The 72,089-nt window shown below is 43.6% G+C and overlaps 2 protein-coding genes across 3 annotated transcripts; both read right to left on the bottom strand.

Annotated features, from left to right (window-relative positions):
* Nucleotides 1–2,760: 2,760 nt before the first annotated feature.
* Nucleotides 2,761–18,443, bottom strand: TYSND1 (trypsin like peroxisomal matrix peptidase 1). The gene is made up of 4 exons (XM_069753315.1): nucleotides 16,962–18,443; nucleotides 12,914–13,044; nucleotides 9,864–10,049; nucleotides 2,761–8,869 (listed from the first exon to the last, which is right to left on the bottom strand). The coding sequence occupies exons 1-4, from the start codon at nucleotides 18,311–18,313 to the stop codon at nucleotides 8,652–8,654; spliced, it is 1,887 nt and encodes a 628-aa protein (XP_069609416.1). The 5' UTR covers nucleotides 18,314–18,443; the 3' UTR covers nucleotides 2,761–8,651.
* Nucleotides 18,444–27,392: 8,949 nt separating this feature from the next.
* SAR1A (secretion associated Ras related GTPase 1A) lies at nucleotides 27,393–53,885 on the bottom strand. Of its 2 annotated transcripts, none has more exons than XM_069753313.1 (7): nucleotides 53,746–53,885; nucleotides 39,016–39,088; nucleotides 38,603–38,722; nucleotides 35,801–35,866; nucleotides 34,190–34,293; nucleotides 29,817–29,948; nucleotides 27,393–28,474 (listed from the first exon to the last, which is right to left on the bottom strand). In XM_069753313.1, exons 2-7 carry the CDS (start codon nucleotides 39,071–39,073, stop codon nucleotides 28,358–28,360), a joined length of 597 nt encoding a protein of 198 aa, XP_069609414.1. In that variant the 5' UTR covers nucleotides 39,074–39,088; nucleotides 53,746–53,885; the 3' UTR covers nucleotides 27,393–28,357. The 2 variants fall into 2 exon arrangements, with proteins under 2 accessions (XP_069609414.1, XP_069609415.1); XM_069753314.1 differs by lacking the exon at nucleotides 53,746–53,885 and adding an exon at nucleotides 53,672–53,728.
* Nucleotides 53,886–72,089: the final 18,204 nt, after the last annotated feature.

Genomic DNA, 72,089 nt, shown 5'->3' with positions numbered 1-72,089 from the left:
GCGAACAAAAAGTGGAATAACACGCGATCAAAACGACGGATATAAATAACCATGGTACCGCTGAAAACGTCATCTTGTCCCGCAAAAAAAAAGCCACCATACAGCATCATCAGCAGAAAAATAAAAAAGTTATAGCTCTCAGAATAATGCGATGCAAAAACAATTATTTTTTTATATAAAATAGTTTTTATTGTGTAAAAGCGCCAAAACATAAAAAAATTACATAAATGAGGTATCGCTGTAATCGTACTGACCCGACGAATAAAACTGCTTTATCCATTTTACCACACGTGGAACGGTATAAACGCCCCTCTAAAAGAAATTCATGAATAGCTGGTTTTTGTTCATTCCGCCTCCCAAAAATCGGAATAAAAAGCGATCAAAAAATGTCATCTGCCCGAAAATGATACCAATAAAAACGTCAACTCGTCCCGCAAAAAACAAGACCTCATATGGCTCTGTGGGCCAAAATATGGATAAATTATAGCTCTCAAAATGTGGTGATGCAAAAACTATTTTTTGCAATAAAAAGCGTCTTTCAGTGTGTGACGGCTGCCAACCCTAAAAATCCGCTAAAAAACCCACTATAAAAGTAAATCAAACCCCCCTTCATCACCCCCTTAGTTAGGGAAAAATAATAAAATGTAAAAAAATGTATTTATTTCCATTTTCCCATTAGGGCTAGGGTTAGGGCTAGGGTTAGGGCTAGGGTTAGGGCTGGGGTTAGGGTTTCAGTTAGAATTGGGGGTTTCCACTGTTTCGGCACATCAGGGGCTCTCCAAACGCGACATGGCGTCCGATCTCAATTCCAGCCAATTCTGCTTTGAAAAAGTAAAACAGGGCTCCTTCCCTTCCGAGCTCTGCCGTGCACCCAAACAGTGGTTCCCCCCAACATATGGGGTATCAGCGTTCTCAGGACAAGTTGGACAACAACTTTTGGGGTCCAATTTGTCCTGTTACCCTTGGGAAAATAAAAACATAGGAGATAAAATATCATTTTCGTGGAAAAAAAAATATTTTTTATTTTCACGGCTCTGCGTTATAAACTGTAGTGAAACACTTGTTGGTTCAAAGCTCTCACAACACATCTAGATAAGTTCCTTGGGGGGTCTAGTTTCCAATATGGGGTCACTTGTGGGGGGTTTCTACTGTTTAGGTACATCAGGGGCTCTGCAAATGCAACATGACGCCTGCAGACCAATCCATCTAAGTCTGCATTTCAAATGGCGCTCCTTCCCTTCCGAGCTCTGCCGTGCACCAAAACAGTGGTTCCCCCCAACATATGGGGTATCAGCGTTCTCAGGACAAGTTGGACAACAACTTTTGGGGTCCAATTTGTCCTGTTACCCTTGGGAAAATAAAAACATAGGGGATAAAATATCATTTTCGTGGAAAAAAAATATTTTTTATTTTCACGGCTCTGCGTTATAAACTGTAGTGAAACACTTGTTGGTTCAAAGCTCTCACAACACATCTAGATAAGTTCCTTGGGGGGTCTAGTTTCCAATATGGGGTCACTTGTGGTGGGTTTCTACTGTTTAGGTACATCAGGGGCTCTGCAAATGCAACATGACACCTGCAGTCCATTCCATCTAAGTCTGCATTTCAAACGGTGCTCCTTCCCTTCAGAGCTCTGCCATGCACTCAAACGGTGGTTCCCCCCCACATGTGGGGTATCAGCGTACTCAGGACAAATTGGACAATAACATTTGTGGTCCAATTTCTCCTGTTACCCTTGGGAAAAAAAATTGCGGGCTAAAACATCATTTTGTGGAAAGAAAAAATGATTTTTTAATTTTCACAATGCTACATTCTAAACTTTAGTGAAACAATTGGGGGTTAAAAGTGCTCACCACACATCTAGATAAGTTCCTTAGGGGGTCTTCTTTCCAAAATGGGGTCACTTGTGGGGGGTTTCCACTGTTAAGGCACGTCAGGGGCTCTCCAAATGCGACATGGCGTCCGATCTCAATTCCAGCCAATTTTGCATTGAAAAGTCAAATGGCACTCCTTCCCTTCCGAGCTCTGCCATGCGCTCAAACAGTGGTTTATCCCCATATATGAAGTATCGACGTACTCAGGACAAATTGCACAACAACTTTTGGGGTCCAATTTATCCTTTTACCCTTGGGAAAATAAAAAATTTGGGGCAAAAAGATCATTTTTTGTGAAAATTAATATAAATTTTTTTTTACGGCTCTACATTATAAACTTCTGTGAAGCACTTGGAGGTTCAAAGTGCTCACCACACATCTAGATTAGTTCCTTAGGGGGTCTACTTTCCAAAATGGTGTCACTTGTGGGGGTTTCCACTGTTTAGGCACATCAGGGGCTCTCCAATCGTGACATGGGCTCCGATCTCAATTCCAGCAAATCTTGCATTGAAAAGTCAAATGGCGCTCCTTCCCTTCCGAGCTCTGCCATGTGCCCAAACAGTGGTTTACCCCCACATATGGGGTATCGGCGTACTCAGGACAAATTGTACAACGACTTTTGTGGTCCAATTTCTCCTGTTACCCTTGGTAAAATGAAACAAATAGGACCTGAAGTAAAAATTTTGTGAAAAAAAAGTTAAATGTTCAATTTTTTTAAACATTCAAAAAATTCCTGTGAAGCACCTGAAGGGTTAATAAACTTTTTGAATGTGGTTTTGAGTACCTTGAGGGGTGCAGTTTTTAGAATGGTGTCACTTTTGGGCATTTTCTGTCATATAGACCCCTCAAAGTCACTTCAAGTGTGAGGTGGTCCGTAAAAAAATGGTTTTGCAAATTTTGTTGCAAAAATGAGAAATCGCTGGTCAACTTTTAACCCTTATAACGTCCTAACAAATAAAAATTATGTTTCCAAAATTGTGCTGATGTAAAGCAGACATGTGGGAAATGTTGTTTATTAACTATATTATGTGATATAACTCTCTAATTTAAGGGCATATAAACTAAGAGTTTGAAAATTGCTAAATTTTCATAATTTCCGACAAATTTTTGTTTTTTTCACAAATAAATGCAAGTCATATCGAAGAAGTTTTACCACTATCATGAAGTACAATATGTCACAAGAAAACCATGTCAGAATCACCAGGATCCGTTGAAGCGTTTCAGAGTTATGACCTCATAAAGTGACAGTGGTCAGAATTGTAAAAATTGGCCCTGTCACTTAGGTGAAAACAGGCTTTGGGGTGAAGGGGTTAATGTTTGATTGGGTAAAATTTTCTTTTATAAGACAAAACAAATAATTTGCACTAGGTGATAATGGAATAAGTGATGCACCAGTTATACCAATGTTTACACATAGGCGAGTTAGAAGTCACAAGATAGGAGGTGTCTATAAGACTACAAATGAATAAAGAATTGACAAACAGAGCAAGATAGTAATCCAGGTGCTAAAGTAACACACAAGGCAAAATTCCAGCTCTATGGTGTGCAGAAAAATGTATTTCATAGAAAATCCAAGGGTTAAAATTCAGACATTAAATGTCATGTACAACAATCCATAAAAAAAACACGTATATCTACGCGTTTCAGATGAGAACCATCCTATATGGCATTTGACGTCTGAATTTTAAAAGAAGAAATATAAGCCAGCTCACCCATGATGCATAAGCCAAACTTCAGGAGCACGGACCCGCTGTGTCCAGGCGTATAATGTCCAAACTTTAAGCATAGAGGATACAGCTTAGTCTCCAGAAACGCATTGAGATTCTTACCCATATGGTTCGTGCTGAAGTCTGTATCCTCTATGCTTAAAGTTTGTGAATAAAGAAAACTCTTTTTTACGGATTCAGTGAAGCTGGACATTCTCTTCTTTTTTTGGTCTGAATTTTAACCCTTATGTTTATTATCATTAATTGCATAGATCCTAAATCATGCAGCTATATCAGTCTGTAAGTACCAGAGAGTTACCTGGTTATGCCAAAAAGACTTCAATATCCCGCTTGTGAGCGCTAGTACGCCAACAAGACTTCAATATCCTGCTTGTGAGCGCTAGTATGCCAACAAGACTTCAATATCCAGCATGTGAGTGCTATTATGCCGAAAAGACTTCAATATTACGCTTGTGAGCGCTAGTATGCCGAAAAGACTTCAATGTCCCGCTTGTGTGTGCTAGTATGCCGAATAGACTTCAATATCCCACATGTGAGCGCAAGTATGCCGAAAAGACTTCAATATCCCGCATGTGAGCGGTAGTATGCCGAAAAGAAGACTTCAATATCCCGCATGTGAGAGCTAGTATGCCGAAAAGACTTCAATATCCCGCATGTGAGCGGTAGTATGCCGAAAAGACTTCAATATCCCGCTTGTGAGTGCTAGTATGCCGAAAAGAAGACTTCAATATCCCGCTTGTGTGTGCTAGTATGCCGAAAAGACTTCAATATCCCGCTTGTGAGCGATAGTATGCCGAAAAGAAGACTTCAATATCCCGCATGTGAGAGCTAGTATGCCGAAAAGAAGACTTCAATATCCCGCTTGTGAGCACTAGTATGCCGAAAAGACTTCAATATCCCGCATGTGAGAGCTAGTATGCCGAAAAGAAGACTTCAATATCCCGCTTGTGTGTGCTAGTATGCCTAATAGACTTCAATATCCTGCATGTGAGTGCTAGTATGCCGAAAAGACTTCAATATCCCGTTTGTGAGCGATAGTATGCCGAAAAGAAGACTTCAATATCCCACTTGTGTGTGCTACCACGCCAAAAAGAAGACTTCAATATCCAAAGACATACTGATAGGGAATTTAGATTGTGAGCCCCAACGGGGACAGCGATGATAATGTGTGCAACCTGTGAAGCGCTACGGAATATGTTAGCGCTATATAAAAATAAAGATTATTATAAAGATTATTAATATCCCGCTTGTCAGTGCTAGTACACCGAAAAAAAGACTTCAAAATCCCGCTTGTGAGCACTAGTACGCAGAAAAAAGACTTCAATATCCTGCTTGTGAGTGCTAGTATGCCGAAAAAAAGACTTCAAAATCCCGCTTGTGAGCACTAGTACGCAGAAAAAAAGACTTCAATATCCCGCTTGTGCACTAGTATGCCGAATAGAAGACTTCAATGTCCCACTTGTGAGCACTAGTACACAGAAAAAAAGACTTCAATATCCCGCTTGTGCACTAGTATGCCGAATAGAAGACTTCAAAATCCCGCTTGTGAGCACTAGTACACAGAAAAAAAGACTTCAATATCCCGCTTGTGCACTAGTATGCCGAATAGAAGACTTCAAAATCCCGCTTGTGAGCACTAGTACGCAGAAAAAAAGACTTCAATATCCCGCTTGTGCACTAGTATGCCGAATAGAAGACTTCAAAATCCCACTTGTGAGCACTAGTACGCAGAAAAAAAGACTTCAAAATCCCGCTTGTGCACTAGTATGCCGAATAGAAGACTTCAAAATCCCACTTGTGAGCACTAGTACGCAGAAAAAAAGACTTCAATATCCCGCTTGTGCACTAGTATGCCGAATAGAAGACTTCAATATCCCACTTGTGAGCACTAGTACACAGAAAAAAAGACTTCAATATCCCGCTTGTGCACTAGTATGCCGAATAGAAGACTTCAAAATCCCGCTTGTGAGCACTAGTACACAGAAAAAAAGACTTCAATATCCCGCTTGTGCACTAGTATGCCGAATAGAAGACTTCAAAATCCCGCTTGTGAGCACTAGTACGCAGAAAAAAAGACTTTAATATCCCGCTTGTGAGCGCTAGTATGCCGAATAGAAGACTTCAATATCCCGCTTGTGAGTGCTAGTATGCCGAAAAAAAGACTTCAATATCCCGCTTGTGCACTAGTATGCCGAATAGAAGACTTCAAAATCCCACTTGTGAGCACTAGTACGCAGAAAAAAAGATTTCAATATCCCGCTTGTGCACTAGTATGCCGAATAGAAGACTTCAAAATCCCGCTTGTGAGCACTAGTATGCAGAAAAAAGACTTCAATATCCCGCTTGTGCACTAGTATGCTGAATAGAAGACTTCAAAATCCCGCTTGTGCACTAGTATGCCGAATAGAAGACTTCAAAATCCCGCTTGTGAGCACTAGTACGCAGAAAAAAAGACTTCAATATCCCGCTTGTGCACTAGTATGCCGAATAGAAGACTTCAAAATCCCGCTTGTGAGCACTAGTATGCAGAAAAAAGACTTCAATATCCCGCTTGTGCACTAGTATGCCGAATAGAAGACTTCAATATCCCGCTTGTGCACTATTATGCCGAATAGAAGACTTCAAAATCCCGCTTGTGCACTAGTATGCCGAATAGAAGACTTCAAAATCCCACTTGTGAGCACTAGTACGCAGAAAAAAAGACTTCAATATCCCGCTTGTGCACTAGTATGCCGAATAGAAGACTTCAATATCCCACTTGTGAGCACTAGTACACAGAAAAAAATACTTCAATATCCCGCTTGTGCAATAGTATGCCGAATAGAAGACTTCAAAATCCCGCTTGTGAGCACTAGTACACAGAAAAAAAGACTTTAATATCCCGCTTGTGAGCGCTAGTATGCCGAATAGAAGACTTCAATATCCCGCTTGTGAGTGCTAGTATGCCGAAAAAAGACTTCAATATCCCGCTTGTGCACTAGTATGCCGAATAGAAGACTTCAAAATCCTGCTTGTGAGCACTAGTACGCAGAAAAAAAGACTTCAAAATCCCGCTTGTGAGCACTAGTACGCAGAAAAAAAGACTTCAATATCCCGCTTGTGCACTAGTATGCCGAATAGAAGACTTCAAAATCCCACTTGTGAGCACTAGTACGCAGAAAAAAAGATTTCAATATCCCGCTTGTGCACTAGTATGCCGAATAGAAGACTTCAAAATCCCGCTTGTGAGCACTAGTACGCAGAAAAAAAGACTTCAATATCCCGCTTGTGCACTAGTATGCCGAATAGAAGACTTCAAAATCCCACTTGTGAGCACTAGTACGCAGAAAAAAAGACTTCAATATCCCGCTTGTGCACTAGTATGCCAAATAGAAGACTTCAAAATCCCGCTTGTGCACTAATATGCCGAATAGAAGACTTCAAAATCCCACTTGTGAGCACTAGTACGCAGAAAAAAAGATTTCAATATCCCGCCCAACTACGGAGGGCGAAGCTGACCAACTCCTACGCATTTCAGAGACAACTGTTTCCCTTCTCAGTGATGGTCCAGGTTAATGGATTAACTCTGAAATAGCCTTACCACATGATATTGCAGCAAAGATCATCAAAGAAAATGCACCTGTGATGTGACTTTGGCTGTCTTACTGAGGATCACAAGGGGGTTATTGATGTCTACTGTTCGGCATACTAGCGCTGCCGGCCAGAGCTAATTTCATCAGATTTTACCTCCCTTGGACTGAGGTTTCTAAACCAGGTACAGTACCTCTGGTCACCTCTGTGTTACTTACAGACTGATACAACTGCATGATTTGGGATTTATGCAGTTAATGATTTTATGCACCTTAGGACTAATTCTATCCTTCTGACTTCTGACAGGAGTTAGGTGATGCTTATGGGTGTAAATTTAGCACCTGGATTACTATTTTGCTCTATTTTCCAAACCTTCATTTATTTGTAGTCTCCTTAACACCTCTTGCATTGTGACTTTTGGAAACATTGGTATAACTGGTGCATCATTTATTCCATTATCACATTGCAAGTTACTTGTTTTGTCTTTTGCTTTATATATGTTTTACAATTAGTGGATTTTTCAGTTTATTTGCTGCTTGTGTGATGGTGAGATAGTAGAGCCCTGTGGAATTTGTTTGCTCTAAAATGTAATTTTCTATCCCCATTGGGTCTCAGAGACAAAGACGTATGTTTCTTGAGGCGAAGGTTTTATCCCTTTTCCTTTTAAAGGGAACCTGTCACCTGATTCTTGCTGCCCAAACTGCTGGCAGCATGAATCAGATCCTGGCAGCATGGCTGCAGCCAGGTATATTTCTCTCTAAAACGCTCCAATTTTTTATTGACAATATACAGGCATTTATTTCTCCCAGGAGCTTTCAGTCATGCAGGCGTGTACGGAGCGGTTATAGTCACTATTCACAGCTCTGATATTGGTGGCTGTAAGCACGCCCAGGCAGCCCTGACTGACAGCCGGCTCTACAGTGCATCAGTTCGAGTGGTCAGTCAGTGTCCGGATGTGCTTACAGTCCTGTGAGTGATGTCTGTAATGTAATTGTTTCGGAAACACGCCTCCATGACTGAAAGCTGACGACTCATACTAGAAATAAATAAAGTACATTTTCTCCTGAAGTTGGGCTTTCAGGCCAGGCACCTCCATAATGCTATTAACCTGCACATTAACCTTATAAGTGCAGGTTAATAGTATTATCTAACCTGACAGGTTCCCCAGCACCAATACAAGTGACTGAGATTTGGGAGAAATCTGTCAATCGCCTGGTGTGGTGGAAGGAGAAGCCTACCCAGGCTGGAGCCCTTATAGTTTCTTTGTACTATCTTTAAACTACATTTTCTCTGAAATGTCGGAAAGTTCCCTTTAACGCTCAAATAATAAATGGAGTAACTGGTGACACCATATAACTGATAAATCCACCTCGAATAACTGTAAAATCTTACAAAAGTGAAAAACAAAGTTGCAATCGTGGTATATGCTGATTGTATTAATGCTATGAAAAGTTGTAGCATGAAAGTATTTGTATGCTACTTAGAGCTTGCTCTGAACGACTTTCCCCGGTGATCTTTGCAGACGCCAGACATCTTGAACTGCATGTCCTGCCTTGTTGAGTTCTCCAAAACTTCGTAAATCGCCATTTTGCCTATACCTCTGGATGGCAGGCTTGATGACCGTAATGGGGATGCTGAAATTTAAATGGGGATATGTGGCCCCTGTACAGTTATCCCTTGTGTTACTTGCAACTATACCTGCAATAAAAAGAAACATAAAAAACATAGTCATTCAGTTGTGTAATATGTTATAAATGATTATAATAGCAGAAACAGAACGATGCAGGGACTAGAAGCTATACGTGGCACCCAAGAGCAGGTTGCTAGGATGAAGTTTCCTGTCAGCAGAGGGTGTTTTGTGGGGGAGCATGCTGACCTGAGTATATTAGCCACTGCACTTATATAAGTAAGGAGAAAGCCTGCCGTGATGGGCAGAGATGGCCATATAGTTAGTACTGGGAGAAGAACAGGCTGCTGCCACTACTGGAAGAAGAGGAACTGCTGAGACTACCGATGGAAGGGTGAGGAATGATGTAACTGATGGGAAAATTGGGTTGCACTGCTATTTTATGAAGAATAGGGCTCTGCTCTGACTACTAGTGGAAGGGGGTGTACTACATTGAGTATAGGGAGAATGAGGGCTGTGCTGATTATGGTAAGAAGGGAAGGTTCTCTACGAATACTTTTAGAACTGTGGGACACTGATGTCATGACTGGAGGAATTAGGAGCTGCTGGGACTACTGGAAGGTACAGGCACTACTGGGGCTACTAGAGGGGGCACTGCTATATTCAGTAATGGGAGGACAAAACATTAACTCCTGTAGGGGGGATGGCGTGACTACTATAAAAGGGAGGGCCGAAATGCAATGAACAAACAGTGTTGCCATCTGACAGACCTGACTGGAAAGAAATTAAATATACTCTTGCCTCTTTCCCCTTTTTACCTTTCAAGCAGTCCGCATAGGCAAACCTAGCAATTTTCCAATTAGTATCTATAAGCAGTATAAACAGAGAACGGTACACCGGTATTGCACGCATTCAGGACATTGGGAATAGGAACCCGGGAGGTGATGGGTGATTGGCCACATGAAGCAGTAAATTTGGGGAACAGACACAACTCTTTTAAGAAGGACTATCCAATCTGTGGATTAAAAAGTTAAGAAACAATTATAAAGGTGATGTATTCAATACCTAGAAGCTTTCCAGACTCAGCAGAAAACAATGGTCCTCCACTAGATCCTCCATGAACAGCACATGACGTCTGTAACATAACTGGAACATTTGCCACAGAAATCACAGCTGATAACACGCCAGATGTCACAGATGGACCACATCTCTCACCAAGAGCTCCGAATCCAACAACGTAAACATCTTCACCTAGTAGATTTGTGCAAAAAAGTATTTAGGCTTCCTAATGGCTTATCCTTAAGGGGAACCTGTCAGGAGATTCTTGTTCTAACCATAAGCAAAATGAAAAAAAGAGCCAAGTAGTGGCTTCTCTCAGCCCAGTTTTGCTTGTCTGGTGGTCTCCATCCAGAGGAAAATTGAGATATCTCTCAGAAGATCATCGGTCAATGATGTCAAGCATAATTCATACACGAGAGGGAGGTCCACTCAAAATCTATTTTTTATGAAATGCTGCAATCTTTTTAAAGTAGTTCTTTACAAAAAGGGGAGCCTACGAGTCTTTTAGTTTACCTAATATTATGGCAGCATAAACCTCCTGACAAGTTCCCTTTAACTGTATTTATCCAAGAAATGCATATGTTGGAATTACAACAGATAAATATGGTAGAAGATTGTATGGAAAATTTATATTTTTTACCCAGAGCTATATTTGAAAAAATAATCTTGCTAAATAAATATTTCAGGTAGTTGTCTAGTTCTTACAAAATAGGTTCACAATGCCACATTACATGAGTCCTCTTGGGACAATCTCATGGTTGGGACCGGAGGGTATGCATGCACTCCCGCCAGTGGGTGTGGCCTCGCTCCATATACTTGTTTTGAGTGAAGCCATGCCCGGTCTAGTGACACGACCGACCAGTGGGCATGTCCAATTAGAGAGCGTGGCCTCTCTATCATACAAGTCTATGGAGCGAGGCCACGCCCACTGGCCGGGAGTATGTATAACCCTCATACATACCCTCCGGTCCTGACTGAGAAACCAGCGAATTCTTGTAGCACACACTGCATGCTCTGGGGGGATTCACTGCAGACTTTTCAATTTAGTCTGACTGCATACTTTTCAATTTAAACCGGACAATCCCTTTAATTAATTGTATTGCAATTAAATTAGATGTTTGCCTAGTAGGTGGCCATTAAAATTAGATTGAAGTAGATTGATGATTGAAAAAGCACTGAATGAACAATTGTTTCATGGAGGATCATTTATCTTACACAGCTGCGCATGCTTTAGTACATATTGGTTGTTGGGTTGAGATGGGAAAATCTATTCACAGAAAGCCACTGTTCCCACGCTGTCAAAAGACAGAGTGAGCACTCAGCTATGATCAGAGGTATAAAGTTTACCTTCGGTCACTGGTGTCAGCGGATGGCACTACAGCTCCCATCCTCTGACACATGCTGCCGCTAATAATAGCAAGAGTAGGAGCGGCTGACTGGTGTATTCATTAGCCGACTCCTGAGCTGTAAATAAATAATTTTAAAAAAACGGCATAGGTTCCCCTGTATTTTTGAAAATAGCCAGGCAAAACTCACAACTGGGGGCTGCCCGGCACTTCACACTTGCCCTGTAGCGGTGGCAAGTGGGGTTCATATTTGTGGGGTTGATGTCACCTTTGTATTGTCAGGTGACATCAAGCCCACAAATATAAGTGCACTCGCAGCAGTTCAGTCACCATTGGTTCTTAGCCTGGACGGTCCCATCTTGGCAACATCCAGGTTGAAAACGTTTTTTCCCCCAGGCATGGATTACGGCGTGGGACAGAACGACCGACAGGAGAGGGATATTGTTTTTTAATTTAGTCTTATTACAGAAGACAAGCACTTCGGTGGAATTAGGCGTTAGGTGAGTATAACTGTGTTTGTTATTTTTAAATAAAAATGTAAAAGTGTGTTTTGTTTTATTTCTAATAATGAACTTTATTCTATCTTGTTTTTTTTTTACTATACAACTATAGGATTAGTAATGGATTGGTGTCTTATAGACGCCTCTCCATTACTAAGCTGTGGGCTTAATGTCATCTGACAATACAAAGGTGACATCAACCCCACAAATATGAAAAACCGCTACAGGGCAAGTGGGAAGAGCCAGGCAAAGTGCCAGAATTGGCAAATCTAATAGATGTGCCTTTTCTGAGCAGCTGCAGGCTGCTATTTTTAGGCTGGGGGGTCAATATCCATGACCCCTTACCAGACTGAGAATACCAGCCCCCAGGTGTCTGCTTTAGCAAGGCTGGTTGTCAAAAATGGGGGGGACCCCACGCCGTTTTTTTTAAATTATTTATTTAAATAATTAAAAAATACGACGTGGGTACCCCTCTATTCTTAATAACCAGAATTTTTGAAACTGACAGCTAAGGGTTGCAGCCCCCAGCTGTGAGTTTTGCATGGCTGGTTATCAAAAATACAAGGGAACCTACGCCGGGTTTTTTTAAATTATTTATTTACAGCGCAGGAGCTGGCAAATGAATACACCCATCAGCCGCTCCTGCTCTCGCTCTTATTAGTGGCAGCAGGTGTCGGATGATTGGAGCTCTAGTCACATCCACTGACACCAGTGACTGAAGGTAAACTGTATACCTCTGATCACAGCTGAGCGCTCCACGGTTCTCTGACCGGCGGGGATGATTTCACTGCCGATCAGAAGAGGTGTTTGCCACGCTGTCATGCACATGACAGAGTGGCAAATGCTTTATGTTTGGGTCCCCCATTCAAGTGAATGGGGTCCGGGTTCGGGTTCAGGTTCGGGTTCTGTTCTGGTACCCAAACCCGAACTTTTTGTAACAGTTCAGCCGAAACCGAACATCCAGATGTCCGCCCATCTCTAGTCACGTTTGATGATTTTGCCTGTAGATGTAGCCTCTGAATTGTTACAGGAACACGTTAGCTCTATTTAACTAAAGATTATTACATTATTGTGTATCTGCACCTTCATATGAGGATGCAATGTCATTAATAGGGTGCTCCAAGACTTCAGCATTGACATCCTCTCCTGGAGATAGGTCATCAATATATAAGTCCTGAACAAACCCTCTAAAGTAAAAAAAATATCACACCTGTAGAGTATCCAGATGCCAAGACTGGTTCAGTAATGCCTGGAAGAGTTTCTTCTAGTTCTACCACAGCAATGTCGTAAGGAGAAAATGCTTGCGTAGCAAACAAAACTCTCCCTTGGATAGCCTGGTACCTGGTAAGATGGAATAACATGGTGCCATATTAGAGAATATTTCATAAACAAGCAAAAATATTTCATAAACGGCGAAAAAATATCAGCGGCCAAAGTGTACAGAAGTAATATGACCTTATTATTAGCAGTTGATTGACTTTGGTTGAAAATAAGCCACAAACAGCCACGAAAATGGACTAATTAGATTAGGTAAGTGTTAAGGTAAATTATATCTTCCTTAAATTCAGATAATTTAATACTTAAATAGTGAACGTAGCCCTTTAAAAAATCACACCATTGACGTCAATTTTAGTGGTTTAATTGCACAAAATTTCTCTTTTAATCCATATGTAAATGAAGGTGCTGTGGTGCATCCTTGGCATGACCAATGTCTTCGCTGCGCCTTCCGATTTGCCTATCAAGCACAGTCCCCGAGTTTGATTTGCAGCACTCGCTTTCTCACAGCGAGCTCCCCCTAAAGTCAAATCCCTGTTTCTGCATTTGCGCACTGACAAATAAGAGCGTGCTCACAGTCTTAGTGTGGGCGTACAAGCAGCGTGGGTGCGTGCACACTCTGATCTCTGGCAAATCTTTGAAGCTACACTTCTGGATGTAGTGAGTCACGGCCACACACTGGCAGGAGCCGGAGATCAAAGACGCCCCTCACGCTCTGATCTCTCTGCATTGACACTGTTAACACGGTGACGGTGCACCGAGACATTGGCTACACCAAGGGTGCACTGAAGCGTCCTCATTTACATATGGATTAAAAGTGAACTTTTGTGCAACCACACCATTAAAATGTATGTTACTGCCATGAATTTTATAGGACTAAAGCTGGAGTCACACATAACGATATAGTTAACGATATCGTTGCAACGTCACGCTTTTGGTGACATAGCAACGATCCCGCTAACGATCTCTTTATGTGTGACAGCGACCAACGATCAGGCCCCTGCTGGGAGATCATTGGTCGTTGGGGAATCATCAGGTCAATTTTTGGTCGCTGATCACAAACTGTCATCGCTGGATCGGCGTGTGTGATGCCGATCCAGCGATGTGTTCACTTGTAACCAGGGTAAATATTGGGTTACTAAGCGCAGGGCCGCGCTTAGTAACCCGATATTTAAACTGGTTACCATTGTAAAAGTTAAAAAAAAAACAGTATATACTCACATTCTGATGTCTGTCACGTCCCCCGGCATCCACAGGGTTAAAACTGCTTTCAGCAGGAGCGCTGCTAATGCACGCACTCCGGCCGAGAGTTTCCCTGCAGTAAAGCAGAGCACAGCGGTGACGTCACCGCTGTTACTGCCGGTGCTGACACAGTCAGTGCAGGGAAACTCTCGGCAGCAGCGCGTGCATTAGCAGCGCTCTTGCCGAAAGCAGTTTTAACCCTGTGGACACCGGCAGGGGATGTGACAGACATCAGAATGTGAGTATTTAACCCGATGTTTACCCTGGTTACCCGGGTGCGGCATTGTTGAAGACAGTTTCAACGATGCCAAAGTCGTTCCCCTGATCGTTGGTCGCTGGAGAGAGCTGTCTGTGTGACAGCTCCCCAGCAACCACACAACGACTTACCAACGATCACGGCCAGGTCGTATCGCTGCTCGTGATCGTTGGTAAGTCGTTTAGTGTGACTTAAAGGGAACCTGTCACCTGAATTTGGCGGGACCAGTTTTCGGTCATATGGGCAGAGTTTTCAGGTGTTTGATTCACCCTTTCCTTACCCGCTGGCTGCCTGCTGGCCGCAATATTGGATTGAAGTTCATTCTCTGTCCTCTGTAGTACACGCCTGCGCAAGGTAATCTTGCTTTGCGCAGGCGTGTACTACGGAGGACAGAGAATGAACTTCAATCCAATATTTCGGCCAGCATGCAGCCAGCGGGTAAGGAAAGGGTGAATCAAACACCTGAAAACTCCGCCCATGTGACCCAAAACTGGTCCCGCCAAATTCAGGTGACAGGTTCCCTTTAAGCTTAAGTCCTCTATATAGATTTTTAGGTAGCTGTATTTGTAATATGGGTGGGACCAACTCCCTTTAAATATAAAATTGTAACATTTTAGCTAGTTAAGTAATTAAAGGGTGGAAGTTAAAATGTGTTGCATCACATGTAGGTAGACCTACAAATGAAAAGAAGTCTGCCTACTGGAACGGTATATTTTTTAATGTGTAGTCAGTCACTTAAAACATAAAAACACACCAAAATTAAAAATAAAATGTCTATTATATATTAAAGTAGCACTCAGTGTTTTATTTTTATTTCTCTTTGTTAGCATTCATGTGTAGGTGTAAGGAGTGCTTTCATATACTGACCTGTCGGCGTCTTCTGCCATTTTCAGCGGTGTTTCTGCCCACCTCGGCACCAAGTGACCACCTTTGTAACCTGTCGGATCACACAGTGTTTTCTGTGTAGAGCGGGAGTCACTTTTTACATTCTCACAATGTAATTCTGTGAGAGGGTAAGACCAGACACTTGCATTAAGAAAGCCAGTGCCACACCACAGAGCAGATACAGTGTCATCCGGAAGGTTACAAATACAGTTACATGATGAAAGAGCGGACCAGAGCGCAGCTAAAAATGGTAGAAGACAGAGGGAGACCAGTGAGTATATTACTGCTCTCATTATACTTACAATTGCTAACAAAGGAAAAAAAAGGTCACCGGAGTGCTCCTTTAAGATTATATATTACTAGATGGAGGGCAGTAGTGTCATGATGGGGGCAGGCATGCTGCGCTGTTGTTGCCTAATTGCAGCCTGTGATAATCTAATGACTTTTGCATCAGGGGACTCATGTGCTTGAAGCCTACACTTACATGCATTGTTTTTGTCCCAGCGATGCTGTTGCTCTTCAAGAGTCTTTGTTGTTGTCTTCCATGTTGTGCCTTTGCTGCTTTCCTTTCATTGTCATTGGCATATTTTTAAGGAGGGGCCATGTTGGCGCTGATATTTGCTTTTTAAAGGGGTTTTCCCACTGAGGATACATTTTGTGAGGTAAAATATTTTTTAAAAACAGCCAGTGAAATATTTTACCTCCCAAAATGAATCCACTGTAATCCCCTGCTGTAATGTCAGTATTGCCTTTTGCTTCCTCCCCTGCCCAGGAGATGTGGTATGCTCCGTACACATCAGACAGTCAATTTTTAAATTGAACTTTTGTTCGTGGGAAAACCCCTGCAATGTGACCGACTTCCTCTGCCTGTAGACACATCCTGCATCTGCCGCCGGGATCAGCTGAATGATTCAGTGCACCTGCACCTAATTCAGACCGCCGGCATCTTTGTGCAGACAGATAGCGGTGGTCACATTAAAACTGTGCATGCACTCCTCCTGTACAAAGATGGCGACAGTCAGAGAATCATTCGGCTGATCCCTGCGGCGGCTTGTTCACGACGGTGTTCCGCTGGTGGTACCACGCAAGAGGCTGAGTGAGTGTGTGAGGTGCATACGGCGTATAGCAGTGTTCCCCAACTCCGATCCTCAAGAGCCACCAACAGGTCATATTTTCAGGATTTCCTTAGTATTGCACAGGTGATTGAATGCTTGCCTGTCCAGGTGATGCAAATATCACCTGTGCAATACTAAGGAAATCCTGAAAACAAGACCTGTTAGTGGCTCTTGAGGACCGGAGTGTGTGTGTTTGTGTGTGTGTGGTGCGATGGTGTTCCACTGGTGGTAGCGTGCAATAGGTTGGTACCAGCAGCAGTTTCCATATTGAGACACCCATCACTTGGGTGTCCCAATATGGCAGTCGGTGAACTTCCTCCTCTTGGAATACTGGGATACGGTGACATCTGGACAGAACAGGAAATGAAAATATTACAAGACAATTATATAAATAGTCTGAAAACGTTAAAAAAAAAAAATCACTGCTTTGCAGAAACTATTAGTGGCTCCCATTCTTTAGTCTGTCCTATGTGTACTTTACTTACCATTCATGGGTTTGGTGCTCAGATGAAATTTTCGGATGGTAGATCTTTACCGAGACTTTAAGAGAATTTCTAATCACATGTCTGCATGTTAACACTAAGTTTGGGCTCAATAAAACTCCAGAACCCCATGCTTGGCCGCAATCTACTAACACTACTGATGACATTAGATGCACTGACGATGCTGGATCCATATTTTTATATATTTGATGGTCTACTAGATTCAGAGTTTTCATGTCATACTTTAAAGCAAGTTCTGTCCTTCCAAGAACTTTACCGATATTGTCAAGGATATGGCTAAGAGAGCAAGCTACGCTCAATCCCACCCACTCATTCGTCTTCCAGCAGAGAGGTGCCACGATTATGCCAATCAAATGCAAAACATCATCTTTGCTCAAAAACATTCCACCTCCTTCTGATCCTGGTAAACAGCGGGCATCAGTCAGCAGTACCACATTTCCGTCTCCGGCTGTATTGCTTAGGACACCTTTACTTATGGTGTTCAGAAATATGTCAGTGTAAAAGGAACCAAAAGGAGAGCCACAAGCATACACAGTACTGCCTTTTACTAGCTTGGCGGAATCCATGATGCACATTTTATGAGTATTTGGCAATGGATTTTGGAGCTTCAAGATAGCAAACCAGTGAAGGTAAGCTAGATCCTTCTGAAACTCGCCATATTCATTCTTTTCTTCCTCACTGGAAAATACCCAACCTTCTTCTTTCTTAAACAGTTTGGAAAATGTTTTTTGGAAACCTGGACAAGGCAGAAGTACAAGAAGTTGTGCCTGTTGTTGTAGCCGTCCACTTTTTGACTTTGACATGGGGACAAGTCCAAGCGCAGATTTTGGTTGCAGGACATCATCATGGATGAGGCCATCATACTTTGCGTTTATGTCAGGTGGAGTGGAACTTTCCACTTGAATCAATAAATCTGATGGCAAGTCATTAGCGAAAAGCACAGTACAATCTGGATTAGCTAAATCATTTTCAGATTTTTTCAGGAAAGGAAAAAATACAGCTCCTTGGCAAATAATAATTCCCAGATTTCTATCTAAGATCACCCCGCTGCAGCTCCACTGCCCGTCACACTCAGAATTAGAAGCCGGATGATGAAAGGGTTTCTTGTCACTTTCTGGAGTAGTGCGGTTCTTATTTTGATCGATAAGGACTGGTTGGGTCTGGCAGACGGTTATAACACAACCTGAGGACTGAGCCTGAACCAGATGGGGCTTCGTCATGTTCATATCCAAAGCTGATAAGCAGAACTCACTACCTGGAGGCGCAGAAATATGACAGCAGTGACGTGAAGCCTCCGCACATCCAGATCTATGATGTCCATCTGTTGTTATCATTCAGATCGGGCAACATGTCAGGGGAAAAAAAGTATAAAGAAAGCATAGACTACAATATGTGCAGATCCAAAGTTCACAGCGAGCAGCCTGACCAGGAAGCACTGAGTGCAGGGCCAGGCTGTGACTGGCTGACGGTCCTACTGCCTGCAGCATGCTTCTGTGCCAGTCATTGGCTGCCTAGTGTGACACCACAGCTTAGTCATCCTGCCAGTCCGCCTTCCCTTGTAGGCTTAACCCTCTGTGTGCATCCCATGTAAACTGGAGCCTGCAAAGTGTATTGGCAGATTACACATCAAAGCTGCAGCCACAATCTTTATATTATCTGGATCAAGCCATGTGATTTTTAAAATTCCGCAGCCGGGATCTTTAATTCTGAAAGTAGCGAAGCTCAAGCCCATAATTCTTACACATGAATATTTATATATCTTTATACATGTAGACTTGTGAATATATTTCCATGTTCGCCTGCACCGAGGCACTGAGCAAAACGCAATCAATGTTGCTTTAAATACACAGGCAGCTGGTGATCTCTGGGGGTGAGAACGACACCTGGATATTCTCGAGACGTGTAGTTACTTGCCTAAGATTGCATAAAAGCAAACAATCTGCGAATGTATTTACGACATTTAAATATTTATAATAGTAACAAGAAAGTTACTATGCCTTTTTTAATGATTTTTGACACGTCTGTAGGGTCGGTTTTATTATTTGTGTTTTTTCGTGCGGACACTCGCTTCTCTAAAAACAAAATCGAATGAACAGATCGCTAAACAGTAAAAGAGTACGAATTCTATGTGAGGACAAGGACAGAACATGTCAGTGAAAATCAGACTTCTGATGGAGGCATTAGTCACAGGTGGATGTGGATTTTAGATTAAAACCTCAACCAGATTCCTTATTTAAATCCCTATCTTTTTTTTTTTTTTTAATAGAACTGAGGTTTTGGCTGCATCTGAAAACTGCACACAGTGTTAGGCTATGTTCGCACGTTGTGTTCTTGCTGCGTTTTTTTAATGCACATTTTTAAGCTGGGTAGTACCAGCAAAGGCTATGAGAATTCAGAAATCTCATGCACATTGGGTTATTTTCGGGACTGATTTAGAAAACTGCTGTTTTCAGCGTATTTGCAGCGTTTTTTTTCACCCATAGGAAACAAAGGGTAAGTGCAAAAATGCAGGTATCAGGTTTTGCTGCGTTTTTTTTGGTGCAAAAATCAAAGGAAATTGCATCGTTTTTTTTTGTTTGTTTTTTTTTTGGGGGGGGGGGGGGGGGGGAGATTATACTTTACCAGCATGCAGAAGAGACCATAAAAAAGCAGCAAAAAAAGCAGCAAAAAAATGCAGCAAAACCTGCTTCTTTACTGCCAAGAGAGCAGGTTTTGCCTGCAGGGGAAAACGGCAGTAAAAACACAATGAGTGAACATAGCCTAATAGTGAATAAAAATATGTGCACATGATGTATTTTAGGCTACTTTCACACATCAGGTTTTTTGCATCAGGCACAATCCGGCGAATGTTGGAAAAACTGGATCCGGCGCAGATTGTGAAAGACTGATGCGACGGATCCGGCTATCATATCTAGATTATTGGATAAAAAAAATTGGAGCATGCTCAGTTTAAAAAACGGAATCCGGCGCCAGAATCCATCATTTTCTGGATCCGGCACCTTCCGGCTCCCATAGATTTTCATTCTAGCAAACAGCCGGAAGCACCGGATCCGGCACTTCCGGCTTTTTTTGCCGGAGACAAAAAACGTTGCTATGGATGTTTTTTTTTTCAAGAAACCGGAAACGGCAGATTTGCTGGATCCAGCGAAAACCGGAGAAAGCGCAATGTCATCAGGTGCAATTCAGCACTAATACAAGTCTATGGGAAGAAAAAAACTGGATCTGGCGGCAACATTCGCCGGTTCCGTTTTTTTTTTTTTAAATTAGCCGGATTGAGCCTGACGATGAAAACCTGATGTGTGAAAGTAGCCTAAGACAGAAAATGTTTCAGGAAAATGCCAGCAGTGTTCTTCTTGAAGCGTCTTTCCAGTCGACTTTAGAATCCAGTTTTTTTTTTTTAAATCTGGTATTGAATAAACTGCATAGAAATACATGCAGCCGAAAACACTCGGGTTCCAAGTGCCGGGTATTGATGGTCGAGTTTGTCACATTGCACTCGCAAGTGTGACCCTGACCTTACAGTGACCACAGCAGAACCCAGGTCTCAGGATAGGGAGGGATCTCAGCGGTCGGACCCCCAGCAATAAGGAAGTTATTCCATATTCAATAGATGGGGGATAGCTTCCAATATGGCACACCGTACCCATTAGATCAGCAGGACAATCATTTGGCTGACTGCTACCGCTCCGGACTTTCTGCTCCTCTATAACATCAAGTGATTGCTTGTTAAAATAATCATACAGGAGCCGTTAAAGTGACTGGCACAGGATGACTGTTCAAACCAAGTACAGGCGCTAAGTGCATCATGGCGGAGCCAATCATTTATATAAACCTTCCCACCTGCTTGGTTTCCATCTGTCCCCGCCGTCCTTTGCCTCTATGAAGCCAGAGCTGTCAATAAAAGAGGGGATGGAGACAGAGGTAAAACAAGCAGGTGGGAAGGTGTATCTAAATTATTGGTCCCGCCCTGATGCACCGAGCGCCTGCACTTGGTTTGAATAGTCGTTTTGCGCTGACAGAGTCCCTTTAAAGGGACACTGTCACCTGAATTTGGAGGGAACAATCTTCAGCCATGGAGGCGGGGTTTTGGGGTTTTTGATTCACCCTTTCCTTACCCGCTGGCTGCATGCTGGATTGAAGTTCATTCTCTGTCCTCCGTAGTACATGCCTGCACAAGGTAATCTTGCCTTGCGCAGGCGTGTACTATGGAGGACAGAGAATGAACTTCAATCCAATATTGCAGCTAGCATGCAGCCAGCGGGTAAGGAAAGGGTGAATCAAACACCCAAAAACCCCGCCTCCATGGCTGAAGATTGTTCCCTCCAAATTCAGGTGACAGTGTCCCTTTAAGTACTGCTGGGGTTTCAGCTGCTCCATGTGGCCTAATCATTAGGATATACACACTGTGCTAGGAGATAGAGATCTCATTCACTTTGGTGGAACAGTAAAAATGTGGAGCTTTTTGTGGCAAAAAAACGCGACATGTGAACATACCCTTAAGAGTGAAATTGAACAGTGCAGCGTTTGTTGCATTTTGCCTAACAATGTCCACCTGCAATGGCCAATGCCTACACGATTAGCAAAATCATGGAACTATTGGTCACTGTAGGTGGGCACGGTTTGGCACTGCCCTATCATGCCTTCAACCAGAGAGGCGTTTCATTAAATCACACAACATTCGGCCTGCTATTGTTTGGATGGAGGAGTCAAATATTCTCAACTGGATTATACAAAGTGGTAGTTAAATGTTACACTGTACATGGACAACTGTTATCAGCAACATACTTCATCATGTCTGCCAGCTAATAACCTACGTGTACAGATGTACAGGTGTAGATATTACTGTCCAGAGCTACAAGGTTGTGTTCTTTGTACATCTCCGTTATTGTAAAATCCCAATTATTTACTCTCCAGTACCTCCGCCGCACACATCCCTGAGCGGAGCATTTCAACCACCATTGTGGTGATGTACAACTGGAAGGCATAACATTTCAAGACCATTGTCGGAATGAACAACATTGATAGTTCGTAACAATGGCAGCAGTCGAGGAGAGTGATATGATAGGCATTAAGTCAAAGTCCGGTCTGTAAGCCGTAAAGGATGATTGTGATGGGTAGAAAACCGGGTCAGAACATCTGAAAACCACCAGGGATAGGCAAACACCCAAAGGTCGCGTGACAGTCCGGGTAGTGCTCTGCTGGGAAAACATGGGTCCTGGCATTGATGGATATGTTCCTTTGTGGTGTCCTATCAACCTAAGCATTACTGCAAACTAAGTACACCCTTCCTTAAAGTAGTACTCCCAACATTTTCTTTCCTCTAATCCACTATAGTATGTATGTAGTGTTGTGTAAATGCATGAAAATACTTAACTAGTATTCTCTGGTGTCCAGGACTACTTTGGTTCTCTTCTGGACCATACCACCTCAAATCGACTAGCCAGCCCATGAATGCGAGAAACTCACGTGAGTCTCTCATATAAATGGCTGCATGTAGTTCTATGCAGCTGAACACTACATTCCGAACCACCGGCGGCAGTGCCAGGTATTGATGCGAGAGACTTGCACGAGTTTCTCGCACGGCACTTGCAAGTGTGACCCTAGCCTTAGGCTTTACATTGCAAAAGAAGGACCCATTGCATAGTAGCCAGCAAGACTGAAGAGTGGTCACTAGTGATGAGCGAGTGTACTCGTTGCTCAGATTTTCCAGAGCACGCTCGGGTGGTCTCCGAGTATTTGTAAGTGCTCGGAGACTTAGTTTTGGTTGCTGCAGCTGCATGATTTACAGCTGATAGACAGCCTGAATACATGGGGGGATTCCCTAGCAACCAGGCAACCCCCACATGTATTCAGGCTGGCTAGCAGCCATAAATCATGCAGCTGCGTCAACAAAAACTAAATCTCCAAGCAGTTACAAAAACTCAGAGACCACCCGAGCGTGCTCTGGAAAATCTGAGCAACGAGTACACTCGCTCATCACTAGTGGACACTTGAGCCAAAACTGGATGGGAGCAGCGATGGGAACTAGAGAAGACAGCAATCGGAAAGTATTCGCATCCGCTTATACTACAGACTTATTTAGAAAGTATTAGGATAAAAAAAAAAATAAAAAAAAAAATTCTAAATGAGGTTGGATAATGCCCCCTAAAACAATGCAAACATTGACGAGGAGCATAGCATGGAAATCAAGGGGCTTAGGTTAAATTTACAAATTCTTAAAGGGAACCTGTCACCCCCAAAATCGAGGGTGAGCTAAGCCCACCGGCATCAGGGGCTTATCTACAGCATTCTGTAATGCTGTAGATAAGCCCCCAATGTATCCTAAAAGATGAGAAAAAGAGGTTAGATTATACTCACCTGGGTGGGCGGTCCGATCCGGTGGGCGTCGCGGTCCGGGGGCCTCCCATCTTCATAGGATGACGTCCTCTTCTAGTCTTCATGCTGCAGCTCCAGGCGCACGCGTACTTTGTCTGCCCTGTTGAGTTACTGCAGTGCGCAGGTGCTGGGAAAGGTCAGAGAGCCCTCAACAGGGCAAAGTACGCCTGCGCCGGAGCCGCAGCATGAAGACCAGAAGAGGACGTCATCTGATGAAGATGGGAGGCGCCGGACGGCGACACCCATCGGACTGGGACCGCCCCTGGGTGAGTATAATCTAACCTATTTTTCTTATCTTTAAGGATACATTGGGGGCTTATCTACAGCATTACAGAATGCTGTAGATAAGCCCCTGATGCTGGTAGGCTTAGCTCACCCTCGATTTTGGGGGTGACAGGTTCCCTTTAAGATTTCAATCAGACTGAGCAGGTGTGGAAAGTGCGGACGAAACAAGTGATCTATGGAAGCCTTGCCTCTGAGCAGGACTAAGGCTATGTGCACATGCAAGAAAAGAGGTGCAGAATGTTCTGCACAAAATCCGCAGCCCCTGGCAGAATCCGCAGGCGTGGATTTACCGCTGTTTTTATGCTGATGTTGTGCGGTTTTTATGCGGAATTGCTGCGGATTTTGTGCGGTTTTTGCCACTGCGGAATTTTAACATGGAGGGGTGCAGAAACGCTGCAGATCCGCACAAAAGTGACAATCCGCAGCAATTCCGCACTGATTTTTCCGCACCGTGTGCACAGCTTTCCCCCCCATTAACTAACATTATACTGTACATCACAGTGCGGATCTGCGTTTCTGCGCGGCAAAATCCGCTGCGGATCCGCAGCAAATCCGCATCGTGTGTACATACCCTAAAAGAAACCCTCTATCTCAGCACAGAGAGGGGACTATTTATTGGTCCATTGTAGTCACCCTATCTGACCTACATTTGCTTTAAGCTACCCCCTCCCAAGGCTAGCATCCAAGATGGCTGCCATAACAGGATGGGGAGTGCAGTGGTATGACAACCATGCCTCCCTGCCTGCCCTTTGGTGGCAAGGTTTCCTGTTCCCATTGCCACTGCAGCAGACATTTTAAATGCAGTATGGCCAACAATCCCCTCTAAGGCCGGTTTCACACGTCAGTGGCTCCGGTACGTGAGGTGACAGTTTCCTCACGTACCGGAGCCACTGACACACGTAGACACATTAAAATCAATGCATCTGTTCAGATGTCATTGATTTTTTGCGGACCGAGTCTCCGTGTGCCAAACACGGAGACATGTCAGTGTTCGTGGGAGCGCAAGTATTACACGGACCCATTAAAGTCAATGGGTCCGTGTAAAACACGTACCGCACACGGACGTTGTCCGTGTGCAGTGCAGGAGACAGCGCTACAGTAAGCACTGTCCCCCCCCCACTGGTGCTGAAGCCGCGATTCATATCTTCCCTGCAGCAGCGTTTGCTGTAGAGAAGATATGAATAATTGTGTTTAAAATAAAGATCTATGTGTCCCCCCCCCCCCCCCCGTTCTGAAAATACTCACCCGGCTCCCTCGCTGGCGCTGCTTCCTGTTCTGGCCGCATCCTCTACTGTATCAGCGGTCACGTGGTGCCGCCGATTACAGTCATGAATATGCGGCTCCACCTCCCATAGGGGTGGAGCCGCATATTCATTACTGTAAATGAGCGGCCCCATGTGACCGCATACAGGAGAAGATGCGGCCAGAACAGGAAGCAGCGCCGGCGAGGGAGCGAGCCAGGTGAGTATTTTCAGAACAGGAGGGGGGGGGGGAGGGGAGTACACATAGATCTTTATTTTAAACACAATTATTCATATCTTCTCTACAGCAAACGCTGCTGCAGGGAAGATATGAATCGCGGCTTCAGCACCAGATGCTGGTACGTGTGGTACCCAGTGGGCACACATGTGCCACAGAAACGTAGGGGCACACGGATAATTCCGGTACCGATTTTTTCCGGTACCGGAATTATCTGGACGTGTGAGACTGGCCTAAGGCAAGTAGTAAACTGAGGGCATCAAATGAGTTATACATGACAAATGTGTCGCCCCTCATCAGTGCCACGCTGGAGGGATGCTTTAAAAGGTATTGTCTACAAATGTCTTAGCACAAGATCCCAACAGGACACCTTTAGAAGTCCATGCCTCGCCAGGTCAGAGGCGTTTAAAGGCAAACGAGGGACTTAGAGTATTAATCAGGAGCTTTAATGCTTTGATCATTGTACATCGAATCCTGCCTGTCAGCTTGTGGAATAAACGCTGACCAGTGCGGACTAGCAGAGAACAGCTCACATTGGCCTTCTGCACTGGGCAACACTATACAATCACCCCAAAATGGTTTCACAGAACCAATTGCAGCTAACCATTTATGCGGAATTTCCCTGTGAACATATACTGATTCTCATAATAGAGTTTATTAGCAAGAGAATTATCAAATAACCCACACGTGACACAGCAACGAGAAAAATAAATGGACATGATTGGCAGCACACTGTGCTGTGCAAACAGGTGATGTGCTGCCGAGAACATTTTCTATGTATTAATCATTGTGCTGTTTGCATAGAAGTGTGGATGAACAATCCAATAAACAATCTACTTCCATGTCGCCGACTGGTGACCAATTGTTGCCCAAGGTTGGCCCATGTAAATGTGTACTGGTATCAGATTACAAAGCCTACTAAAGTTTATGGAGAGGGGACATAGGGGAGAGATGAAGGAGCAGGGAGAGGCACTGACACAGACATAGGCGCACAGATACAACAGCTTTTAGCATGTGATTTTGCTCTCACTTAAAGGGGTTACTTGGTACCATTTTATTATTTTCGGATGAGTCTAAGAACTAATAGGCCGGTAGTTCCTAGCTACCTGCCTGTACTACCCTGCGCCGCTCAGAGCAGTCACTGACAGCTCCTGCCGGCGATTCTGCAGTTTCTGGTAATGTCACATTGGCAACACAGCTGCTTCTCTACCGCTCTGATCTTTTGCCACAAAGGGACCATCAATGTCAGTCCGATGCCTAACTGCAGGGTGTCAATGAGCATGATGTCGGCAATCACGCTGCCACAACAGAGCATCCGGAAGAACTAGAGCTGATCTGTTGCCGTAAGGGTAAATGAAACCGCATAATAGCAGGCAGGTGTGATCAGTAAGCCAGCGCCAGGCAAACTGCACAGGAAGTTAGCAACTACCTGCCTGTCAGGTCTTCGCTCCATGAGAAAAAATAAATTGATCCTGGATAACCATTTTAAATGCTGGTTTCACAGCTACAATGCTCAGTATAGCTGACTAATGTCCTCCATGCCACTTCCTCTGAATATATATAGAAAAAGAAGATCAGTGATCCCTTTCGCTCTGTGTCCATTGTGTGGGAAACAACCCAGCAACCTGCATCCATTAAGTACGGTAGGGTAACTGTTATTTCTCAAAGGCATATTCTGAAGTTACCCAAAATAACAGGAGCTTTGAATGGCCTTCCCTCTTCACAATATATGTCTATCGCTAGCTATGTTCTTTACTTAAAACTTGGCTGACATAAGTAAACCTCAGTCCTGATCTCTAGCACTGTTGGCTTTTAAAGGGCGTCTCCATTTAACTCATTAGTGCCCCGTGATGTTTCTCTACCTTAACTTTCAACACTGCTCTCATGATGACCTGGAAGGCACAGCAGCTTTATAATAAGGCCATGAAAAAATAAACTGTACCGCTACTTAACCAATAAGTAATCTTGCTGTGTGATTGCAAGGAGACAACAAAAAATTCCTCCGGTGTTCAAGGACAAACAGGACTTGATCTGAAAGGGCTTAAGTAGAATAGCAGACATAACACATGGAGATGGCATGGAGTCTGGAGAGATCCAATCCTGCGATCAGCGAGCACTAGCAGTGATCAGGGATATTGCAGAGTATCACCCTAAAAAAAAAATAAAAAAAAAAAGAGCCGGAGTCTTTGCATTACGCCATAACTGCTTGGATGCGGAAATTCATTATTAATTCTAATACATAAACTGGGTGGCAAAAACCAATTCACAATAATATCTGAGTGTTTTTACTTTATTGCAAATTCTATATAGGTTGCAAAGTGGGAACTGGACAAACCGGTGGTTTTTAAAATGCAGCTAAAACAATAAATCTGAGAAAATATGATGTAAACTGTGTATAGACATTTCTTTACATATATCCTTTCTGTTGTTAGTACACTCAGGTCTGGGGAGAAAATATTTAAAAAAAAAAAAAAAAGCCGCACCAAAACCTGTTGATTTCCATTAGACCCTGTGAACACTTTACAGTGAACGTTAATTTTAGGCAGATAAAAGGACACCGGACATATTTCTCAGGCCGAGGAGAGTAGAGTTGCCACAAACGACTATCTAAAGGGCAGTGAAGAAATGAAGACTCAGAACAGCATATCTGGAAAATACGAATACTTTTGCTGCAAAAGGGCACTTTTCACTTCACACAAGTGAAAAAATAAAAAAGCAAAAGCACAAAATGCTCATCATCCCTCACAGAGCCTCAACCATGCTCCAAATCCACATTACCCAAATGTTTACAGCAAAACCATTGTAAGAGAGCAGGCCAGCCCAGAAACTATGTTTATTGTGGACGTCTAAAGTTATGATACGTGGATCAGTATTTAGTGATAAATGTAAATACCATTAAATAGATTTAGAAAAAAAAAAAAAAATAGAACTCCGGACCAAATAAACGAAAAAAAAAAAAAAAAAAAAAAAAAGACAAAAAACTGGGATGGACACCGAGTTGACATGTTTCTTAAAAATAGAATGGTCTTTTGATTTGACTCTTGATCAGAGGAGGGACGCCCCACGAGACTCCTGGTTGTTGCACGTGTTAATCACTGCCTTCGTGAGTCTGCCCCACACTGAGAGAAGTCCGTCTGGATCAGGTCCGGAGGAGTTGAACTCTGTATAGAATATTCTGTATTTTTATTTGTTTTCTTGTCGTTTCAAAGGGAAGAGTTGGAGAGAGGGGGGAAAGAGTTTCAGTCAATATACTGCGAGAGCCAGCGGAAGCCCTCTCCGTAGCCTTGCCTCTTCAGCACGCTGCACATAAACACTTCCATGGGCCGAGCGTTCAGATCCTTCAGTGGCACATTACCCTGCAGATAGAAGGATAAGAAAGTTAGAAGCATGAAAGAGGTCATTACCTGACAGGGGACATCTGCAGAAGTGATTAGGGGACTGACACACTGGGGAATTCATTATCCGCTAAAGCTACAAGTCATGCCCAGCATAATGGCAGACAGGGAAAATAATGAACAGTTTAACGGAAAACTGTCAATTCATGCTGCCAAGACAACGAGCAGCATCGGAGCTTAGCTGCAAGTTTGTTTTCTTTCTGAAAAGCTCTGGAGTTTCAGAGAAAACATGTAAATCAGGAGAGGCATGCCAATCAACTAGAGTGATGTGAGAAGATGCCAGCCGGGGGCCGCACAGAACAAGCCTCACCTCTCCCTAGGGTCCCCAACCAGATCTAAAGAGAACTTGACAGCTGATACATGCTGCCTGATCTAAGATCTCCATTAGTGATGAGTGAACGAGCTCTGAGGAGGTGTTATCTCAGCATGCTCGGGTGCTAACTGAGTGCCTTCGGCGAGCTTGAATAATATGTTTGCGTGCCCATGGCTGCATGTCTCGTGGTGGTTGGACAGCAGCAAGACATGCAGGAATTACCTGTTTGTTAGACAATCCCTGTATGTCTTGCAGCTGTCGAACAGCCACGACATATTCAGGAGGGGGGGGCTATTATATTATTTGGGCATGCCGAAGACACTCGGTTAGCACCTGAGCATGCTCTGCTAACACTTTATCCAAGCACGTTGGCTCATCACTAATCTACATGTATGCTTGGCACTAAAACACTGCGGTGTTTAAGAAAAAACAAAAAACGCACTTTAAAAGCCACCGGGAACAAGCCATATGAGAGCCTAGTCAGATAGGCGAGTCCCCAGTGGCTTCTCCCACCCGCTATACTCTCCCTGCATGTGCGTAAAGGGAGAAACCAGTCAGTTATTGTACGGGAAAAGCCACCAGGGACCAGTCTTTTCGACTAGTCGCGAGCGCAACGTCATCCCCGGCAGCTATTAAAGTATGTTCTTCTCTGAAACGCTGCAGCATTCCAGAGTTAAACATGCCTGGCTGAAATCATACCGTTAGTGTCCGATATATGCTGCTGGTGGATCGGGCAGAGTGTAAGCGCTTTCAAACTACTTTATCTCTGAAAAGGCTGGAGCGTTTGAGAGAAAAACACCTGCAAACGTGCAGCCAGGCTCCGATTCATGCTGCTCGTGGTTTGGGCGGCATGAACGGACTGACAAGTTCCTTGTAACACTGCACAGCCATATATTGATGATATCACCCCTGAGATCAACTGCTAATACGAGGACCTGTAAACTGATCGAGTCCTAGCCAACCCACTTAACACAGTAAATGGGTCATTACTTTTCCTGTGGTTTGTCCATAGAGTCCGAATAATTCTCTCAGTTTCTCTTCGCTGATTGCCTCAGGTCTGTCAATTTTATTACCGAGGATAAGGATTGGCACGTTTGATATTGTTTCATCTGTCATGAGAGCCTGCAATGACAAGAACACAAAATCTTACAATATTTCTAGCATACTCCTAGAAGACAGATCTGCAGATGGGTGACTAAACATCAACCTTTTTTTCTCATTAAGCATGAAAGTCCTGAATCACTTATTTTTCGGTTTAAGTAGGACCTTTAGCCAGTGACCCTTTGTACTAATATTTGCAATGCTGCCATCTTACGTTTTTTCTAACATACTGCATTTTAAATTTGGTGAAGCTGTTCCATATCGTTTAGCTGTGACTTGCATGGCTAAAAAAGGTTCACAAAGTATAGACCATTATTGGAGTACTTCTTTATGCATCAATTAGAATTTGGAGATTTTGCCTAAAATTAACATTTTGATTTTTTTTCTTTTTAAAGGGACTCTGTCACCTGAATTTGGAGGGAACAATCTTCAGCCATAGGGGCGGGGTTTTCGGGTGTTTGATTCACCCTTTCCTTACCCGCTGGCTGCAATATTGGATTGAAGTTCATTCTCTGTCCTCCGTAGTACACGCCTGCACAAGGCAATCTTGCACAGCGCAGGTGTGTACTATGGAGGACAGAGAATGAACTTCAATCCAATATTGCAGCCAGCATGCAGCCGGCGGGTAAGGAAAGGGTGAATCAAACACCCGAAAACCCCGCCCCTATGGCTGAAGATTGTCACCTGAATTTGGAGGGAACAGAGTCCATTTAAAGATGCATTTCGATTGCAGATAAGAAAGGGATTATTGTAAAATATAGAAAGGATTTGAATCGGCCCTGAAAAGACGTTTTCTTGTATGTGGCGGCAACAAACTCTGGAGGAACGCAAGTAACAATGCCAGCTTTGATGCATTTCTGAGTACAGATCACCGTAAAAGATTATTCCTATTGTAAGACTTCTAATCTGCTGTGGATATTTATCTCAAAATGTTATGCTTCAAAGGGTGACGCAGCTCTTTCATGGTTGAGTTGTTGTTTTACTGTTTTGTTAAAAAAAAAAAAAAAAGAGTTTTAATAAAAAATATTTGATTTAAAAAAGAAAAAAAATTAAGGCAATAATCCCTGACTAGATGCCGGTCATACACTATACATACTGCAACAGCTACCCCTACACGAACTGCAGATAAAAATCTAAGTTTTCTTTATTTTTTGCTAAACTCCATTATGAGGTTTTGTATTTTTCAAAAGTAAATTGCTTGTACAGAGTTTCAGGGTGGATTTGATTTAAATCACGATTTAAATCACTAGTCAGTAAGGCTTGATTTAAATCAGTGATTTAAATCAAAGTTTCTACCTAACTGAATTTGACTCCGCAGAGGTCCCAGCCTCTTCTTCACAGCAAAAATGTTACAACTTAACAGAGTTGAGAAAAAGACCTTACAATATAAAGTGAGTAGCACACTCCAGGGTGTTGTGATGCAAAAAAGTGGGGATTTATTACATACAGTAAATCACAAACGTTTCGGTCGATACTGGACCTTCATCAGTGTGCTAGGTATAATTGTATACTTGTATGGCCCCAAAAACAATAGAATACTCGGATTTGCATCAATCAGACATGCTGGAAAAAAAAGCAACAAGCCGGGAAGAAACAGAACCAGGCTGGTCAACTGACGGTGAGTCAGAATAATGGGTGGCGCTGAGGCTTAAAAGAGCTGTCAGTACGCCGGGACACTAGGGATAAATGCGGTATCCACCGCTAAATGTGGATACCGCATTTATCCCTAGTGTCCCGGCGTACTGACAGCTCTTTTAAGCCTCAGCGCCACCCATTATTCTGACTCACCGTCAGTTGACCAGCCTGGTTCTGTTTCTTCCCGGCTTGTTGCTTTTTTTCCAGCATGTCTGATTGATGCAAATCCGAGTATTCTATTGTTTTTGGGGCCATACAAGTATACAATTATACCTAGCACACTGATGAAGGTCCAGTATCGACCGAAACGTTTGTGATTTACTGTATGTAATAAATCCCCACTTTTTTGCATCACAACACCCTGGAGTGTGCTAGTCACTTTATATTGTATACGTTCAGGTTTGGGCACCTATGACTGTGCACCTCCCCTATTTTAGGCTGTGCTTAGCATCTTCTATATCAGAGAAAAAGACCTTAATCCTATTGTTCTACAAACCTATGAATACAGAATCAACCCCTTCAGTGCCAAGTCCAAGAAGTTAGACAATATGTTTCTGATTGTTTGGAGTGGAATAGATCTGCACAACACAAGAAGAATGTGAGTCATCTTCATCACCGCACTTCTCATGATGTTGCCTCATTCGCGCCACCAGGCATTGCATCTCTTTGTTGCATCGTTTGCATTTTGCACGCATGCCTGCCTTACCGATAGCCGAAGGAGCTTCATTAAAATATTCCCAAACTGGGGTCTCCTTTTACGGCCTGCTGCCATTATAAGGAAATAATGTAATAAACCTCAGATCGTACACACAAACAGATCCAGACTTGTCTGTCTGTGGCTATGCTGCAGTATTGTGCTCAAAGTTTCACTTTCATTTTCTTGTCTGCTTGCCCTTCCTCCTCCTCACACTTAGATTCACATTCTTCTTGTGTTGTGCAGATCTATTCCACTCCAAACAATCAGAAACATATTGTCTAACTTCTTGGACTTGGCACTGAAGGGGTTGATTCTGTATTCATAGGTTTGTAGAACAATAGGATTAAGGTCTTTTTCTCAACTCTGTTCATGTTGTAACATTTTTGCCATGAAGAAGAGGCTGGGACCTCTGCGGAGTCAAATTCAGTTTTGAGAACTGCGTAAGTAAAGCGAGCGTCTGTGATAATATAGGAGAGAAACTGCCCACTAATCCTACAGAAACCTCTGGAAGAGCATGGCATTGTGAATGTTACACATATACAGCCTTTATTCTACTGAGTTAAAGGGACTCTGTCACCTGAATTTGGCGGGACTGGTTTTGGGTCATATGGGCGGAGTTTTCAGGTGTTTGATTCACCCTTTCCTTACCCGCTGGCTGCATGCTGGCTGCAATATTGGATTGAAGTTCATTCCTGTCCTCCATAGTACACGCCTGTGCAAAGCAATCTTGCCTTGTGCAGGCGTGTACTATGGAGGACAGAGAATGAACTTCAATCCAATATTGCAGCCAGCGGGTAAGGAAAGGGTGAATCAAACACCTGAAAACTCCGCCCATATGACCCAAAACCAGTCCCGCCAAATTCAGGTGACAGGTTCCCTTTAAACAACTCGGCTTTATCTCATGATGGAAGAACCTTTGGATGGTAAAATATTTTCCTCAAAAAGCAGTTTATTGAAAAAAATCCGATTTAAATAAAAAAAATCCGATTTAAATAAAAAAATCCGATTTTTTTGATTTTTTAAAAAAAACAAACTGATTTTTATCCACCCTGCAGAGTTTCCTAATACTGACTGATCATCCGAATTATCATTAGGATGCTGTGGCCAGGATACATCATAACGATATGCTGTATGAAGGACTATGTGGGGCCCATAATAATAATAATAATCTTTATTTATATTATTATTATACTGTCTGGAGGGTTGTGTGGTGATTACAGTTGGGAGAATCATATTGTGAGTATTGTGTTGGGGTCACCATACCATGCGTCTGGAGGGTCCTGTGAAGGAATTCACTGCGGGGGTGGGGGGGGGGGGGGTATCTCACTGCTTGTCGGAACTTTTGTTTGCATTGTACTTTATATCTGTATTATTCAAGTTTTTTTAATCCTTTGTTATTGGGCCGTATGCTTTTTACTGCTGTTACATAACACATTATTCCAATATTTTAGTATAAGATCTATTAATTTTAATTATTATTATGTATTTTGTTCGTGGGACAACCCTTTTTAAAGTTTATTTCCATATGAAAAAGTTAATTGTTATATTTGATAAGGAAAAACTTCCTCAACTGTGGACTTTGTTTTTTTCTTAAATAAATATCAAGGTTGGCCCGTGACTTTGTCCAAGCTTTTAATTTTGGCCTCTGTGTATTTGAGTTTGATATCCCTGATCTAAATGGCTAATGGCAGCAATCGAAGCTCAGCTCCGGCCACTGTTAGAGACAGATGACGGCTATGTAACATATCATGTCCTGCGTGTGAAGGGAGCTCAGCTCACGGCCTCTTCACACACGCTGCCCTCTCCAGCACTGACATAAATGTACATGTAATGAGGAGCACATGCAAGTCATTTTGTGCTGAAGGGTTAATAGCCAAGCAACTGTAATTTTTTTTTTCCAATTTCAAAATGTGTAAATGATTAATCTTACGTTGAGCTCCACTTTGGACTCCATAAGGCGTGAATGGTCTACACAGTCCACAAGAAACACAATTCCATTGATTGCTGGTAAGTAGTTCTTCCAAACACGTCGAGCTGAGAAGAAAAAAAAATTACGAAAGCATAATTTTTAATTGTATGAAATCGGTCTACTAGGTCAATGCAGCTGACTAATGATGAGCGAGCGTGCTTGGATAAGGTGTTATCTGAGCACGCACGTGTAAACTAGGAAGCTCTTTTGCTTAAAAGGGAATCTGTCAGCAGATTTTGGCTATAAAATCTAAGAGCAGCATGTTGTAAGGGCAGAGTGCTCGATTCCAGTGATGTATCACTTACTGGGCTGCTTGGTGCAGTTCTGATAGAATCCCTGTTTTGTCTGCGGTGGATGTAGCAGCTCTCTGAATGCTGAGCTCTGTACAACACCACTGATTAGCAGCTTCCTGTGTACACTTTGCACTGTCAGCAAGATGCTAATCAGTGAAAGGGAAAAATGTTACACAGATCAGCCTGCCTGCCACGTGACACCTAGTCCTGCAGTGATAGTCTCCTGCTCATAAAATACTGATTGTATTAAAACTACAGCAAGCTGCTGAGCAATACTAGGCTGGATTCCAGCTCTGTTCCTACATTATGCTGCTCTCAAATAAAATGGCAACAACTTGCTGGTAGATTCCCTTTAATATTGAGATCAACGACATTTAAATTACAAGGCTGAAAATTAAAAATCACTCAATAGAGTCACAGCTACTGCACGTGACGGGTTCCATATAAAGTCATATTCTAGCGGACTCCATAATGCTATGAGGCAGGTTTAGGGGATGCCTTATAATCTTAAGGCCCCTTCACATTAAGCGACGCTGCAGCGATACCGACAACGATCCGGATTGCTGCAGCGTCGCTGTTTGGTCGCTGGAGAGCTGTCACACAGACAGCTCTCCAGCGACCAACGATCCCGAAGTCCCTGGGTAACCAGGGTAAACATCGGGTTACTAAGCGCAGGGCCGCGCTTAGTAACCCGATGTTTACCCTGGTTACCAGCGTAAAAGTAAAAAAAAACAAACACTACATACTTACCTACCGCTGTCTGTCCCCGGCGCTCTGCTTCTCTGCACTCCTCCTGTACTGGCGGTGAGCACAGCGGCCGGAAAGCAGAGCGGTGACGTCAACGCTGTGCTTTCCGGCTGACCGACGCTCACAGCCAGTACAGGAGGAGTGCAGAGCACAGCGCCGGGACAGACAGCGGTAGGTAAGTATGTAGTGTTTTTTTTTTTTTACTTTTACGCTGGTAACCAGGGTAAACATCGGGTTACTAAGCGCGGCCCTGCGCTTAGTTACCCGATGTTTACCCTGGTTACCAGTGAAGACATCGCTGAATCGGCGTCACACACGCCGATCCAGCGACGAAATAAAGTTCTGGACTTTGTTCAGCGACCAACGATCTCCCAGCAGGGGCCTGATCGTTGGTCGCTGTCACACATAACGATTTCCTTAACGATATCGTTGCTACATCACAAAAAGCAACGATATCGTTAACGATATCGTTATGTGTGAAGGTACCTTTACTCCTGCATGACCAAATGCGTGAGACATTGAGAATACCCACCTTGTTCGTGCCCTCCAAGGTCAAACGTTGTGAAGGTCATTCCAGCAATCGTCAATTCTTCTGAGGCTGTGGGTGAACATTTAAAATATATATTGTAAAATATGCAAAAAAAGCTAAGAGGTAAAGCATTATTACAGTCCCAATGGCATTTTACCAACTTTATTGTGAAAATGTTAATACATTAAAATAATAAAACAATGAATCCTCTTCTCCAACCCTCGTGGTGGTTTCAGGGGAGCGGCGGCATCCTGCCCTCCATGTACGTGACCACTGACGCCTGTGATTAGCAGTCAGGTCACATGAATGGAGTGTAGAGGAACACCCAATGATATTCCGCTCCAGAGACCACCGAATTGACCAGAGCAGGAGCCACGGGGTTAGAGCACATAAGTACACATTATTCTATTTCTTTTTTACCCTGATTCAGATCATTTTTTTTCTTTACATCAGACAACCTTTCAATCTTCACCCTAATTTTTTTCATGCCATTTCGGTTACTGATAAATGACTGCTTGGAATCATAGAAGCTTATGGGTGACATGGCACAAGACATCTAGACAGTTCTGTATGTAAGCAAGATCCTTCTGGTTGGAGAATATAATTTCTCAAGAAATGCTTGAAAGCTATGTGAACAGAGCAGAAACGATTTTCATTAAAGTTTGAAATCATTTTTAGCCTCTTAATTGTTATTAATCCATGGGGCTGGCTGTTGAGACCCCCATGGATCCCTCAAACCACAGACAGAAGTGTTGAGTTTATGTATGAGGGTTGTAGACCCTGGGAATTTCCGCTGCAGCCTGTACAGAGATCTGTGGGCGATCATACATAAGCTATGCGCGTCTACTCCGAGGTCTGGGCGATCACTATGGGACTTGGACCCCCACTGATCAACACGGATAAAGAGGCTACCACATAATTAAAAACCATTCAAGATAAGTTACATGCATTCTTTTTAAAGAAAATCTGGAACATCAGAAACTCACCAAAGAGCTCATCAGGGGAACGTAGCCTAAAAGTTTACGTCTACTTTAGATGGGTTTTCTGGTTTCAGAAAACTGTCCTCTTGTTGGATCAGTTTGCTTAGAAAAAAAACAAGGTGCGCTTTACTCACTCTCCCCGGGTCCGTCACAGAGCCTTCGCCACTACTCTCGCTGTCTGTAGCGCTGACATGTTGGCAGCTGATCGCGGAGATCTGCCAATGTGGACAGTACAAACCACGGAGTTCACTGATTGTCAAAAGCACTGCAGACAATAACAGACACGGGGCAGCAGTGGAGACTCTTCTGCGCTGGAACAGGGGAGTATGAGGAAAGAACAAATTGTTGTTTGTTGTTAAACTGTTGCGAAGGAACATGGGTTTTCTGAAGCTTTAAGAAAAAAAAAACACCTTTAACTTTCATCAGCAGCAGATTAAGAACTAATGTAATAAATAAGAATAAATGGACCAAAGTCAAATATAAGGCAATAGACTGAGAATATAAATCTGTGAAAGAAATCTGCAACATTCGAATATTGTGCGACACGACAGAAAGCGAGATAAGCCCCAGATAAACATACAGGCATGTCCCATCAGCAGATCTAGAAGAACGCGGCCTGCTCCTAATCCCTCCAGATCCGGTGTCCAGGACATTATCAATGTGATCTCCCAAAACACCCCAGGATAGAACGGAGCTAAATGTAGACGAGTGGAACATGAGCAGCTGCCGGGAGACTGAATGAAGCAGAAAAATCCTTACAGTTCCTTCTCACTGATCATAATGACACCAGTGCTGGTACCTTACTCCTTACTATGTACGACAAAGAGCGACAAACTGATCTGTACCCACTGCAGGCCTCATAGCAAGGCGAATAAGGAAAAACTGATACATATTTATTAATATTATTACACCTACTACATATTGGGATGGGATCTTGGAGATGGGAATAGCCCTTTAACTCCCGGACATTGAGCATGATCCCGTCATCTCACAGCAATTTATCTTAGCGCAACTATAACACGTGACTTCTGCAGCCAATCAGCGGCCACTGATTAGTGATTCCAGTGGGAATAGTAAAGGCGGCATTGAGATGACAGGAGCAGCGTCTGTCGGGGATCAGCTGTTATTTGCTATAGTGGCCGCGGGCAGATGTACGAGAGATCATCATCGATTCTGCCTGACACCGTTCATGGGTGAGTATTATAACAAACTGCCTCAGCTGCTGCAGCACTGCTTTGAAATGAAGCAGCAGTTTCTTGTCTATATTCGGTTGACACGTTAACCACTGTGTACTCTGTCATATGTGGAGTCGCACGAGTGCACTGTGGCAGAGCATATTATTAATTACATACAGCTCTCAGAAAGTGTCAGAAGGGTCTAAAAAAGGAGGCACGGAGTGTGAGACTCAAAAAATGTAGGAAACAAAGTGTCAAACTTCTAGTACGATGGACCGATCCATCACACAGCGGCTGTAATAAATAAGCCAGATCTTCAGACTGCCAGGACTAGGCTTATGTTGTGTAACCATTAGTCAGCAAAAAGTGTATGACACCGTACATATTCATGAGAAATATAATATTTGGAAATTCTATCGGATTATACAATCACATGAAAGTAAAACACTTTACTCATAGTCGGAGAGTGATGATTGCACAGCCAGATCATCTGCACCAGGGTCACAGCGGATGCCCTTTGTAGTCATCGGTTTACAATCCTATGTCCTATAAGTGGCCATACATCCCTAATAAATGTAATAAAATGCACTGAAAGCTTTGTGCAGAACTCAGAACAACCCATAAAGGACATAACCGCTGCAGGAACGTACTTGGGTGTAGTGTGGGGACGTGCTGGCCCAGCCGGTCATCCTTCAGCATGTGTAGCAGCGTTGTCTTACCAGCATTGTCCAAGCCTAAAAATACTAGTTTGCCAGACTTCTTGTATAATCCTGGAAGAAAGCAACAAAATATTAAGACAGTTAAAAGTTTTCTTATTTTGCAGCATTAGAAAAACATGATGGCATTATTCCAAGAACAGCACCACGCCTGTCTACAGGTTGTTTGTGGGTTTGCAGCTCAACCCTATTCATGTCAATGGAGCGGAGCAGCAATATCAGACACAACACAGACAGGGGGTGGTGCCATTTATTTTTGAGGGAAGCAGTCGTATTTTTCTAATCTTGTACAACCCCATTTAAGCCCACAGAAAAAAAAAAATAAAAGACTTCAAAAATTAATTTACCTAAAAACTGCAGAACACTGCTGAAGCCGTTGTATATCCACTCAAATATGAAAGACATTTCCGAATCTGTGTCCTGAAACAAGGAAGATTGGTATGAAAGTGGGAAAAGGCGCGATCTGCACAGGCACAGTACGAGAATACAGCACAGGGTATTAATGTGGGTTTCCAGCGAGTGTTATGCACAGAACAGAATGCCAAAACATGGGAATTGGTGGTCATTTTTTAATCATGTAGAATGAAGTGGTCCCCGGAGGACAGAAGACTTGTAAAGCAACACATTCAGGCCAGTTAATCCCCCTGGTCCAGCACCAGGGGTCCGCTGCGGCTGTGCATTATTAGCGGCAATAACGGCATACATTACTACTGCAGCCGATCAGAGCTTGGCGGCTCAGGCCATCATATCCGCAGTCACCAAACTCAGTAACTGGCTGCGGCTAACACACAGTAGTAACACACAGTGTTCACTACTGAACACTGAAGGGCATGCAATGAAAGATCACGTCCTGACACCAGTGCCAGAGTCAGGATGTACTGTGTGGACGGAGTTTATTCGGACCCCGAAGGATGGTATAAATATCCAAATGGCCATTGGCAGGAAAAAAAAAAAAAAAAAAAAAAAAAAGATTCCCCACCCCAATTTACAAGTAAGGAATCCTTTGGGAACCACTTTTATTAAAGTGAAAAACACCATTGAGGATTTGTGCCTTTGAGCTTCACCAGATCCAAGAAGTTGGACAGGAGTCTGGATATGCCATAAATTAGTATGGGAATACCCCACCATACATGATAAGTCACACACCATTCTGACAGCAGAAATCAGTGTCTACAAGCAGAGGATCTGGTAACTAATTAAAGGGAACTTGTCAGAGGTATCACCCAAGTAAAGAAGGGCTAGCACCAGTAAGCCCAATGTGACAGCATATTAGAATTCTGTATATAAGTCCCCAATGTGCTCTCCATAAAACAAAAAAATAGCTTTCACTATACTCACCTACAGGGCCATCGAATTTGATGGAGTCGCTGGTCTTGATCCGGCGCCTCCTGACTTCTTGCTTCGGGTAGATGATGCGTCCTACGTCATCCACATAGGGTCCTCCATAGGCGGACTTCTCTATCCTGCCAAGGGCAGAGCAAAGTACTGTAGTGCGCATGTGCAGGGAAAGGCCAAAGAGCGCCGGCGCATGCGCTCTACAATACTTAGCTCTGCCCTCGGCCGGGCAGAGAATTGCACCAGTGCAGCAGCGCGATGCCGGGGACACTGTTTGGATGACATAAGATGTGTCATCCACACGAAGCAAGAAAGGAGGAAGCGCTGGATTAAGAACAGCGATGTCCATTGGATCAGATAGCGTCGTAGGCAAGTGAAAAAAACTTTTTTTGTGTCATGAACAGCACATTGGGGACATAATACAAGATACCAGTATGCTGTATATAATGGTGTACAGATGTTGACCCTGCTTTACATGGGAAAAGCCTGGTGACAGGTTGCCTTTAACGTCAACCCGCTCTTTTTACCCTGCACAAACCCTCCAGCTGTCCTCCCTGACTTTGGCTACAGTGGTCACATGCAAACAATCAGGTACAACAATCAGCGCAGATATTAGTAGTACAGTAGGACCAATGTCCAACTAAGCTAACAACAGGGGGTCCCAGAGAACTTCAGCACTGGATCATCATGGTAAAGAGGAGGAATATGGTGCCTTTTGTTATTTTATCACACCTCCTGCAAGTTTTGCAAAGGCTGGACTCCCCCTTTAAGGGTACCGTCACACTATACGATTTACCTACGATCACGACCAGCGATACGACCTGGCCGTGATCGTTGGCAAGTCGTAGTGTGGTCGCTGGAGAGCTGTCACACAGACAGCTCTCCAGCGACCAACGATGCCGAGGTCCCCGGGTAACCAGGGTAAACATCGGGTTACTAAGCGCAGGACCGCGCTTAGTAACCCGATGTTTACCCTGGTTACCAGCGGAAAAAAAAACAAACAGTACATACTTACATTCCGGTGTCTGTCCCTTGCCGTCTGCTTCCCGCACTCACTGACTGCCGGCCGTAAAGTGAAAGCAGAGCACAGTGGTGACGTCACCGCTGTGCTCTGCTTTCACTTTACGGCCGGCAGTCACTGAGTGCGGGAAGCAGACGGCAAGGGACCTGACGGACACCGGAATGTAAGTATGTACTGTTTGTTATTTTTTACATTTACCCTGGTAACCAGGGTAAACATCGGGTTACTAAGCGCGGTCCTGCGCTTAGTAACCCGATGTTTACCCTGGTTACAAGCGAACGCATCGCTAGATCGGTGTCACACACACACACCGATCTAGCGATGACAGCGGGAGATCCAGCGACGAAAGAAAGTTCCAAACGATCTGCTACGACGTACGATTCTCAGCAGGATCCCTGATCGCTGCTGCGTGTCAGACACAGCGATATCGTATGGATATCGCAGGAACGTCACGAATCGTACCGTCGTAGCGACAAAAGTACCACTGTGTGACGGTACCCTAAGTCTGCCTGGTATTTAACCATTCACAAACCTCAGAGACAGCATTGACACATTGATTAGAGGTGAGATCACTATTGTTTCCCCCAAACCATATAATGAAAAGTTCAACAACTTTTTCAGGAACTTTTTCAAGGTCTCCGATTTCATGATCATCGCTTGCTGTGAGTGATGGCAACATTTAGTTACCAAACATCTATAAATCTATAATAAGAGCTTCTTTCACAAGACTGCTACATGTTACAATGACTGAAGACACAAAAGAGAATAGTAAAACCAAAAACACTCAGTTTGAAAAAATGTTGCAGTAATCCTCAAGTGCTAGTAAAAGATGTAAAAAACAGGGTATTTGGTTGATACGTTTTTTGCAAAAAATGTATACTAAGCTGCTCTACCAATCTTCACGGTATACCCTTATCAGTTACAATGACTGACAGCAAAGTCCCTGCTCTCACCCACACTGGTGGTTCTGCCAAAGCCTTCATGGCAGAACTGTGTGCTGCACCAGTTTTCTGGAGTGCGCTACCCCGGATGATCAGACTAACACCTAGCACCATATTTTTTAAGTCCATCATCTCACATCACTAACTTAACTCTTCTTTGTTCTCCCTTCTAATTTTTCCTCAGAATCTGGTTCCCCTTAGGCTTCTTTCACACTTCCGTCTTTCTTTTTCCGTCACAATGCGTCTTTTTGTAAAAAAAAACAAAAAAACACGTATCCAGCAAATGTATCTGCTGGATGCGTTTTTTTCTGATAGACTTATATTAGCGACGGATGGTCTTCCGTTTCATCCGTCGTGTGCTGGATCCGTCGTAAAATTGCTGTCCGTCGAACGGAGACAACGCACAGAGGAACGATTTTTCTGTACGTCAGAAAAATCGCTCAGCGATCCGTCGCTGACTGTCAAAAGCAGGACTCCAGTGACGGATTGGGTCATTTGAAACTGAGCATGCACGGAAGAATTTCCAGTCAGGGAAATGCTCTCTCTCTCTCTTTTTACTATTGATGCTGCCTATGCAGCATCAACAGTAAAAAGACAATGTTAAAAAAAATAAAATAAAAAAAATTGTGATATTCTTACCTTCCGGTGTCCCCGTAGCCTTCCCGATGCTCGCAGCAGCTCCCGTTCCCAGTAATGCCTTGTGAAATGGCTGCTACGTCATCACAGGTCATTGCTCGCAAGGCATTACTGGGAACGGGCCTTGCCGGCAGCATCGCAAGCATCGGGAAGGCCGCGGGGGACACCGGAAGGTAAGAATATCATGATTTTTTTTATTATTATTTTTAAACCTGGGTTGTGTTGTGTATGTGTTTTCCCAGCGGAAAAACGCAGCGAAGACGCATACACAACGTGTGCACATAGCCTCGACGGATCAATCAAAAAAACGGACCCAGTGCACCCGTCTTTTCCAATCTGCACAGGATCTGTCTTTTCAACATTTTGACGGATTATGACAAATTGTAAGTGTGAAAGAGGCCTTACTCCTCTGTCTCCACATCCTCCATGCACCCAATAGCACTTAGTAAGGGTAACTAAACAGATACAGGCTGGAGACCAGATCATCCTGCTCATCTGAAAACCCCTAAAGCCCAAGAAGTAAAAAAAAAAAAAAAAAAACCCTCTTGATGTATGTACTACTAACAACTTCATTCGAAGACTTTTAGGACGCCAAATTTGGGATGATATAAATGTAGTCACACAGAGATCTGGTGGTTTGCTAATGAAATCAGTGTCAAGCGCTCTCCTGAGGGGATGAAGAACTACTATGATTGAGAGTCTCGCTCCTGGGAACATATGGGATCAGCTGCAGAGTGTTTTGCTCACGATCGTCCATTTGCCAGCGCTTGTTTTCTAGTCATCTGCTGCACCAGACGTGTACAGGAGACACAAACAAGGCGTAAAATTAGCGGGTGTAGAATCCCACTGACTGTTATGTGACACCCGCGTGTACTTGGTAAATGACTCCTCTTGAAATTCTCCACACAGCAGAGGTCACAGGATCGCCTGCGCCTCAGTCACTTGCATTAACATTTTTTTACCTTGCCCTACCGGCTACATCTCCCCACGCCCTGCAATGAAATGGTTACTCAGCCGAAATTATCAGCAGAACCGGTAGCATATCCTCATACATTGCCCCAATTCTCGAGGCGAGGTGTAGTAATCTGTAAGGCTACATGTGAAGGAGAATTAATATCAGACATGCCACCCTGGGACAAGCTCCACGTTCACAGTTACACCTAAAGAGACCTTTCCTGTTTCATCCATGTCACTCTACTCCCTCATTTTCTAAAAACATGAGATAAACTGCATAGCTCACTTGAATATGGACAGAAAACTGAAGTAAAATGGATGTCCTCCATAGATATTGTGTTTCCGCTGCGGAAGTACAATAAGAATCCATGGGCATTATCTACCTGTGCGTTTTCTGCATCTCAATCAAGTCTGTGGCGGAAATCCACAGATAAAACGCACGGTTACCACAAGAGAAACAGACATGTTATGAACCACGCACCTCAAGTCAGTTTATGCTGCGCAGGAAAAAAAAGAAAAAGAAGAAAAAAAAAGCCGCGGGTGTGAGATTTCTTTGAATCCCATCTACTTTGCTGGAAGTGAGAGACGCTGCGCTTATGCACCAAATACTCATGGTGGGAACTTCGCTTTTCTAATCTAAGCTTGAATGTGATCCTCAAAAAGGGATGAGAATAGGATAAGCAGTACAAGGAACATACACACTGGTCCGTAAAAAAACAGATGTATGAATGGTTCCATTACACTATGTGGGTCATTGTGCTGCCCAGCGGATGGGAAAAACAGACGTTTCCTATAGCTGCATCTATTTACCCCTTTATGGAAAATGGGACTGGATATACATACGAACCAAAGCACACATGTAATCTGAACCCCAAAAAAACACTGCCTTAAAAAAAAAAAAAAATTAAAAAGTGTGACAAAACTATGTAATAAATGCTGTGAAGTAGCCTCTGGAAAGCATTTTTACGACCAGGAGAGCAGGTTTTAGTTGCAGAATAAAAATGCAGCAAAAACGCTGTGTGTGTGAACTTAGCCTGAGGCTGTGTGTCCACGTTGTGGAATTGTGTGCAGATTTTTCTGCACTATTTTTGAAAAATCTGCAGGTAAAACGCACTGCATTTTACCCGCAAATTTCCTGCGTTTTTTGTGCTGCTTTACACCTGCGGATTCCTATTGAGGAGCAGGTGTAAAAAGCTGCGGAATCTGCACAAAGAACTGACATGCTGCGGAAAATAAACTGCAGCATTTCCGTGCGGTATTTTCCGCACCATGGGCACTGCGGATTTGGTTTTCCAAAGGTTTACATGGTACCGTACAACGCATGGAAGACTGCTGCGAATCCGCAGCCAAATCCGCACATACCCTAAGGCCATGTGCACACGTTCAGTATTTTTCGCATTTTTTTTCGCTATAAAAACGCGAAAAAAAAAGCTTACGTATGCCTCCTATTATTTACAGTGTATTCCGCATTTCTTGTGCAAATGTTGCATTTTTTTCTGCGGGGGGGGGGGGGGGGGGGTTGAGAAATCGCATTGCGGAAAAAAAAAAAAAAAGCAACCTGTTCATTAAATTTGCAGAATTGCGGGGATTCCGCACACCTAGGAATGCATTGATCTGATTACTTTCCGCATGGGACTGTGCACACCATGCAGGAAGTAAGCAGATTATGTGCGGTTGGTACCCAGGGTGGAGGAGAGGAGACTCCTCCATGGACTGGGCACCATATAATTGGTAAAAAAAAAATAGAATTAAAATAGAAAATAGTGATATACTCACCTTTGATGGCCCCGGAGTCTTCCCGTCTCAGCGGTGCATGCTGCCGCTTCCGATCCTATAGATGGTGTGTGTGAAGGACCTGCGATGACGTCGCCGTCTTGTGATTGGTCACGTGACGTCATCGAAGGTCCTGCAGACACACACACACCCGCCCCATCTATAGGAATGGACGCCGCTGAGGAGATCGGCTGTCTGCAGGTGAGTATAACCATTTTTTTTATTATTTTTAAACATTCTTTTACTATTAATGCTGCACAGGCAGCATCTATAGTAAAACGTTGGTCACACTTGTCAAACACTATGTTTGATAAGTGTGACCAACCTGTCAGTCAGTTTTCCAAGCGATGCTACAGATCGCTTGGAAAACTTTAGCATTCTGCAAGCTAATTTCGATTGCAAAATGCTAAAAAAAAAAAAAAAAAAAAAAAAAAAAAAAAGCAAAAAAAGCGGGAAAAAAAAAATATGCGGATTTCTTGCAGAAAATTTCCGGTTTTCTTCAGGAAATTTCTGCAAGAAATCCTGACGTGTGCACATACCCTAAATCTGCTTTTTATCCAACTTATCCACAGGATTTTCTGTCAAACTTAAAAGGGAACCCGTCACCCTGTTTTCGCCTGTCAATCAGGCTGGTCAGGTCAGATGGGCGTGGCGACATCGCTGTTTCTTCCCCCAGATCTTGCATATCTTTCCGTTGGTGGCGTAGTGGTTTGCGCATGCCCATCTTCCGAATCCACTGGGCAGGAGAAGAAAAAACACGCGATCTGCGCTACTTCCCTGGTGATCTGTGGGGGCGGCCATCTTCCTGAGGCCGTGCGTGCGCATATGGAGTCCTCTGCTGCCCGGGGCTTCAGGAAAATGGCCGCCGCGATCTCCATCTGCGCACGCGCGGCATCCCGCGGCCATTTTCCTGAAGCCCCGGGCAGCAGAGGACTCCATATGCGCACACGCGGCCTCAGGAAGATGGCCGCCCCCACAGATCACCAGGGAAATAGCGCCCATCGCGCGTTTTTTCTTCTCCTGCCCAGTGGATTCAGAAGATGGGCATGCGCAAACCACTACGCCACCAACGGAAAGATATGCAAGATCTGGGGGAAGAAACAGCGATGTCGCCACGCCCATCTGACCTGACCAGCCTGATTGACAGGCGAAAACGGCGACTTTGGTAAGTTATTTCGGCAGCATAGGTGGGGAATCAGGGTACACAAAATACACTATAGTAACGCACAGCTCAGGCCCTATTTAACAGTATTTTTATCTCGTACTGAAAAAACGGGGTGACAGGTTCCCTTTAAAAAACAAAAAACAAAACATGTAGTAAAAAGTCAAAAAGTTAAAACCCGCCAACAGAACAGAATTGGAGCACATGGCATGACAGTTTAAAGGGAATCTGTCACTTAATTCTGGCCCTATAAACCATCAGGGGCTTATCTACAGCATTCTGTAACCTGAAAGATAAGAAAAACAAGTTAGATTATACTCACCCAGGGGCGGTCGGGTCTGATGGGTGTCACAGGTCCAGGTCCGGCACCTCCCATCTTCATACGATGACTTCCTCTTCTTTGCTTCCTAGTTCGGTGCAGGCGTACTGATCTGCCCTGTTGAGGGCAGAGCAAAAGTACTGTAGTGCGCAGGTGCTGGGAAAGGTCAGAGAGGCCCAGCACCTGCACACTGCAGTACTTTGCGCTGCTCTCAACAGGGCAGATAAAGTACGCCTACGCAGGAGCAGCGACAGGAAGCAAAGAAGAGGACGTCATCGTATGAAGATGCGAGGCGTCAGACCCGGACCTGCGATGCCCATCGGACCGCACTGCAGCGGGACCGCCCCTAGGTGAGTATAATCTAACTTTTCTTATCTTTCAGGTTACATTGGGGGCTTATCTAACGATGGCGGTGGCCACAGTTTATAGGGCCAAAATTTTAGGTGACAGATTCCCTTTAAGAAGGAAACCATCATCAAAGTTACTAGTGAGAAAATTAGACAACTGAAACAAGGTGGCACGAAGCGCCTGATTATACAGAGGATAAGCTGAGCAATTGCTGTACATTTGGCATTTGCCACAGTATAAATCCACAAAGGACGCCCTTTATTGCACAATGACTCAACACACGCAGAAAATATCAGGGCCATGGTTGAACTCACATGAACACACAGTGCAACGGCAACAAGCAAACATGATACCCTTGCAGTATAAGACAGACAACAAAAGACACGACCCATAGTCAGCAAAAACAAACAAAAAAAAAAAATCCAATATCTAATCTTTAATCTACATAAAATCTGTGTAACCTCACAAATACTTATGAGTTGTTTCTGCACTCACATACATAGCCACTTTCAAAATTCTACTTGTTGCCCTTGGAGACAAACAGCAGTTTATATACAGCGACATGTAAAAGTTTGGGCACCCCGGGTCAAAATTACGGTTATTGTGAACAGCTAAGCAAGTTGAATATAAATGATCTGTAAAAGGCCTTAAGTTAAAGATGAAACAATTCCTTTGTATTTTAGGCAAATTGTTTTTTTTTTTTCCCCATTTTAAAAATTACAAAAAAGGAAAATGGGTTCATGCAAAACTTTCGACGCCCATGAAGATTCGGGTGCTCGGATACCTAAGGTTTCAGACCTTAGCCTGTTAGGGTTATGGCTTATTCACCATCATAGTTAGGAAAGGCCAGATGATGCAAATTTCCCAAGCCTCCGCTAACCTTGTGCCAAAAAACAGCAGCCATGGGTTCTTCTAAACAGCTGCCTAGCACTCTGAAAAAGAGAATGGTGCGGGCCCACAAAGCAGGAGAAGCCTATAAGAAGATAACACGGCTTTTTCAAGTTGCCCTTTTCTCAGTTTGAAATGTAATTAAGAAACAGGTACCAGAAACAGTGGAGGTAAAGATAAGATCTGGAAGACCAAGCAGAGAGAGCTGCTCGTAGGATTGCTAGAGAGGCATATCAGAACCTCGTTTTGACTGCAGAGGACCATCAGAAAGATTTAGCAGACTCTCGAGTTCTGAGACACCTTCACAAATATGGCCTTAATGGAAAAGATATCAGAAGAAAACCTCTCCTGCATCGTCAGTCCTCACCATAAAATTTAACATTAGAAGTATGCAGAAGAACATCTAAACAAGCCCTGTGGACCGATCAGGTTAAAGTAAAACTCTTTGGCCACAATGATCAAAGGTATGTGTGGGGGAAAAAAAAAAAAAAAAAAAAAAAAGGGCACCGAACTTCAGGAAAAGAACATGGCGGTGTATCAATCATGCTTTGAGGTTGTGTTGCAGTTAATGCCATGAGGAACATTTCACAGGTAGAAGAATGGATTCAATAAAATTTCAACAAATTCTTCATGCAAACATAACACCATGTGTAAAAAAGATGAAGTTCAAAAACAGATGGCTTCTACAAATGGATAATGATCCTAAACACAAGTTAATAAGAAATTATTACCATTGTTTGATGTAAGTGGGCATTCACAAAAAATATCTCCGACTACACAAAAGAGTGAATGACTACAGACAAAATAAATATCATATATAAAAAAGAAAATGTATAGATTTTATTAATACATACAATAATATATTAAAATGGTGGGGATCAATAGACAGAAAAAAAATAGGAAAGTTCATGAGAAACGTATGCACAAAACGTACATGTGGGAGGAGCTCAGGACTCAGACATACGTTTCGCCCTACAGACTCCTGTATCACACACTATCACTCTCTCTTATGGTATGTTGCTTTTATACCATGTGTAAATCAGTTCATCTATTCAGCCAAGTATTTATTCATGTATCGCTCTATTTGATAGATACGTTGCATTTCATTTTATACATAACTAGTGTAATGAGAACACAGCAATTAACCCCTCCCACATATATGCCTTATGTATATGTTTGTCCTGAACTTTATTTTTTATGTATATTGCTCCCCACCATTTTATTATTACAGGTTATATCTTTTAATATATTTGTATGTTTTGTCTGCGTTAATTCACTCTTATGTAGTCATAATTGAAAATCTGTGGATAGACCATAAAATAGCAGTATATGCATGACGGCCCAGGAATCTCACAGAACTGGAAGAATTTTCCAAGGAAGAATGGATCAAAAATCCCTGAAACAAGACTTTAAAGACTCTTGTCTGGGTACAGAAAGCATTTACAAGCTGTGATACTTACAAAAGTGGGTGCTACTAGGTACTAACCATGCAGGGTGCCCAAACTATGGCATCGGCCCATTTTCCCTTTTGCAACTTTTAAAATTGCAAAAAGATGAATATATTATATATTGTACCTAAAATACAAAGGAAATATGTCATCTTTTACTTTACGCCTTTTAGAGATTATTTCATCTTCAACTTGGTTAACTATTCACAATAACAGTAATTTTGACCAGGGGTGCCCAAACTTTTACACACCACTGTATACTGTCCCGACAGGCGTCATCACTGAGGACCATGTCATTGTCCGAGTTCTCCAAAATGTCCGCCATGGCTTCTTCCGCCTGGTGCCTGACAGGTCTCACTGTAGAGACTGTCGATCCAGGGCAATGGGCTGTAAGGAGACGCTGTGGACCCATCTGTCCCTCTATTCTATAGCTCGGGCTCAATCACTAGTGGGGTTTAAAGTATGTTATTCTCCAAACACCGCAGCCTTTCTGGGTCAAACATGGTTGAATTCATACAGTGTCTGATGCATGCTGCTTGAGGATTGGGCAGCATGTACAGCTGTCAGGTTCTCCTTAAAGGGACTCTGTCACCTGAATTTGGCGGGACCAGTTTTGGGTCATATGGGCGGAGTTTTCAGGTGTTTGATTCACCCTTTCCTTACCCGCTGGCTGCAATATTGGATTGAAGTTCATTCTCTGTCCTCCGTAGTACACACCTGCGCAAGGTAAGATTGCCTTGCGCAGGCATGTACTAAGGGGGACACAGCATGAACTTCAACCCAATATTGCGGCCAGCATGCAGCCAGCGGGTAAGGAAAGGGTGAATCAAACACCTGAAAACTCCGCCCATATGACCCAAAACTGGTCCCGCCAAATTCAGGTGACAGGTTCCCTTTAAGTCTCCTTTTGCCGGCTTGGCGTTCTCCACAAGCAGAACCTTTACCACTTAGATCACGTTCAGATGCCACTCACCCAGCCAAACTAGTACTCTCACCCACAAAACATCTGCAAATGGAGTTTCAGCTTTGGCTCCTTATCCCAAGTTATAACACAAAGTACTTTTAAAGGGCCGACACAAACTTTTCAGATTGCTACTTCTAATAGGCGGCACTAGAGGTCCTGCACTCTCTCCCCCTCTCTGAAAAGGCTATTTGCATAACCAAGTTTGGAAATTAATGGTGAAGATCAAAAAGAAATGTAAAGCAAAAGAGTATAGAACATCCCTCAGTGCTCTTCCTGTACATATGGATGGGAGATTTCCTCTAAAGAAGATCAGTCACACCACTACTTATGTGCCACACACAAACATGGCGACATCCACAGTGAAAATCCACTGGTTTCTGGAACAAAATGAGAAAGCAACAAGTAGATTGAAGATCCAGGAGCATTCTCGTTCCTTCGGTGCAGAAAACGTCAGCATCTTGTGAATATTTGTAAAATTGGCCACACATGAATTTACGCTTAAGAAAGGTCTTCAAATTTTCTCCGAAATTTTAATGCAGATTTGGTCGCAGAAAATCTGTATTGAATGTAGGAACTACAGAGTTAGGGCTTGTTCCGACCAGTGTACATTCTGGATAGACCATGGATCCTCTATAGCCAGCATGACTAGGCACATGGACAATCATCCCACTTGGAAGGAAAAAAAACAAACCACAGCATCCATTATACAGATACATTTTGTGCATGTGATAGAAGGAAGCTGTGGGACCCATCCTCAGCCGGTACAAGCGCACAGAGGTGCACATGCAGTGGGCCAAGTTATCAACGTTTGGACATAACTGGTCATTTTTAGAAACGGCCACCTACACCCAGTGTTACGGTCACACAACCCTCCCATCCAAGAAAATCGGATCGATTACGATAATGCACTCCGATCAGAGTTTGATCATATTGTGGTAAGATTATATCAGATGCGAGAACCGTAGCACAGGTGAGAAGATGGAGAACAAAATTTTCCATCTTCTCTGTTGTGTCAGTGTGTGGAAATTGGATGTAATTGAGTGCAGTCTGATGATTTCCACGCACCCATAGTCTTGAATGGGTGGAATCTGATTTGTGCAGAATGCAGAAGTTATTTTTCTCATGCCGAATTGGTATGAGAAAAAAAAAAAAAAAATTGATCAGCACTGACCCATTACAGATCAAGTATCACTCGTCCTAGGTACACTCGCACGATGGAAAAAAAAAAATCCTTTGCAAAAGTTGGCACAGATGCATGGCAAAGTCAGCAAAAATGATTGAGAGGATTTTATTATGAACTGGCCGTGGATTTTACCCTTTGTATTGCAAACAGTGAAATACGGGTACAAACTCTGCATCACAAATTGCCAAATTTGGCCCTGAAAATTTACCATCACTGCAGCCTTGCGGCGCTGGGGTCCTCGGTTCACATCCCACCAAGGACAACATCTGCAAGGAGTTTGTATGTTCTCCCCCTGTGTGTGGGTTTCCTCCCTCACTACAAAGACATACTGAGAGGGAATTTAGATTGTGAGCCCCATCGGGGACAGAGATGATAATGTGTGCAAATCTGTAATGCGCTGCGGAATATGTTAGCGCTATATAAAAATAAAGATTATTTATTATGAGCTCATGACACTCCCCTTATGTCATTTAAAAAAATAAGACAGATGTACCCGCTTCAAAACGCATCCATTTGTGCCAGTTTTACAATGGACCAGTTTTTGTTCACAATATATATTTTTTTTTATACAGGCCCTGGTGATGTATAACTGGTCCATCTGACTGCGGGTTTTTTAAGTTACCAGATATCCCAGTGCTGCATTGTCAAGGCAATGAAAAACCAAAGGAACAGAACTGTTGCAAGTGTGAATAGAGCCCGATCGTGACAACATCCCATATAGTCCGGCTGCTCTATGTCATACAGGGTCATCTAGATTTCCACATCTGACTACACTGCAGCTGGTGAAGGGACACACGGTAACTGTGTAGCTGATAACCAGGAGCTGAAATCTGATGTGGCGCAAACACCAGGATTTAGTATCCTGTTACATTTCTTGTCTGTATACAGCGAGATACACACAAAGTTTAATGTTTACCTCGCCCACACTACTTGTCTATGCAAGAGGTGTTCCTGGTCCAGCCACAATGACGTCCATTTACAATGATAATCCTTTCCCGGAGATCTCAGGTGGCTGCAGCTGTAGGCGATGGCGGTATGGTTTCCTACTATATGGCAGCACTATGAATGCTACATAAAATAATTGCACATCCAGAAAATCTAATTAACCGCATACAACACACGACGGGGCAGCCAGGACGTACCGCTGTCCACCATGGGAACTGATCAGAAGCATGGGAATGTGGGTACACACGGATGCCAATCTAACCCATTCAATTTTGTACATTAGAGGTGCCAACTAACTAAAAAAATAAAAAAGTAACATTTATGATAATTTTACGAATAATCAGATATGATAGTTTCACCAACAAGTATACAGCACCTCAGGACTATGCTCAGTATGGGCCAGGAGCAGCCCCCGGTACTCAGGGCCAGGAGCAGCCCCCGGTACTCAGGGCCAGGAGCAGCCCCCGGTACTCAGGGCCAGGAGCAGCCCCCGGTACTCAGGGCCAGGAGCAGCCCCCCCGTACTCAGGGCCAGGAGCAGCCCCCGGTGCCCCCCGTACTCAGGGCCAGGAGCAGCCCCCGGTGCCCCCCGTACTCAGGGCCAGGAGCAGCCCCCGGTGCCCCCCGTACTCAGGGCCAGGAGCAGCCCCCGGTGCCCCCCGTACTCAGGGCCAGGAGCAGCCCCCGGTGCCCCCCGTACTCAGGGCCAGGAGCAGCCCCCGGTGCCCCCCGTACTCAGGGCCAGGAGCAGCCCCCGGTGCCCCCCGTACTCAGGGCCAGGAGCAGCCCCCGGTGCCCCCCGTACTCAGGGCCAGGAGCAGCCCCCGGTGCCCCCCGTACTCAGGGCCAGGAGCAGCCCCCGGTGCCCCCCGTACTCAGGGCCAGGAGCAGCCCCCGGTGCCCCCCGTACTCAGGGCCAGGAGCAGCCCCCGGTGCCCCCCGTACTCAGGGGCCAGGAGCAGCCCCCGGTGCCCCCCGTACTCAGGGGCAGGCTGCGGTTCCCACTCCCCGGTATAGGGGCAGCTGTCTGCACTGACGCCGTCAGGCCCCGGTGTGATCGTAGCCACGTCCGTTGGATGTTACAGACCCAGCCCTGCTGTATGCGGCCTCCTCAGCGCTGGCCTCCCGCACCATGATCCTCCCTCGCATAGATTACATTACCTTCTTCCGTCTCTCCGCTTCTCCCCTTTCGTACCCGGTGGCGGCAGCGACGACTCCTCCTGTTCTCCCGGCCCGGGGCCTTGGACACTAGCTAGTAAAAGAGAACAGACACCGCACACCGGAAATACGTAGCAAAAAGGGCAGCACGAACTGACAGCAGGAGGGACAGCGGCTTCATCCGGCTACACTGCGCATGCGTGAGAGGCTTGGCAAATGTGAGAGTGCGGACTGAGCATGCGCAGTAGCTATAGGTATGCGTGTCACCCATCGACGCAGGAAAGAAGTGGAAGCCTGAGGCAATGCGAGAGGTTCGGCTGCGTGGCTCTTCTCGGGTCATGTGACACAGTGATGACGTAGAGGGCAGAAAGTCACAGGGAGTTCCCGATTCTTGTTGTTGTTCCTTAGTTCTTGTTGAGCTTGGAGGGTGATGATGTCGGAGCTGCGGCTCTGGGTCACTGCTCCTGGATAGTGAGGCTAGTTATGGAGTTTGTATCTGCACCCATTAGGCTGCCGTCACACTAGCAGTATTTAGTCAGTATTTTACCTCAGTATTTGTAAGCCAAAACCAGGAGTGGGTGATAAATGCAGAAGTGGTGAATATGTTTCTATTATACTTTTCCTCTGATTGTTCCACTCCTGGTTTTGGCTTACAAATACTGATGTAAAATACTGACCAAATACTGCTAGTGTGACGGCAGCCTTATTCTGCACTTTTACTTCAAGGCTCCTCCATAGGGTTTATTCCAAACATTCACAGAACACTCAGTAATAACGTGTAACACTAACTACAGTCATTGGTGAAGTGCTCGGGGCAAGGCAAGTATTCAGTAATAATAGTGCCCCATTGAAAAGTACTGATGCCCCCAGGTGGCCCTTCCAAAACTAACAATGCCAACACCCACAACAATGTAGAGTTTATTCTCACCTAATCTGAGTCCTCTTGTCCCCCGCGCCCAGAGCAGCGGCACATACGGCACTATGTACTGATGTCACTGTGCCAGGACGTGGGCATATTCTAGGCATGAGGCAAGAGCAGCCTGCCGTGCGGAGAATGGCGCCGGGAGGTAATGGCTTCATCACGGGATACAACTGTATCCGCATCTTGTTGTCACCGATATAGTACAATGAGGAGCTCGCTTGTGGATCTGGAGCGCCCAGTGAGAAGGCCAGGCAGGTGTGTTCACCCGGATCTTGGGCACTAGTGATGCCGCTGCTACTTTCATTTTTTCATTTCAAGTTTTTCGCTTCAAAAATGTTTGCACCCACTGCCAATGACCCTATACCCCGCCTAGAGTATTTGTTCAGACAGTGGGGGTTCACTAACATTGGAGTCATACTGTACACACTGGCCCTCTCCTTTAAGGAGAAGTGAAACATCTGTTAACATTTTTATGTTATATTTTTTAATCACAACCAGGTTAGAGAAGGTTCGGAGACCCCCACGATTGTTAAAAACACCATGAGCTGCGCGCAGCTCAGGAGCACAGCTCACAGATCGGAGTACCGTCACATTGAAAGTCTGTGAGAGACCTCCTAAGAGAGTTTGCAATATTCCTGGGCACTTACTAGATAGCAGTGTTTCCAAAATGTTCCTTGGCTGTAATGCCTGGACGTTCTGTATCGGGTATCCAGAAGGAGCCCCTAGGTCGAAATGAACACCCATGAGGTGCGAAACGGGGCATAGAAGTTGTGTGTCCTGAAAAAAGAGGTGAATTATTGAAAAACATTATTACCAAGTATCTCCAGGACATGAGTCTTCAAACGTTGGTGGTACATCAGTTGTGATGAGGTGAAAAAACTGATCAAAGAAGTGGCAAAGGTCACAGAGCCCCGGCGCATGTGCACTGCAGTTCATTGCTCTAGTCAAGGCAGAGAAGTACGTCTGTGCGGGAGCGCGATGCCCGGGGAGACTGTGTGGATGACGTAGGGACGCGTCATCCACATGAAGGAGGATGGCATCACAAGAAGATTGGAGATGCTGGACCAGGACCAGTCACAACCCTCTGACCGGACTGCCCGTAGTGTCTTTTTCTTGTCTTGCAGGCCAGGATGGGGGCAGATAGCATTATAAAATGCTGTATATCAGCCCAGAAAGGTGGTGGCCATATCTCGTATTGTGATAAGATATTGTAAAAATGTACTTAAATTAACATTAATTACAACATGGTGTTCAAGTTGAAAAAGAGAAAAGAATGGCACAGTCAACAATATCATATAAAGATGCAGCTAATACATGCTAAAAGACAAAACAAACAAAAACCTGGTGACAAATTTCTTCTAAACCCTGTCCATACACATCCCTGAATATGTCATCACTGAATATAAGTGCATATTGGTGCTTATCCCTCTTTGGCTAGAGTCATACTAGAGAGGAATACGGACGAGTGCTATGCAATAAAAAATCGCATAGCACTCGGACCAATGTTAATATATGGGGCAGCCCCATCGTCTGTTTTCTTTCTCGGCCGTATTATACTGTATGTGTGAGTGAAATTGCAACATGCTGCGATTTGCACCGTATATCGGCGCAAGACTCACAAATGAAAGTCTATGGCTGCGAGAAACTCGCACACCACACGGACCATCAGTGTGACTTGTGAGACATACGCACCGGTGTCATTTGGAAAGCTGGCAATTCATGTGCGGTGTACAGTAAAATCACACGGACAGCTTACAATAGAATAGAAATATACACATAGTATAGGGATATGTGTGTCTATGTATGTATGTATGCATATATATATATATATATATATATAATATATATTTTCTCACAAAAATAAAGGGAACACTAAACTCCCACATCCTAGATATCACTGAATTAAATATTCCAGTTGTAAATCTTTACATAGTTGAATGTGTTGAGAACAACACCCCCCATTTCCTTGTAGATTGTAAGCTTGCATACAGGGACCTCACTCCGAATGTCACTATTTAAATTAAAATCTTGTATTGAATTTATAGTCTGGACATGTCCCCGCTTAATTGTAAAGTGCTGCGGAATATGTTGGCTCTATTTAAATAAAAATTATTATTATTAATAAAACCTAAAAATGATCAACGTAAATCACAACTAATATGCCACGGAGGTCTGGAATTGGAATGATGCTCAAAATCAAAGTGGAAAATGAAGTAACAGGCTTATCCAACTTCATTGGGAATGTCTCAAGACAAGGAAATGATGCTCAGTAGTGTGTGTGGCCTCCACGTGCCTATATGACCTCCCTACAAGGCCTGAGCATGCTCCTGATAAGGCGGCAGATGGTCTCCTGAGGAATCTCCTCCCAGACCTGGACTAAAGCATCCACCAACTCCTGGACAGTCTGTGGTGCAACGTGACATTGGTGGATGGTGCGAGACATGATGTCCCAGATGTGTTCAATCGGATTCAGGTCTGGGGAACGGGCGGGCCAGTCCATAGCTTCAATGCCTTCATGTTGCAGCAACTGCTGACACACTCCAGCCACATAAGGTCTGACATTGTCCAGCATTAGGAGGAACCCAGGGCCAACCGCACCAGCATATGGTCTCACAAGGGGCCTGAGGATCTCATCTCGGTACCTAATGGCAGTCAGGCTACCTCTGGCGAGCACATGCAGGGCGGTGCGGCCCTCTAAAGAAATGCCACCCCACACCATTACTGCCAAAACGGTCATGCTGAAGGATGTTGCAGGCAGCAGATTGCTCTCCACGGCGTCTCCAGACTCTGTCACATGTTCTCAAGTGTGAACCTGCATTCATCTGTGAAGAGCACAGGGCGCCAGTGGCGAATTAAGATTAATTCCAGCCAATTTTGCGTTAAAAAAGTAAAACGGCGCTCCTTCCCTTCCAAGCTCCGCCATGCGCCCAAACAGTGGTTTACCCCTATGTATTGGGTATCGGCGTATTCAGGACAAATTGCATAATAACTTTTGGGGTCCAATTTCTCCTGTTACCCTTGGGAAGATAAAAAATTGGGGCAAAAAGATCACTTTTGTGGAAAAACTATGATTTTTTATTTTTACAGCTCTACGTTATAAACTTCTGTGAAGCACTTGGGGGATCAAAGTGCTCACCACACATCTAGATAAGTTCCTTGGGAGGTCTAGTTTCCAAAATGGTGTCACTTGTATGGAGTTTCCACTGTTTAAGCACATCAGCGGCTCGCCAAATGCGACATGTGTCCGATCTCAATTCCAGCCAATTTTGCATTGAAAAATGAAACGGCGCTCCTTCCCTTCCGAGCTCTGCCATGCGCCCAAACAGTAGTTTACCTGCACATATGGGGTATCAGTGTACTCAGGACAAATTGCACAACAACTTTTGGGGTACAATTTCTCCTGTTACCCTTGGTAAAATAAAACAAAAATGGTCTGTATTAAATTTTTTTGTGAAAAAAAGTTAAATGTTCATTATATATATATTTTTTTAATGAAAACTGTTGAAGGAAAGAGCGCAAAAAGTGTCTTATCTGAGAAGGTTAAAAGGTTAATCCATAGGATTGCACTCATCAGATGTAGCTGAGTTGAAGCATTGAAAGGATTCGCTGCAGCAGATCCATGAGTCCAGGAAGGACCAGCCGTTAGATACAGATTGGGATAATTGTGGTAAATTTCTGCGCTGCTGAATCACTAGAATTCCAGAATTATTAGTACATGTGGCTTTATAATAATACGCATTTCAGAGTTCAAGACTCCTTCATCAGGAAACACCACAGGAACAACATGTGTTTCTGGAAAACACCCATGTAGTCAAAATTATCACTATACCTGTAGATACATTTCCAAAGGGGTATAATTTCCAAAATGGGGTCTCTTGAGGGGGGACTCTGTATATGGACTCCGCAAACTATTCTATGAAAATTTGTTCTCTAAGAGTCAAATGATTCACCTTCCCTTCCGAGTCTCGCCGTGAGGCTATGCAGTACTATACAGCCACATATGGGATATTTAAACATTCAGAGGAAATTGTATGACAAATCTTGATGCCATTTTTACCAGTTTACCCATGTGAAAACATAAAATTTGGGGCTAAAACAACATTTCTGTGGTAAAAATATAATTATTTTTTCTTCACTACCCAATGGTATAAATTTATGTCACCCACTCGTGGTGTAAATATAATCACTGCACCCTTAGATGAATTCATTGAGAGGTCTAGTTTGTAAGATGGGGTCACTTATTGGGGATTCTGGCACTTCAGGGGCTCTTCCGGTGGGTCATGGCACCCACAAACCATAACAGCAAAATCTGCACTATACAGTAATATGGCGTTCCTTCACTTCTGAACTTTCCACAGTTACTGAAAAGTAATTCCCGATTATATTATAACATTCTGTGAGGCACATGTGGTGTCAACATGCTCACTGCACCCCTAGATGAATTCACTTGGAGTGTAGTTTGTAAAATGGGGTCACGTTTGGAGGGTTCTGCTTTTTTGGCACCTCAGTGGCTCTACCAATGTGACATGGCAACCTCAAGCCATTCCAGTAGAATCTGAACTCCAATATGGCGATTTTGAGTTTTGCACTGAACCGCAAAAGTAGTTTTCGACCACATATAGGGTTTCGGCGTACTCAGGAGAAATATGTAACCATGTGTAAAGTCCGGTTTCTCCTGTTACCCTTGTGAAAATTAAATTTTGGGGCAAAACCATAATTTTTGCAGGAAAAATTTATTTTTTCATTTTCATTTCTCAACGTTAGAAAATTTTGTGAAGCATGTGTGGGTTCAAGGTGCTCACCACACATCTAGATAAGCTCTTTGAGGGGTCTAGTTTCCAAAATGGGGTCACTCGTGGGAGTTTCCACTGTTTAGGCATATCAAGGGCTCTGCAAACACGACATAGTGTCTGCCATCGATTCTAGCAAATTTTGCATTCCAAAAGTCAAATGGTACTCCTTCCCTCTCGATCCCTGCCATGCCTCCAAACAGTAGTTTTCCACCACATATGGGGTATTAGCATATTTAGGAGAAATTGCACAACACATTTTATGGTCCATTTTCTCCTGTTACTCTTGTGAAAATGCAAAATTTGAAGCTAATTCAACATTTTTGTGGGAAAAGGTACTTTTTTAAATTTATTTTTGACTTCCACATTCCTTTGAAGCCCCTGATGGGTTAATAAACTTATTGAATGTGGTTTTTAGCACTTTGATGGTTGCAGTTTTTTTTAACTGGTGTCACTTTTGGGTATTTTCTGCCAAATAGGCCCCTCAAAGTCACTTCAAATGTGATGTGGTTCGTAAAAAACAATTATGTTTCAATAGTGATGTTGATGTAAAGAAGACATTTGGTAAATGTTATTTATTAACTATGTTGCATGATGTGACTATCTGGTAATAAGGGCATGAAAATTAAAAAGTTTGAAAATTGCAAAATTCACAAATGCAAAAATTACACTGGTATGAAGTGATTTTGGTGCCAACGATGTCTGAACTGTTTAATATTAACTTTATGGTGCTGATTAAGGATATGATTTTGGTTTTACCAGATTGGCTATAGTTTCTGAAATATTTAATAATTAATTAGAGTCAAGTTCTGGCTTAAAAAATTTGCTTTTATAGCATTGCAAGACTACAAATTGAAATTCAGAATAATTATATTGGATATTTCATTACCTAAGACACTGTTAAAGAATAAAAATACATTGCATTTGTTATCACACACAATTCACATTGGGGGAATTTATTATTTTCATGAATGAATTATCTAAAAAAAATTAGAAACAATTCAGCAAAAGTAATAGAATTTATGAATTGAGCACCGTCAAAATGCCCTAAATCCATAAAAAAAACCTGTGTTCTTGATCTAGATTTACCACTAACATAAAGTGCAATGTGTTATGAAAAACAATCTCAAAATCACTGGAATACATTGAAGCGTTCCAGATTTACCACCACATAAAGTGACAGTGGTCAGAATTGGCCTGGTCAGGAAACTGAAACCAAGCTTTGGGTGAAGGAGTTACATAGTATCAAACACTGAGGAGAGCTCAGAAATTTTAACCCTTTTCTGACGTTGGGCGTAATAATATGTCCACGTTGGACTTCCTCCCTTTGATGTGGGCTCCGGCGCTGAGCCCACATCTTTCTCGGCACATATCAGCTGTTTTGAACAGCTGACATGTGTGTTGTGAATTCTGTTGTCGGGCTCCCTCCTGTGGTCATGAATGGTACTTCGGCTGGTTCTGTCCATGGACTTCCTCTGGTGGGTGTTTCTGAGTTTCCTTCCACAGGTGACGAGGTTAATTCGTTAGCAGGCTGCGCTATTTAACTCCACTTAGATCTTTGCTCCATGCCACCTGTCAATGTTCCAGTATTGGTCTAGTTCACTCCTGGATCATTCTTGTGACCTGTCTTCCCAGCAGAAGCTAAGTTCCAGCTTGTATTTCTTGGGTTTGCTATTTTTCTGTCCAGCTTGCTATTATTATTGTTGTCTTGCTTGCTGGAAGCTCTGGGACGCAGAGGGAGCGCCTCCGCACTGTGAGTCGGTGCTTAGGGTCTTTTTGCGCCCTCTGCGTGGTCTTTTTGTAGGTTTTTGTGCTGACCGCAAAGTAACCTTTCCTATCCTCGGTCTGTTCAGTAAGTCGGGCCTCACTTTGCTAAATCTATTTCATCTCTGTGTTTGTATTTTCATCTTTACTCACAGTCATTATATGTGGGGGGCTGCCTTTTCCTTTGGGGAATTTCTCTGAGGCAAGGTAGGCTTTATTTTCCTTCTTTAGGGCTAGCTAGTTTCTTAGGCTGTGCCGAGTTGCATAGGGAGCGTTACATAGTTATTAAGGTTGAAGGAAGACTATATGTCCATCTAGTTCAACCCATAGCCTAACCTAACATGCCCTAACATGTTGATCCAGAGGAAGGCAAAAAAAAACCATGTGGCAAAGAGTAAGCTCCACATTGGGGAAAAAAATTCCTTCCCGACTCCACATAGGGCAATCAGACTAGTTCCCTGGATCAACGCCCTATCAAGGAATCTAGTGTATATACCCTGTAACATTATACTTTTCCAGAAAGGTATCCAGTCCCCTCTTAAATTTAAGTAATGAATCACTCATTACAACATCATACGGCAGAGAGTTCCATAGTCTCACTGCTCTTACAGTAAAGAATCCGCGTCTGTTATTATGCTTAAACCTTTTTTCCTCCAAACGCAGAGGATGCCCCCTTGTCCCTGTTTCAGGTCTATGATTAAAAAGATCATCAGAAAGGTCTTTGTACTGTCCCCTCATATATTTATACATTAAAATAAGATCACCCCTTAGTCTTCGTTTTTCCAAACTAAATAGCCCCAAGTGTAATAACCTATCTTGGTATTGCAGACCCCCCAGTCCTCTAATAACCTTGGTCGCTCTTCTCTGCACCCGCTCCAGTTCAGCTATGTCTTTCTTAAACACCGGAGACCAGAACTGTGCACAGTATTCTAAGTGTGGTCGAACTAGTGACTTGTATAGAGGTAAAATTATATTCTCCTCATGAGCATCTATGCCTCTTTTAATGCATCCCATTATTTTATTTGCCTTTGTAGCAGCTGCCTGACACTGGCCCCTGAATATGAGTTTGTCATCCACCCATACACCCAGGTCTTTTTCATTGACGGTTTTGCCCAGAGTTTTAGAATTAAGCACATAATTATACATCTTATTACTTCTACCCAAGTGCATGACCTTACATTTATCCCCATTAAAGCTCATTTGCCATTTATCAGCCCAAGCTTCTAGTTTACATAAATCATCCTGTAATATAAAATTGTCCTCCTCTCTATTGATTACCCTGCAGAGTTTAGTGACATCTGCAAATACTGAAATTCTACTCTGAATGCCCCCTACAAGGTCATTAATAAATATGGTAAAAAGAAGAGGGCCCAATACTGACCCCTGTGGTACCCCACTGCTAACCGCTACCCAGTCCGAGTGTGCTCCATTAATAACCACCCTTTGTTTCCTATCCCTGAGCCAGCTCTCAACCCACTTGCACATATTTTCCCCTATCCCCATTATTCTCATTTTATGTATCAACTTTTTGTGTGGCACCGTGTCAAAAGCTTTTGAAAAGTCCATATACACTACGTCCACTGGGTTCCCTTGGTCCAATCCGGAACTTACCTCTTCATAGAAACTGATCAAATTAGTCTGACATGAACGGTCCCTAGTAAACCCGTGCTGATACTGGGTCATGAGGTTATTCCTCTTCAGATACTCCAGTATAGCATCCCTTAGAATGCCCTCCAGGATTTTACCCACAGTAGAGGTTAAGCTTACTGGCCTATAATTTCCGAGTTCAGTTTTTGTTCCCTTTTTGAATATTGGCACCACATTTGCTATACGCCAGTCCTGTGGCACAGACCCTGTTATTATTGAGTCTTTAAAGATTAAAAATAATGGTCTATCAATGACTGTACTTAATTCCTGCAGTACTCGAGGGTGTTAGGCGCAATCCACGGCTATTTCTAGTGTGTTTGATAGGATTAGGGATTGCGGTCAGCAGAGTTCCCACGTCCCAGAGCTCGTCCTTTATTATCAGTTACTATCAGGTCATTCCGTGTGCTCTTAACCACCAGGTCCATTATTGTCCTGACCACCAGGTCATAACAGTACAGGTGGCCCAAAGTACTAATGCATCTCAATAGAGGGATAAGAGAAGTTCTGAGACCATTTTTTTTTTCTTTGCAGTGTGTTTTGTCTCTCTTTTCCCCTTTACCTCTGGGTGCTTCAGGACACAGGTGTAAACATGGACATTCAAGGTCTGTCCTCTTGGATGGATAATCTCACTACAAGGGTACAGAGCATTCAAGATTTTGTGGTTCAGAATCCGATATCAGAGCCTAGGATTCCTATTCCTGATTTGTTTTTTGGTGATAGATCTAAGTTCTTGAATTTCAAAAATAATTGTAAATTGTTTCTTGCCTTGAAACCTCGCTCCTCAGGTGACCCTGTTCAACAAGTAAAGATCATTATTTCTTTGTTACGTGGTGACCCTCAAGACTGGGCATTTTCCCTTGCGCCAGGAGATCCGGCATTGCGTGATGTTGATGCGTTTTTCCTGGCGCTTGGATTGCTTTATGACGAACCTAATTCAGTGGATCAGGCAGAGAAAATCTTGCTGGCTCTGTGTCAGGGTCAGGATGAAGCGGAGATATATTGTCAGAAGTTTAGAAAGTGGTCTGTGCTCACTCAGTGGAATGAATGTGCCCTGGCAGCAATCTTCAGAAAGGGTCTCTCTGAAGCCCTTAAGGATGTCATGGTGGGATTTCCCATGCCCGCTGGTCTGAATGAGTCTATGTCCTTGGCCATTCAGATCGATCGACGCTTGCGTGAGCGTAAAGCTGTGCACCATTTGGCGGTACTATCTGAGCATGGGCCTGAGCCTATGCAATGTGATAGGACTTTGACCAGAGCTGAACGGCAAGAACACAGACGTCCGAATGGGCTATGTTTTTACTGTGGTGAATCCACTCATGCTATCTCCGATTGTCCTAAGCGCACTAAGCGTTTCGCTAGGTCTGCCACCATTGGTACGGTACAGTCTAAATTTCTTTTTTGTCCGTTACTCTGATTTGCTCTTTGTCATCCTATTCTGTTATGGCATTTGTGGATTCAGGCGCTGCCCTGAATTTGATGGACTTAGAGTATGCTAGGCGATGTGGTTTTTTCTTGGAGCCCTTGCAGTATCCTATTCCTTTGAGAGGAATTGATGCTACGCCTTTGGCCAAGAATAAGCCTCAGTACTGGACCCAATTGACCATGTGCATGGCTCCTGCACATCAGGAGGATATCCGCTTTCTGGTATTGCATAATCTGCATGATGTGGTCGTTTTGGGGTTGCCATGGCTACAGGTTCATAATCCAGTATTGGACTGGAAATCTATGTCTCTGTCCAGCTGGGGTTGCCAGGGGGTACATGGTGATGTTCCATTTTTGTCTATTTCGTCTTCTACTCCTTCTGAAGTTCCAGAGTGTTTGTCGGATTATCGGGATGTATTTGATGAGCCCAAATCCAGTGCCCTACCTCCTCATAGGGATTGCGATTGTGCAATTAATTTGATTCCTGGTAGTAAGTTTCCTAAGGGCCGATTGTTCAATTTATCTGTGCCAGAACACGCCGCTATGCGGAGTTATATAAAGGAATCCTTGGAGAAAGGCCATATTCGCCCATCGTCATCACCGTTAGGAGCAGGGTTCTTTTTTGTGGCCAAGAAGGATGGTTCTTTGAGACCTTGTATTGATTACCGCCTTCTTAATAAAATTACAGTCAAATTTCAGTATCCTTTGCCGTTGCTGTCTGATTTGTTTGCTCGTATTAAGGGGGCTAGTTGGTTCACCAAGATAGATCTTCGAGGGGCGTATAATCTTGTGCGTATTAAACAAGGCGATGAATGGAAAACAGCATTTAATACGCCCGAGGGCCATTTTGAGTACCTGGATATGCCATTCGGGCTTTCCAATGCTCCATCAGTATTTCAGTCCTTTATGCATGACATCTTCCGAGAGTACCTAGATAAATTCCTGATTGTGTATTTGGATGATATTTTGGTCTTTTCGGATGATTGGGAGTCTCATATGCAGCAGGTCAGAATGGTGTTCCAGGTCCTTCGTGCGAATTCCTTGTTTGTGAAGGGGTCAAAGTGTCTCTTTGGAGTTCAGAAGGTTTCATTTTTGGGGTTCATTTTTTCCCCTTCTACTATCGAGATGGACCCTGTTAAAGTCCAGGCCATTTACGATTGGACTCAGCCGACATCTGTGAAGAGCCTGCAAAAGTTCCTGGGCTTTGCTAATTTTTATCGGCGCTTCATCGCTAATTTTTCTACTGTTGCTAAACCGTTGACTGATTTGACCAAGAAGGGTGCTGATGTGGTCAATTGGTCTTCTGCAGCTGTGGAGGCTTTTCAGGAGTTGAAGCGTCGTTTTTCGTCTGCCCCTGTGTTGTGCCAGCCAGATGTTTCGCTCCCGTTTCAGGTTGAGGTTGATGCTTCTGAGATTGGAGCAGGGGCTGTTTTGTCGCAAAGAAGTTCTGATGGCTCGGTGATGAAGCCATGTGCTTTCTTTTCTAGAAAGTTTTCGCCTGCTGAGCGTAATTATGATGTTGGTAATCGTGAGTTGTTGGCCATGAAGTGGGCATTCGAGGAGTGGCGTCATTGGCTTGAAGGAGCCAAGCATCGTGTGGTGGTCTTGACAGATCACAAGAATTTGACTTATCTTGAGTCTGCCAAACGGTTGAATCCGAGACAGGCTCGATGGTCGTTATTTTTCTCCCGTTTTGATTTTGTGGTTTCGTACCTTCCGGGCTCTAAGAATGTGAAGGCTGATGCCCTGTCAAGGAGTTTTGTGCCTGACTCTCCGGGTGTTCCTGAGCCAGCGGGTATTCTCAAAGAGGGGGTAATTTTGTCTGCCATCTCCCCTGATTTGCGGCGGGTGCTGCAAAAATTTCAGGCTGATAGACCTGACCGTTGCCCAGCGGAGAAACTGTTTGTCCCTGATAGATGGACTAGTAGAGTTATCTCTGAGATTCATTGTTCAGTGTTGGCTGGGCATCCTGGAATCTTTGGTACTAGAGATTTGGTGGCTAGATCCTTTTGGTGGCCGTCTTTGTCACGGGATGTGCGTTCTTTTGTGCAGTCCTGTGGGACTTGTGCTCGGGCTAAGCCCTGCTGTTCTTGTGCCAGTGGGTTGCTTTTGCCCTTGCCGGTCCCGAAGAGGCCCTGGACGCATATTTCTATGGATTTTATTTCGGATCTCCCCGTCTCTCAAAAAATGTCGGTCATTTGGGTGGTTTGTGATCGCTTTTCTAAGATGGTCCATTTGGTACCTTTGTCTAAATTGCCTTCCTCCTCTGATTTGGTGCCATTGTTTTTCCAGCATGTGGTTCGTTTACATGGTATCCCGGAGAACATCGTTTCTGACAGAGGTTCCCAGTTTGTTTTGAGGTTTTGGCGATCCTTTTGTGCTAGGATGGGCATTGATTTGTCTTTTTCCTCGGCTTTCCATCCTCAGACAAATGGCCAAACCGAACGAACTAATCAAACTTTGGAAACATATCTGAGATGCTTTGTTTCTGCTGATCAGGATGATTGGGTGTCCTTTTTGCCGTTGGCTGAGTTCGCCCTTAATAATCGGGCCAGCTCGGCTACTTTGGTTTCGCCGTTTTTCTGCAATTCTGGTTTCCATCATCGTTTCTCTTCAGGGCAGGTTGAGTCTTCGGACTGTCCTGGTGTAGATACTGTGGTGGATAGGTTGCAGCAGATTTGGACTCATGTGGTGGACAATTTGACATTGTCCCAGGAGAAGGCTCAACGTTTCGCTAACCGCCGGCACTGTGTGGGTCCCCGACTTCGTGTTGGGGATTTGGTTTGGTTGTCGTCTCGTTTTGTTCCTATGAAGGTTTCCTCTCCTAAGTTTAAGCCTCGTTTCATTGGTCCGTATAAGATTTCTGAGGTTATCAATCCTGTGTCGTTTCGTTTGGCCCTTCCTGTTTCTTTTGCCATCCATAATGTGTTCCATAGGTCGTTATTGCGGAGACACGTGGCGCCTGTGGTTCCATCCATTGATCCTCCTGCCCCGGTGTTGGTTGAGGGGGAGTTGGAGTATGTGATGGAGAAGATTTTGGATTCTCGTGTTTCGAGACGGAAACTCCAGTACCTGGTCAAGTGGAAGGGTTATGGTCAGGAAGATAATTCCTGGGTTTTTGCCTCTGATGTTCATGCTGCCGATCTGGTTCGTGCCTTTCATTTGGCTCATCCTGGTTGGCCTGGGGGCTCTGGTGAGGGTTCGGTGACCCCTCCTCAAGGGGGGGGGTACTGTTGTGAATTCTGTTGTCGGGCTCCCTCCTGTGGTCATGAATGGTACTTCGGCTGGTTCTGTCCATGGACTTCCTCTGGTGGGTGTTTCTGAGTTTCCTTCCACAGGTGACGAGGTTAATTCGTTAGCAGGCTGCGCTATTTAACTCCACTTAGATCTTTGCTCCATGCCACCTGTCAATGTTCCAGTATTGGTCTAGTTCACTCCTGGATCGTTCTTGTGACCTGTCTTCCCAGCAGAAGCTAAGTTCCAGCTTGTATTTCTTGGGTTTGCTATTTTTCTGTCCAGCTTGCTATTATTATTGTTGTCTTGCTTGCTGGAAGCTCTGGGACGCAGAGGGAGCGCCTCCACACCGTGAGTCGGTGCGGAGGGTCTTTTTGCGCCCTCTGCGTGGTCTTTTTGTAGGTTTTTGTGCTGACCGCAAAGTAACCTTTCCTATCCTCGGTCTGTTCAGTAGGTCGGGCCTCACTTTGCTAAATCTATTTCATCTCTGTGTTTGTATTTTCATCTTTACTCCCAGTCATTATATGTGGGGAGCTGTCTTTTCCTTTGGGGAATTTCTCTGAGGCAAGGTAGGCTTTATTTTCCTTCTTTAGGGCTAGCTAGTTTCTTAGGCTGTGCCGAGTTGCATAGGGAGCGTTAGGCGCAATCCACGGCTATTTCTAGTGTGTTTGATAGGATTAGGGATTGCGGTCAGCAGAGTTCCCACGTCCCAGAGCTCGTCCTTTATTATCAGTTACTATCAGGTCATTCCGTGTGCTCTTAACCACCAGGTCCATTATTGTCCTGACCACCAGGTCATAACACATGTGCCTCTAAAAACCTCGGATGGAATCACGATCCACCCACGGCTGTTAACCCGTTAAATGCTGCTGTTAATCTCAGACAGCAGCATTTAACCCGCACTTCTGGGAGGCACGAGAGAAAGCCCACCCTTTTGTGACCCCATCACGTGATCGTGGGTCACCGATGGATTGGCATGACAATTGGTTGTCATAGCCGGATTGCTATGAGTTCTGCCCGGTGGTGGGTGCTCTTAGCAAGTGAGCATTTCTGCTACATATAGGCAGTCTGATTATTGCCTGTATGTAGCATAGCCGATCGGACAACTGCAGCTTCTAGTCTCCCAGTGCCTGCGTCCGGAAGACTAAATGCTGTGCTGCAGAGGGTGACCACAGTCGGTGTGCAGGAACCGCTGCACTGGATTCCGACAATGATCACAGGTGCCCCGGCCAGAAGCACGCTGTGTATGCGGCGGAAATGCGATGGCCGGGGTTTCGGAGTGACGTCACCGATTGAGAGAAGGACGGGTGCGCAGAAGGAACAAGAAACCAACGCGTTTCGAGGGACAGCAGCCCTCTTCGTCACCCTCTGCAGCACAGCGGATAGTCTTCCGGATGCAGGCACACCACTTGTCGTCCCCACACCCAGGATCAACACAGTGAGTACCGCCTTAAACCTGATTAAGCACACTAGGTTACTGCCATCAAACACTGTTAGATCCTCTCACGGACTATTAACCACTGAGTCCACCATATTTTATACAGACAATTCACTATGAATACCTATTGTGCTGTTACTAGGGGCAACCTAACAGGATACTATATCCACATCTGAATAACAGCATATTCACGCATTATTAAAGGATTCACCACCAACTATCCACCACTATCGATCTTCTAGCGGTCACACCACCTCAAGGCAATTCAGTAAGTACAACTACGAATACATCACTACTCTTTACTGTTCATATTAAAAGTCTTGTGGGTGTCACAAAACTCTTTTTTTTTTCTCATAGGGGAGATCATACCCTCTCCCACCAATTGTTGGGATCATCACCTCACTAAACTAAGTGCCACTCATCAGATCCGTCCTTTTGGCATAACCGCAGTAAGTTTCTCTTCATTTGCATATTTAACATCTTCACAATTTGGCTTTACACATGTATGGAGTAACCAAAAATACTTAGTAGATAACATGCCAGTAAAATGGGAACAATCACATTAGTGAGCAATATAGTAAAAAATAATAATACTGGGCAGGACCGTAGCAGACAAACTGCATATTTAATATAACCAAAAAAAAACAATAAAAAAGCAGTCATGAGTCCAATTATATGCAAATCACAGAAAAAACTTTCATTAGTCACAACAGGTATAAAATGGCAGAGAGAGGATCCCCCATGACATCCTCAGCATGCAAAAAAGGACACAAGTGGGTGCACATACTAGTATCTATTATTAATGGTGTTATCAGTACCAACCTCGCATGTGCATAGATAGTACAGCCACGTAATTATCATGTAGTGCTGGCAAACAAATTGTCAAATATAATTACACATACATATTGTGGTACATACCCGTAAATTGGAGAGTATGGATAGATGTGCACCCAGCTCCTGCCCTCCCCAATGTACGTTTCGGCTGATGCCTTTCTCAAGGGGTGAGAAAGGCATTAGCCGAAACGCACGTTGGGGTGGGCAGGAGCTGGGTGCACATCTATCCATACTATCCAATTTACGGGTATGTACCACAATATGTATGTGTAATTATATTTGACAATTTGTTTGCCAGCAATACATGATAATTACGTGGCTGTACTATCTATGCACATGCGAGGTTGGTACCGATAACACCATTAATAATAGATACTAGTATGTGCAACCACTTGTGTCCTTTTTTGCGTGCTGAGGATGTCATGGGGGATCCTCTTTCTGCCATTTTATACCTGTTGTGACTAATAAAAGTTTTTTCTGTGATTTGCATATAATTGGACTCGTGACTGCTTTTTTATTGTTTTTTTGGTTACATGTATGGAGTAGCGCGGTGATATATTCTTGTTTTTTAGATTGAAAGATCGTATCTACACCAAAATGGTATCAATAAAAATGTCAGCTTGGCAGCAAAAAATAAGCCCTCCTCCAGCCCCAAATCACGAAAATTGGAGACGCTACGGGTGTCGGAATATGGCGACATTTTTTTTTTAACAAAGTTTGGATTTTGTTTTTCAGCATGTTTGGTGTCTATGAATTCGTAATGACCTGCAGAATCATAATGACAGGTCAGTTTTAGCTTATACTGAACATGGTAAAATAAAAACAAAAGCAACTGTGGAATTTCACTTTTTTTTGCAATTTCATCGCACTTTGACTTTTTTCCCATTTTCCAATACATGATGTGGTAAAACCAATGATGTCATTCAAAAGTACAACTTATCCTGCAAAAGAACAAGCTCTCATATGGCCATTTTGACTGAAAAATAAAAAAGTTGTGACTCTGGGAAGGAGGGAAGCGAATAACGAAAACGCAAAAATGAAAAATGGCCCTGGGGTTAATATATTTCTATCTACTGGCTAACATGATGCAAAAATATGTTTTTCCTAGTAGTGGCTAAGAAAAGAAGAATTTTAGCAGACTTTTGTTACCTAGGGATGTGACCCGCCACATGTGTAACAGCACGTGGCTTAGCCCAGAAAGAAGTCTATGCAAAATGGAACAAGTACAAAATGAGTCCGTAGATTGTGGGGAAGAAATAATACAAAATCAATCCATAAACTGTGACATCAGCCATGAGATATTGGTATCTTGTGCACGTTTTTTGAAAAATGATCTATCGGCTCCACTATAAGAAAATTAAGTGTGAATAGCAGAACATTTGTCATTTAGAAATATAGGATCTAAGAACGCATCAGGAGTTGCCAAACGTTTAATTAGGTAACATCAAAGACAAATGGATTTTTTTTTTGATGTATAGAAGGTCAATAAACTCAAGAGAGGAGGAAATTGGGAAAGGTGAGTGCTCAACCATAAAGCTTTATGAATTTCTCAGCTGGGCACAAGATCCCCTGCAGTTATGAACTTCAGAACAGATTTGCTTTATGTGTGCTGAATGTTCAGATTTCCCAGTCCCATACCATAATATTGGCAACATTTTTATACCATAATGTTAACATTTCTTCTATTTATACCATATAATTGACATTATTCACATGGTGATATACTTGATGGAATTTATGTTCCAAACTGTATTTAATATCAAGTAGCAAGACGCTTGTAATACCTTTTTTTTTGTTTTTTTTTTATAATGTTCATTAAATCCAAGTTGCTTAAACAATATATATATTATATTTGGTGGGTCCTTATTGAGGACGTAACTCTGATAACGTATTGATGCTGTATATTTACTATGTTAGGGCACACACTGAAGCCATTACAGTTCACACTGTATTGGATTCATTGCATTTTATTTACCGTACTACATTTGGGTCTTTTCTGTTGCCAATTGCATCTCAAGATAGGTGTGTTGGCCCTTTTTAATAGTCTTGTCATTTTTCAGTGTGAATTGTGTTTCAGGTATATGGGAAAGTTGTATTTTCAAGTTTATAGTCTGGAGACAATATTGCATCACTATAAAGATGAGATGTACTCATGTATAATTTTATGCCTTCTGAATTGTATTATATGGTGGATCTAGTGTTAAATATGGATTATACCCAAATTCAATTTCCTGTAGGATGCTAACTTTAGGATTGGTTACCTTTTGTATCGCCTCTATAACAGGTTCTAATTGTT

Source organism: Ranitomeya imitator, chromosome 2 (genome assembly GCF_032444005.1).
Source record: "Ranitomeya imitator isolate aRanImi1 chromosome 2, aRanImi1.pri, whole genome shotgun sequence".
Lineage (NCBI taxonomy): Eukaryota > Metazoa > Chordata > Amphibia > Anura > Dendrobatidae > Ranitomeya > Ranitomeya imitator.
The sequence above is the reverse complement of the archived record's forward strand: the minus strand, read 5'-3'. Positions and strand labels throughout refer to the sequence as shown.

Coding starts and splice junctions, on each gene's coding strand:
- TYSND1 (XM_069753315.1), bottom strand. CDS start 18,313: ATGATAACAACAGATGGACATCATAGATCTGGATGTGCGGAGGCTTCA. Junction 13,045..16,961: donor GAGCACCAAACCCATGAATG/GTAAGTAAAGTA, acceptor CCATCTTACCAG/GTACCAGGCTATCCAAGGGA. Junction 8,870..9,863: donor TGAGTCTGGAAAGCTTCTAG/GTATTGAATACA, acceptor TTTTTATTGCAG/GTATAGTTGCAAGTAACACA.
- SAR1A (XM_069753313.1), bottom strand. CDS start 39,073: ATGTCTTTCATATTTGAGTGGATATACAACGGCTTCAGCAGTGTTCTG. Junction 38,723..39,015: donor CAGTGTTCTGCAGTTTTTAG/GTAAATTAATTT, acceptor GCTTTCTTCCAG/GATTATACAAGAAGTCTGGC. Junction 35,867..38,602: donor CGTCCCCACACTACACCCAA/GTACGTTCCTGC, acceptor GTTCACCCACAG/CCTCAGAAGAATTGACGATT.